Source organism: Gobio gobio (assembly GCF_949357685.1).
Source record: "Gobio gobio genome assembly, chromosome: 1".
Lineage (NCBI taxonomy): Eukaryota > Metazoa > Chordata > Actinopteri > Cypriniformes > Gobionidae > Gobio > Gobio gobio.
Window position 1 is genome coordinate 69,154,355 of NC_137097.1, and position 66,211 is coordinate 69,220,565.

General features: G+C 41.0%; 2 protein-coding genes across 3 annotated transcripts; one reads left to right on the forward strand and one right to left on the reverse strand.

Moving 5' to 3' along the window:
- The first annotated feature begins 5,896 nt into the window (after positions 1 to 5,896).
- Positions 5,897 to 31,098, forward strand: samd1a (sterile alpha motif domain containing 1a). Of its 2 annotated transcripts, none has more exons than XM_079827274.1 (7): positions 5,897 to 6,473; positions 14,936 to 15,194; positions 19,565 to 19,674; positions 19,776 to 19,863; positions 21,668 to 21,743; positions 22,341 to 22,455; positions 27,846 to 30,969. In XM_079827274.1, the coding sequence occupies exons 1-7, from the start codon at positions 6,144 to 6,146 to the stop codon at positions 27,996 to 27,998; spliced, it is 1,131 nt and encodes a 376-aa protein (XP_079683400.1). In that variant the 5' UTR covers positions 5,897 to 6,143; the 3' UTR covers positions 27,999 to 30,969. The 2 variants fall into 2 exon arrangements, with proteins under 2 accessions (XP_079683400.1, XP_079683401.1); XM_079827275.1 differs by having other exon boundaries at positions 6,022 to 6,473; positions 19,776 to 19,833; positions 27,846 to 31,098.
- Positions 31,064 to 60,673, reverse strand: tecra (trans-2,3-enoyl-CoA reductase a). Its single transcript, XM_079827296.1, has 11 exons — positions 60,063 to 60,673; positions 59,427 to 59,478; positions 59,249 to 59,293; positions 58,813 to 58,916; positions 47,137 to 47,252; positions 46,803 to 46,908; positions 42,611 to 42,683; positions 42,475 to 42,518; positions 42,331 to 42,388; positions 42,156 to 42,244; positions 31,064 to 31,460 (listed from the first exon to the last, which is right to left on the reverse strand). Exons 1-11 carry the CDS (start codon positions 60,228 to 60,230, stop codon positions 31,287 to 31,289), a joined length of 1,029 nt encoding a protein of 342 aa, XP_079683422.1. The 5' UTR covers positions 60,231 to 60,673; the 3' UTR covers positions 31,064 to 31,286.
- Positions 60,674 to 66,211: the final 5,538 nt, after the last annotated feature.

Genomic DNA, 66,211 nt, shown 5'->3' on the forward strand with positions numbered 1-66,211 from the left:
CAAAAACAGTCAATATTGCATCTAAAATGTAAGTGACTTGATGTTAATGAATTATTTATGGAACTGTCATATGAAATCAGTCACATTTTCAATCGTGATGGTTTTCCATTTATTGACTGACAGCTCTTCTGTCCCCATGTTGAGAGAAATCTGCAGAAGTGCAGAGGCGTTGTGAGCGTAAACATGACGGTTATTGTAGTTCTCGACTAAATGTGAGCATGAATTTACTAATCTCACTTGCACAAAAACAGATTCAGAGCTCCTCAAAATAAAAAAGTGAAATGCAAACTTAGAACAGTATGCAAACCTGCAATAATTATATATGTTAAATAATACAAATATACTTTATGTATTTAATCTCACTTTATTAACTAATGTCTTTGTTGTTGACTTCGATGATCCAATTCTACCATAACAATAAGCACAAACAAAGTCTCGCTTTTATTGCTGAAGTAAGCCGTCTTCTCCTGCCTGGTCCAGAATAGCAGCAGCACAGCTGAATGGTTTGATAGTCAAGACCGAACGTGTATATGAAGTGTGCCATTTGGGACGGTTCCTTAGATTCTTCATTGTTGGCAAGCCATCCGTTTCCTGCGAGTCTAGTAATTAAGGCGAAGCCAGAGCTTTCCCTATCCCATTGTTTTTTTTCCCCCCTCGTTTCAAGAAATATCTGCGTACACACGAAACCACTGAAACTGACTCAAAACGATGTAGTACACATGCCAGGCCAGCGTGTGGCGCTGTAATTCTGCCACAGAAATACACTAAAACTGGAGAAGAAGAGTTGTGGTTAGAGGGGGTGCAGCAATGGTAGGAAGTGAGGCACAATCTCACGATAAAATAACAATAGATACATTTGATACTTACCAGATGTGTTGTATTAACGCCTACACCCTAAACCTACCCTTACAATAATGCAAATACAGTCATTAATCCAGATTTTTCTGAATGGTTTCAAGCATGTAATCATGTTAGTGTCCTATGTGAACTATAGTTGCCGCTTGGACTTTTGACTAAGTGTACAAAAAACTATAGATCTGTTGTAAGATTTGTTTTGTTTGGATGATTCTAGAGACCTTCACGATTATGTAGATATATATATGTCAACAAAAAATACTTATTAGTAACATGAAAATAACCTTTGTTTGGGAGGGTTTGCCTTCGCTATTCTTCCTGGAAGTAGGGGTAGGAAGTTGGCAGTCTCATGGGACAGGAAGGAAGTTAATACCTTTTTTTTTCTCTTGAAATCCTTTATTTGGTTGTTTTCTTTCGTGTCATTGAGATTAAAAACATGGATACTAGAAAAATACTTGTGAAATGACAACTATACACTGCTTAAATGGGTTAAATGTGAGAACATCAGCGTTTCACAGAATATACGGATTGACTGTACACACGAAAACGCAAGGGTGTCGTTTTCAGATTTATCCACTCTGGGACACGGTTTAAAAAAATATCGGGTTCGTGCTCCCGAAATGTCGGATCCGTGTGGACGAAACGCTGGTACGGTACAACATTTTAACGTTTACAGCTGAACGCGTCTCCGTGTGGACAGGGCCTTAGTTTCTTCATTGTTGCCATTAAGTTTCCTGCGAGTCATGTGACTTTAATCACTAGATATTTTGTCTCAGAATGACCTGCGTCCACTCCAGTTTTAGACACGCACTTGCGAACTTTCCTAAGCACTTCCCCTCGGGGGAATCCCCGCCGCCATTTTGAAGTGCATTCGTGAAGTGGACAAGGGAAGTTTATATGGACAGACCCTTTCTCCCGAGGGAGCGAGTCTACTTCATATGTACACTTTAGGCAGCCTCATATACCACAGTGTATAATAATAATAATAATAATTTAGTTTATATGGTTAATTTAGTTTAATAATTAGATTTATTTGAATATTTAGTTGAAAAATGTACTGTCCCCAACTGAGCACGCCAATATCGCGTCACCGCATATCGTGTTTAATTTACCCCACCACAAACAACTCTGATATTTTTATTATTTTTAAAAACATGTAAAACAACCCAAACATACCTGTATACATATAGAATGCTGCATTAAACAATTTCGTAAAGGAAAAAAATGAATAATAAATCAACTCCATAGTGGATTCGAAGTGATCAAGGGACGTTCCAGTTCAGTCCATTGCAAATGTTCCTCCAGTAGTGGCGCTCATGCAACGCAAGCAATGACGCACATCCGAGTGAACGAGACGGAGGGAAGTTAACGAGTGAAGGGCATAATAAAAATAGATGGCGGATCACTTATGAATTTCAGGTGCTTGTGCACCAGCCAAACAACGGCATTCGGCAGGAAATATGAATCCTTGAGATGATACTGGCCGATGCTGTATCCCACAATGCACTGCACCTTCCGTTTCTAGTGTCACCAATAACCTGGAATTTCAGATCCAATCTTCACTAGTTGATTGGATTTGTAACGCAACTTTTTTAACGATTTTGGGATTATATTTGTCGCCTGTATAAAGTCAGCGTGAAACGGAACTTGCAATAGACTTTCTTCCCCTATAATGTGACGTATATCTGAGGCCACACGTACCTCCTCCGTTTAAAAAAAATAAATAAAAATTGCGTCCATTTGAAAACGCAAAACTAGCTATTAAAGGGATAGTTCACCCAAATATTAAAATTAGCCCATGATTTACTCACCCTCAAGTCATCCGAGGTGTATATGACATTCTTCTTTCAGACGAATAAAATCTGAGTTTTATTACAAAAGTCCAGGCTAATCCAAGCATTAGAATTTGATTAATAGTTGCTCTGTTTTTGAAGACCATAAAAAGTGCATCTATCCATCATATAACTGCTCCACGCGGCTCTGGGGTGTTAAGAAAGGCCTTCTGAAGCGAATCGACGCGTTTGTGTAAGAAAAATATCCATATTTAAAACTTTATCAAGTCAAGTTTCAGCCGACGGCCTTCCGTGGAAAAGTGTTGAATGTTGAAAGTGAAACTCAAGATGTGTTCGTGACGTCATGACGAGCAGACCTGGTCGCGTTAGTCTTTCCATCGGCAGGGGCACTTTCAACACTTTTCCCATAAATTGAACAGGGAAGGCGGTCGGCCGAAAGTTTACTTTAAAAAGTTTTAAATATGGATATTTTTCTTACACAAACACGTCGATTCGCTTCAGAAGGCCTTTATTAACACCCCAGAGCCGCGTGGAGCAGTTATATGATGGGCAGATGCACTTTTTATGGACTTCAAAAACAGAGCAACTATTACTGCAATTATAAAGCTTGGATTAGCCTGGACTTTTTTAATATAACTCAGATTATATTCGACTGAAAGAAGAATGTCATATACACCTAGCATGACTTGAGGGTGAGTAAATGATGGGCTAATTTTCATTTTTGGGTGAACTATCCCTTTAAGCGCTGTCAAGATCATGCCAAACCAACAGGTGGCAATATAACCCTAACCGTAAAGACATGTTGGCCAATCAGAAGCCTGGAATTTTTTTTATTGCCGGTTCCCGTTGGTGCGTAACAAGCCAAAATCTCCGGTTTCACTGTCCACACGACAACCGGAGTTTCTAAAAATGTTCACCCTGGCAGGAGTTTTCAAAAAAGTTTGGTTTCAGGGTTTCCGGATACTGCGTTTGTGTGTGGACGAACAGCCAAACCACATCGAAAAATATGCGTATTTCAAAATACCTTTGTCCGTGTGAGTAAAATGGCTGCCGGAAGGAGAAAAAAAAGTAGGGCGGGGCTTGATTTTGACCATGGTGAATTGATCAGATGCTTGTGGTTTGCTATGGAGACAGAGCACATTTAGGCCACGCCCACACAGGGGAGGGGAAAACAATCCAACGCTCTCCATTGACTTCATCCGAAACCCTAGGCTCAGACGATGGCTCGTAAGGCAGCGTTTGTGCATGAAGGCTCCTCACGAAACTGATTTCGGACAGACTTCTTAGGCAGTGTAACCGTTTAATGATCTACAGCCAAATAGAGAGAGCTTTGGTGAGAACTAAACACATATTTAACTACTACATTAGTAATTTCTAGCTAGAAAATGACATCAGAAGTGGAAAATGTTGGTAAAAAAAAACGTACATTTACACACAAACTGACCAGCAAACGCAACTTTCGGACGCCATCTTTTTTTTCCTGTCAAAGAATGGAAAGCACAGGATTGTGGGATATCAAAGGCAGCGAAGGATACAAATATGCTGCTTTCAAAAATCAATCAGATGAAGGTATCTCAGGAGACAGGAAGTGAAGCTAACATTTGATTTGGACTTCCTGCCTTGAAATGTGTCCTCCGAAGGCAGCATTTTCCAGGTTTCGGACGCAGCCATAGTATTGCGTGAGGCGGCCTTCGTTGTCATTTCGGACTTATAACAAAAAACAGAACAAAAAGCTGATATGTGACCGGGTGTACAGCAAACAAGCTAAACAACACAGAAATACGTTTTTATAAGCTGTCGACCCCAAAAACGAGCGTTTAAGGAGACAAAAGTGGATACAGGCAATAAGACGTGAAGCTTCAGCAGGAAGAATGGGTCAATTTTGGGATCCTGACACTCAGTCAAATATCGAAATGTCAGTTTTATATATTATATTTCCTGTCGTTGATTACGTTCCCCTCAAGTGGGTGTAGTTCTCACAGTGTAATATAACATGTCTCAATGGCTTGTATCCACTTTTCTGTCCTTAAAACTGAATTTTTTGGGTCAACAGCTTATAAAAACGTCTGGGTTTTTGGTTCTGGGTTGTGTTTAGCTTGTTTGCTGTACACTTTGTCACATATTCGCTTTTAGACATTGTTCTGTGTTTTGTTATAAGTCAGAAATGACAAGGAGGCGCCTCACGCAATACAAAGTCAATGGAGAGCGTTCGATTGGCCCCCCCCATCCCCAAGTGGGCGTGGTCTTCAGATCATGACGCGTGTCGCTCCGTCTCTATTGGTGGATCTCACGTGAGTGACAGGTTGCCCCGCCCTCACGCCAGTAAACGCATCATCAGAGAAGCGATGAGTTTCAAGATGGAGGGGGAAGTTATTTTGATATGAGGATTACGAGGCACATCAATAAAACACAAAAAATAACGATGCACGTGGATAAATCACACTCTAAAAAATGCTGGGTTAAAAATAAACCAAATTGGGTTGAAAATGGACTTACCCAGCAATTGCGTTGTTTTAACCCAGCGGTTGGGTTAAATGTTTGCTTAAAACAACCCAATTGCTGGGTTAGTACATTTTCAAACAAACTTGGGTTATTTTTAACTCAGCATTTTCTAGAGTATATTACAAACACAGCAACATTACATAAAAATAGTTGAAATAGTTGATTTCATGGTGCATAAGAAGCTCAACAATTTAGCATAATAGACCCTTTTCACATTTCCGGGTTTCTCAGAGTGGAAGGTTAAATATTATAGCTGTGAATGAGAGAATACATTCAATATTTTTTTTGTGTGTGTGCCCATTTGCTCACACAGCAAAAGAAAAACGCCACAGTTGTGATTTCACAACTTTCAAAAAGAGGGAAAAAGAGTGAGATTAATAACGGCAGTGAAAAAAGAGAGAAATATGTTAATTTGTACCATCACTCCCATAGACGCTGTTACTAAACACCCTCACGGCAGCGGTGACTTTTTTATTGTAATTGATGCAAAAGTAATAAAATACAAAGTGTTAGTGTTATAAATGTACATGTATTTAAAAAAAAAAATTAAAATATAAAAAACGTTGGAGGATTTACGATATTGATGACCGTTAAAACGCGTCATCACATTCCACTGATTGTTTGATCGGTAAACATTAACAGATTTTTGTTTAAAAAATAACACACGCTCGGATATTACCGGCTTAATTAAACAAAGAATGGGAAAATGAAATATTATAAAACATAAAAACACACGCAGTAGTGCTGCATTCACGGACTGGAGAACAACAGAACACAACAAAGCCTCCTTAAATCTCCTAGTGGCGGGACGCGCATCTCGCGCATTCCACCTTAAGCGCTCAATGTGATCAACGCACGCGTACAGTATGTTTCCGTTTTTTTTTTCCTCCTCCAGCGCGCTCGCGCCGCGGCTCGAAAGACTGCGAGCGTCACGTCGAAGGCAACACTGACGCACTTCATCCACTCTATCGAGCTTGAAGCCCATTAGGGATAATGTCGAAGCCGTACCGCGAATGGATCCTGGGCTCCATAGACTCGCTGAGGTCGAGGAAAGCGCGACCGGACCTGGACAGAATTTGCCGAATGGTGAAGAGACGGTACGGCTCGGACTGGGACCGAACCCGTTCAGAACTGGAGAAACTGATAGAGGAGCAAACGGTGCTGAAAGTCAACTATAAGGGCTCGGTGTCCTATCGCAACGCGGCAAAGGTGCTCAGAGGACGGAGGAAAAGCGAGCAGAGCAAGTGTGCGGTGAAACCGGACTGGAGCACCGGCGACAGCGCGCTGGGTCCCGTGGATGAGGATCACATGGAGGACATGGAAGTAAGTAACCCGCACGGGAAACAGCGGCTCCGACAGGAAAAACATCACGCGCGCATCGGTCAAGCGTTGGTGTTAGTTTGATCACTAGTTCTGGCGCATTAAACATGAAAGCAAGTGCACGCACGCATACACACGCGCGCGCGCGGACTGGCGCAGACGGGGAGCGGCACGAACCCTAACGAGCGTCGGAAAATCGCCAACAATGGAAGCGGCGCTGATCTGCGAGTTTTCGTTCGAGCGCGGACAATCCGGTAACTCAACTTTAGCGGCGAAATCCCCGCGCGTTGGTCGCAAACTAGCGGGCAAAGTCGCCAAAACATCACGTCTCCGCCGACTGACGCATTTCGCACAAGGAGCGACACCGGAGACAATTGCAATAGCGAGTACTCATTACCGGCGTTTGTGCACTTGTACATGTCAATTTATAGGGATCATATTGAAGCGCGAGCCATCGCACGCGTATCCTTTATGTAGCTACGCGAAGTGCGAACAGGCGTCGGTGCGGTTCGTGAACTTGCGCTGCTTATGTATTAACACGTGCACTACGGTGAGCGTTAGTTTTTGGATGTGTTTTAACGGGGAAAATGTCGGCTATAGCCACGTTTAACATTGGCTTGCTTTGGGACGCGCTTGTCTCAGACACAGGCAGCGCGCCTTGGAGCGAAGCGGGCGGGTTTATGAATATTAACTAGGCTGCGTGATGTTCGCCTGTGGCGTGCCTAATTAATATTCATGAGCCCACCCGCCTGCTTCGTTCTAACGTTATGCTACTTAATATTCATGAGGCCGACTGCTATGCAGCTGGAGAACCTTACGCTACTTAATATTCATGAGCCCGCCTGCTTCGTTCGAATTCAGCTGGAGAATGTTACGCTACTTAATATTCATGGCTCCGCCCCGCCTGCTTCGTTCTAAAGCAGCTGGAGAACATTATGCTACTTAATATTCATGAGCCCGCCCCGCTTCACTCTGAAGGCGCGCTGCCTGCCTGCCGCCGGAGAACCGCGAGTACGAGTTCAGCGCGCCTCCGTTCAGCTAACTCACTCCGTAATGTTCCTCTCACCAGGCACGTGCAGAGGGGGGGGCTTTGGGTGCTCGAGCCCCTGCCCTTTTTCAAAATGAATCAAAAGTGCCCCTCTCAGACACATCAATGATAATATGTGGCCAATAAAACTAAACAAATGTGATTATTATAACATGACATTGATGACAATGTATACAATAGTAACGAACGGCTCAAAAGTCGGACAATTTCTGTTGAGGCGTTGCCATAACGCGTTGCTATGGGTTGCGTGCGTTTTGACTGATTGCTGATTTTCCTCTGTTCGGAAGCGGCTCTCGAGCCAAATATGGTCCTTTCAGAGAGTGTGTGGCCTTACGGGAAAAAAAGTAAACCAATATTTTTTTTCATCCATAATCAGAGCTAATGTGTTGAATTACAAATCTATATATTATATATTCTAAAGTATTACACAATTCACCAATGCCCGTTTGTCAACATGTCATCGGCACCAACCAATCGTGATCTGGCAAAGCAAGTTCAAATTCCATTGGGCATGTGAAGTGGAGCGGTAATTTTCTGTTCTTATTCATAAATCGGTTGAAAATTACATGGACAGACGAACTAACGTTTCGGGCTTTCGGTATGGTGCGCGCGTGCACCGAACGGTTATGAATGCAATCTATAACAGTTAACAGTCGGCTTGTTTAAAGCGCGGAACACACTTCAATCCGAGTTCCCACACGAACATATTAAGTATTCAGTCCATTTTATCACGAAATTCAAACGATAAATGCCGTTTTAACGCTCTATTATGTGACGTGACAGATTGACGCGTATCAGTTCAACTTCAAGCGGCAGCGCGCGAGTGAACGCGATCATCTCTTCCTAAAGAAATTAATATCTAAAGGTATGTTGAGGATACATTACAACTTACTGAAACGTATCATATGTTGTGTAATCGCTCCATCGGTGTTTCAACCGCGAAAAGACAATAAAACAGCTTGTAAACAATGTCATGTAGAATCACATTTACCTCAGAAGTCATTCAGTGTCCACAGCTGTGAGTTCACTAGAGAGATTAACTCTTTTACTGAATACATGCACTATATTAGCCTATTTGTTATATTAGCCTATATATATATTCATTACCACTTAGCCTGTAGTGATGTCTTGTTTATTTAATGTATGTTTAAATAAACCTGTCATGAAAATTACAGCCACTAAATTATTATATTTCAACAACGAATTGGAGAAAAAATTATAATAATTAGATTTAGATATTAATGCAAAAACTGCCTTATGTGAAGCTTGTGAGTGTTGATTATTATATCTAAAAATAAATAGCAAATGAATTTAGGCTAATAGTGTGGGCTCTATTGTTAATCTTTAATAGCAATATGTAAGGGCTCCCTATATAGTTTACAGCATTATCTTTAAGAAACTTTTAGTTATAACTGAATTCATTTAAAGACAGACACAATTTTTTTTTCATTAAACCACTGTTGAATAAAAAGCAATTTTGTAAAACTGCTGTACCGAATCCGTACCGAACCGTGACTTCAAAACCGAGGTAGGCTACGTATCGAACCGTCAGTTTTGTGTACCGTTACACCCCTAAAATAAATATATTTACATATTGCCCCTTTTTTACATTTGAGCCCCTGCCTCTGAAGAACTCTCTGCACGGCCCTGCCTCTCACACTGTATAAACAAGTTATCTCGATGTACTCACTGCTCTGTGGTTAACGTTACTAACACCATAGCGCCAATCGCCACCAAAACTGGGGTTCAAAGTGTGCGAAAAAACGGTTATTTCTGTCTGAATAAACAGTGCGCGCGGCCTTCAGATACCGCTGAAGCTCGACTCGACGACGGTCCAGATTTGCGGTGGGACGGATTTAGCATAATCACAAAGTGCTATAGTCGAAACATAATAGTTTAAATGTACAATCCAGGTGTTTCTAGTATTGCTAACCAGCACACAGTCCTGTTTAAAGGCCACTGAGTGTATGCTAATAGATGTTTTCTTTATTCCACCAGCTTGGCTGCTTATGCTTTTTGGTGTAAATATTTCTGGGCTATTGAAGCATTCCTGTGTTATTGCCCAGGACGGTTCACTGAACCCTTAGCAGGGCATGTTGCCACACTATATAGATTAAGTTGACATAATGGGATAGTTTAGGTGTAAAATGTAAACAATAATAAAACAACTCATGAAACAGAAACAATAAACTAGCAAATCGATACAAGCTAACACAAAACTACGCCCGACAACTTGCCCCACTAAAAATCGGGCTTTTTGGGTAAAACACCCTTATCCTAAGAACCAAGTTCAACATTTCTACCTTCATTATGCTATAGTTGATTCTTGTCTGAATTTCCATAAGCGTTTTATTGGTCATTTATTTGTCGCAACAGCTAAAGCAAAGCTATTTTCAATCACAAATTATGCAGAGTTAAAATGAGATGTTAGAAATGTGCAGCTCTTTATCAAAGAAACTGTTTAAATCTATTTATAGGAAAATATTCAGTATTATTTTAAACGCAGAATAATGTTTTTGAAAGCCTGTTCACCAAGGCTGCATTTATTTGATCAAAAATACGGTCGAACAGTAATATTGTGAAATATTATTACGGTTGCTTTGTCTGAATTGGGTCACTTGAACCATGAGGTTACAATCACTTTATGCATTGATCCAATATAATGATAAGTTCGCCTGTTTCCTTTCACTTTAGACTGTGTTTATGTGAAAATAGGCATTTTTTTGACACGTAAATGTGTGTATTTTTTACCGTTCAAGCGCAATAAGCCACAAAAGTTAGTAATAGTACCGAATTCAGTTCTCTTTCACGGTTTATTGTGCTTTTAATAACTCGTCGTCAAGCATGTCCCGCTCTTTCTTCTCATTCTTTACCTACAGATAACCTATATCCACCTTATCCCTACACCCCATGATGCTTTGCGTGAATTATGGGTGTAACTTCTGTAAACAATCAGTTAAAGACTCGGAACTATGAACACAATAATATTTTTTTTTAATACTGGGTACAATGAGATGACATTATTTTACTCACCCTTCAACCATCGAACATTAAAAGGACATTTTAAAGCATCTACAAGGGACTTCCAACAGACCATGAATAACCCCAAAAGCGCAATTCTTTCCACAGCAATAACAGACGGGTTAAATATCACTGTAGTAATATCTGTATTATGTAACATATGTTGCCTTAATGTTCATTAACTTCAGCATTGCGTGATATTATTTCAAAGTGATATCCGCCATTTTGACAGATAATAAATTGTATTTATCTGTGAAAACAAACCTGGAAAGAGACGTGAGGATTAGAGGAGAATAACGAGAGATTTTTAGTGCATTCCAGTGAATTATTAATGGGATATATCGTAAATTTAATCGGATTAAATGTACAGTATATGTTGTCCTTTTTCATACAGATACAGTGGAATACAAAGGGGAAAAGAGTGACTGAAAAGAGCTCCTACCATAGATATTCTTGATATAACATATACTCATAACGTACTTCAACACGTTAAAATACCAAGCGTTACGTTATTATCATGATGTCTGAAAATAAAACATGAAGAAAAATCGACATCTCATTCAGTCAAACTGGCGGATCTGCTTTATTTGTTGCGCAGCCTTATGATTTGACTCGTTTCAGTCTTTCTGAATGGAAAGTGCCGCCCACAATTCAAAACGTCAGGAGTTAGGTGGATATAAAAATCTCTCTCGATCGTCACATCGCCCAGCCCTACTGTAATATGCTGATTTGATGCTCAAGAAACATTTCTGATTATTATCAGTGTTGAAAACAGTTGTGCTGCTTCATATTTTCCATGCTTAAAAATGTTAGTGTATTTACTTAAAAAAAAATTAAAACTGTTAATGTTGAAGCCTCATGTTGCACTCTTTAAGAGTAAAACGTGATTTGAAAAATGTCATATTAAAATTGAAAATGGTATTTTTGTGCATTTTTCATAACAATAAATGTAAAATTGTACCTCTTTTTTCAGACAATGTGTTTGTCTAAGGGTGTGTATATACTTGTAGTGCGGTTCGTTTGGTTTGTTTGGTCCGGACCAAAAAACAAAAATAAAACGTATAGTCCAGGGCCCGTATTCATAAAGAATCTTAATGCAAAGAGCAGCTCCTAGTGACAAAATTCTAAGAAAATTCTTAGAAATGTGGGCGTTTACTCTTAAAATTAACTAAAAAATCTTAGTAAAGAAAAAAGTAATTCAGAAAGCATCTTAACCCATAAAAGAGGCCTTAAGGTCAAATTTGTTAGGAGCACGGACGAGGACTTTTAAGAGGCTTAAGAGTTTCTTTAGCAGCGGAGAAAATGGCAGAAAGACGAAGAGGGAGAAGAAATGTGTTGCAGACAATGGATGACAGTGACTTAATAAGACGCTATAGATTAGATCGTGCAGGGATCATGTTTGTTGCATTAAACCCAACTTTCAAACCACCAGTTAAATAGACAAGCCAGCAATCAGTGGAATTGGAAAGAGTGGAACAATGTTTATAATTGAGCCAATCAAATACCTTATAGGAAATAAACAGCTTGGTAAATAATAAAAGGATTTATATACACTGAAAAAATTATTTGTTGAATTTACTAAAAAATGTTATCGTAAGTGGTCGCAATCAATTTATTTGATCTCAATTTAAACAAAAACACATGTAATTCCCATAAAACTAATTCATTTTTTAAAATTAAAATAAAAAAACTACATTTAAAATATTTAAACGAGCTCAAATTAATTATGCTTAATTTAATCGGGCCATAATAATTTTTTTCAGTGTACATATATATAATGTGTGTGTGTGTGTGTTTGTGAGAGAGAATGGTAATATAGGACAATTTGCGCTTGTAATTTCAAAGTGAAGCCTTAGAACAGACCCTATACTTAAAAGCGTTAAGAAAACTCCTAATTTAGCTTAAAAACTTTTACGTAGGAGTCTTAGCTTAAGAGCTATCCGGGACCGATCTGAGAGCAACTCTGAGCAAGGAAAATACAACAACGTTTATCTTAGTGAAGAGGCGGGGCTGACCCCGTTGCTACGTATGACACAGTCTTTTGAAGACTGTGATTGGTTGGTTGTCCAAAAAGGAGCGCTTTTGAGTATAGGGTCTATTCTAAGCCTTCACTTTGAAATTACAAGCGCAAATTGTCCTATTTTATCGTTCTCTCTCACTCACACACACACACACACATTATATATATGTATATAAATCCTTTTATTATTTACCATGCTGTTAATTTCCTATAAGGTATTAGATTGGCTCAATTATAAACTTTGTTCCACTCTTTCCAATTCCACTGATTGCTGGCTTGTCTATTTAACTGGTGGTTTGAAAGTTGGGTTTAATGCAACAAACATGAGCCCTGCACGATCTAATCTATAGAGTCTTATTAAGTCTCTGTCATCCATTGTCTGCAACACATTTCTTCTCCCTCTTCGTCTTTCTGCCATTTTCTCCGCTGCTAAAGAAACTCTTAAGCCTCTTAAAAGTCCTCGTCCGTGCTCCTAACAAGTGCAAACCTCTTTTAAGGGTTAAGATGCTTTCTGAATTACTTTTTTCTTTACTAGGATTTTTTTTTGTTAATTTTAAGAGTAAACGCCCACATTTCTAAGACTTTTCTTAGAATTTGAGCTACGCATTTTGATTCTTTATGGATACGGGCCCAGGTCCACTTAGCGGCATTTTTAACAGCGAAACTAAAGTTACCGAACCGAAGGCATCGGGATACGGTCACAACCTGATTGGTCGGCTTTTATGACGTATATTTCGCGAAAGAGCTTGCCTACCGAACATTCAAAACAATGCTGTGCGCTGGATTAAACGCCATCATTTTATGCGTGTACATATGGTTTTATTTTTACCAGATGAGAACTCACGAAGAGCTCATAAAATGTTCAAAACATTCAAAACAGCAGCAGGATTTCCTCCGATGTATGCAGAAATGAAGATCTCGTTGCTCCACGTTTACCCTCTACTCATTTTGGATACACCGATCTTTCCGCGTCGTCAAATCAGCTGACTTTTAGCATCGCATCTTGTGACATCGCGTCCTGTTTTTGGTTCGTTCACATGTCTTTGGTCCGTGTTGCGTTCATATATCAATGGAACCGCACCAGAGTTGGTTTGGAAGCGGACTGAGAACCATCTTTTTAGCGGCCTCGGTCCGCTTGTTTGGTGCGCACCAGAGTTCGGATGGCAGCGTTCACATATTTTATAATTTGTCATTCACTTGTTTGAGGAAAAAATTAGCTTGTCCGGAATTTATTATTATTATTCTTTTTTTTGTAAATATAATCTATTCTGAAGCAATATTCTCACCAGAGTTCAATCCGCTTTGAAATATTTAAATATGCATATTTGTGATATTTTTACCTTTTTATAAAGGGCATTTTTCCATAATCTTATTAAATATAGGCTATGCTTCAGCTTTCATTTTATATTTTTAAATTTGATCAATAAATTAAATTAGAATAAGACACTGTTACCAATTAAATTTAATTATTTACACAAAAAAATTACAATTGCATTAAATAATGTTATGAGATTATTTTTAATATTTTTGAATAAACAAATAAGAAATGTTAGAAAGATGAAACTAAACCACCTGTAAGTGGCAGCAGGTGACCGTCTGAATGAGTGAATCATTGAGTCGATTCGTTCAAACGGCTGATTCAGTCAAGAATTAGGCGGTTGTTTACGAATAGGTTATTGAATCTTTGATTCAACCGATTCATTGAAAACGTGGAATCATTCAGTAACACACTGTTGCTTTGAGATGCATTACGTTTCTGCTGTGATCTTTCTTTGGAACTATTTTCGCTGCTGAAATAGAACAAAAACAGTCTATATTGCATCTAAAATATAAGTGACTTAATGTTAATTAATTGTTTATGGAACTGGCGTATGATGTCAGCGTCATTTTCAGTCGTGATGGTATTCAGGAATACAACACTCTTGTTACTGTATCATATGTTATAAATATAAAAACTCCACAATTTTAACCGTGTATGTTAACGGAGTTTCTGTGTGTGAGCGGCGCTCATTTGTTTTCGATTTTCTCCTCGAGGACAACCTTGTTAACGTCAATTCGTTTTATATTATTATCCACTATCGATCTCCACTTACACTGAATGCAGAATCATTATTGCACTTTGGTGATTCCCTAGTTATTTTTTGTTTTGACGTTTTAACCAGGATACTTGTCCGTCGGGCAAGTAAAATAATTTTTCACTTGCCCCTTCAAAAAATCCACTTGTCCCGGACAAGCGTTAATGTCGAGCCTTGCATATGTTCAAATGAATCGCACTAACCGAGCAATCGCACCAGGGTTCGTTTTAATCCAACCAGACATAAAAAGTGTGAACGCACTCTAACAGTGACCAGGTAAATTACTCTGCAATCTTTTTAGGACGAGATGTCGATGACCGCAGGATTGGACAGCAGCATGGACGAGGAGGGCGATGAGAGCAGTCTGGACGCCATGTGCGCTCAGAGCACCGCTGACTCGGGCATCAGCATGAGTCCCGTCACCAGCAGTAACACCAGTCTGCCTGTGCCCTCACCCACGTCCTCGAAGAACTCTCCTACCCATGATGCTCTGAGGCAGGACGCCGACAGCGCTTACACTCTGCCCGAGCACATAGAGCCAGCAGCCCAGCAGGACACAGGTACGTGCTTCTCAAGATAAAAACCCCCAAACTAACCAGCCTTTAAACTGAGACGGTAATTCAAATACGTTTGTTCAAATAAAGACTCATGACACGATAAAGTCGGCATGAAATGGAAGTTGCGATCGATTTCCTATTGTGACGTACACTCACCTAAAGGATTATTAGGAACACCATACTAATACTGTGTTTGACCCCCTTTCACCTTCAGAACTGCCTTAATTCTACGTGGCATTGATTCAACAAGGTGCTGAAAGTATTCTTTAGAAATGTTGGCCCATATTGATAGGATAGCATCTTGCAGTTGATGGAGATTTGTGGGATGCACATCCAGGGCACGAAGCTCCAGTTCCACCACATCCCAAAAATGCTCTATTGGGTTGAGATCTGGTGACTGTGGGGGCCATTTTAGTCCAGTGAACTCATTGTCATGTTCAAGAAACCAATTTGAAATGATTGGAGCTTTGTGATGTGCATTATCCTGCTGGAAGTAGCCATCAGAGGATGGGGACATGGTGGTCATAAAGGGATGGACATGGTCAGAAACAATGCTCAGGTAGGCCGTGGCATTTAAACCATGCCCAATTGGCACTAAGGGGCCTAAAGTGTGCCAAGAAAACATCCCCCACACCATTACACCACCACCACCAGCCTGCACAGTGGTAACAAGGCATGATGGATCCATGTTCTCATTCTGTTTACGCCAAATTCTGACTCTACCATCTGAATGTCTCAAAAGAAATCGAGACTCATCAAACCAGGCAACATTTTTCCAGTCTTCAACTGTCCAATTTTGGTGAGCTTGTGCAAATTGTAGCCTCTTTTTCCTATTTGTAGTGGAGATGAGTGGTACCCGGTGGGGTCTTCTGCTGTTGTAGCCCATCCACCTCAAGGTTGTGCGTGTTGTGGCTTCACAAATGCTTTGCTGCATACCTCGGTTGTAACGAGTGGTAATTTCAGTCAAAGTTGCTCTTCTATCAGCTTGAATCAGTCGGCCCATTCTCCTCTGACCTCTAGCATCAACAAGGCATTTTCGCCTTTTTGATGCTAATGAATTGAATGCAAATCCATGACAATAAAATAAATAATAAATATATTTGAATTCAATTAACATTTAAACATTATCTTGTTATAATAGTGCTTCAGAATTAATATATAATAATGTATATTATATAGCTGTAGCTATATAACACATTTAGTTATATTACTATTAATTGAATACCTCTTAAGCAAACTAACCCTGAAACATGAGCTGCTCCGGAGCCGGTACTACATTCCCCTTAAAGTTACCTCCGTTTTTGGAACCGAAAGTTGAGGTTATCCGCTTATAAACATACCCAGGTATGTCACATAACCTGCTTTCTGGAATACCCCCCTGGTCAAATGTGTTTTCTACTACTTCTGGAAGTGGTCGAAAGTGGACAAGCTCAAAACATTTTAGAACCCGTTTACACCTGTGTTTAGTGTCCTCCACTTGTGATGCGATCGACCAAAGCACATCTTAAAGGGTTAGTTTACAGTCATTAATTCCTCACCCTCATGTATCTCCACACCCGTAAGACCTTCGTTCATCTTCTGAACACAAATCATCTTCTGAGCTCTCTGACCTCTCCTTAGAGTGACCAGAGCCAATGATTTTGTCTGAGCTATGAATAAAAATTTTATTAATTCATATTTTTTAAGATCTTATCTTATCCTTTTAGTGTTGAATGCGTAAAGCTGATTGTTTCTAGGATGACAAAACATTTTTAAAAGTAAAATTTTTAGGCCGATTAATGTTCTTAGGCTGCCCTACCTCAGTGGTCTAACAGCGCTCGTCAATGTCAAAATGATCAAGATGGCCAATCAAATCAAAGAAGGCGGGGCTTACTGTCACTGTCACACACGCAACGAGAGCTCGTGGAAGTTTTAAGTAGATGCAAGTCTTAGAAAAAAAAGTATGGATAATTTTTATATTTACAAACAATCTAATAATGAAAACTCATCATGAGCACAAAACAAAGTTAACTGGTCATTTCAACGTTTTTTTTTGTCTTCCCTTGTCATCTCTAAATTATTTTTTCAAATTATAACATCGTTTATTATGAAATGCTTTCAATAACGCTAAATGTATGCGGAAAAGATGCTAATGTAAACCTAAATGTATGGAAAAAGAGGTGCTTCTCTAAAAAAATGGTGCTATATACACTAAAAAAAAAGGTTCTATATGGCACCAAAAATGGTTAATGGCTCGTAATCATAGGGGAACCTTTTTTAGTGCTATATAGCACCAAATTTGGTGCTTCAGTGGTTCTTCACCGGTTCTTTGACTAAGGTGCTATATAGCACCTCTGAAGAACCACTGAAGCACCAAATTTGGTGCTATATAGCACTAAAAAAGGTTCCCCTATGATTACGAGCCATTAACCATTTTTGGTGCCATAAAGAACCGTTTTTTTTTTTTTTGAGTGTTTGGTTCTTCAGTGGTTTTTCAGTGGTTCTTTGGGGTGGTTAAGGTGCCATATAGCACCACTATTTTACAAAGAACCTTTTAAGCCCCTTTAAAGGTTCTTTACGAGCCGAAGAACCACTTTTGGTGCTGTTTATAGCACACTTTTTGATGAAGAAATAAAATGCGATATGGCACCTCTTATGGGTTCTACATTGCACCATTTGACAAAGGGGCTGTAGAGCACCTTTAAAGATATGGTGCTATATAGCACCAAAATTGGTTCCCCTATGATTACAAGCCAAGAACCACTTTAAGTGCCATATAGCACCATTTTTTTTAAGAGTGTACGTCTTTAGCGGAAGAGAGAAGCAACATGCACAGAAGGGAAAGGGCTTGAATGAAGTGTGTTTGGATCTAGATGAAAATATTAGATGTAGCACCGAAAGATCAATACAGTACATGACCCTGAGCGTGTGTGGTGTGCACACGCTACTCACTTTAAAGGTGCTGTATGTAAGTTTTTCACTTTTCTAAAGCATAAAAATACCATAATATGTTTGCAGAAATGTAGGAAACATCGTTTTTCTGAAAAGCAATGCTACAGCCAGTTATTCTACTGGAAATGTGCGTTCCGTGTGGGAATGTCTGTTTTTGTTTTGGTCTGTGTAATACTACCCAATAGTATTTCCACACCACATGTTGCCAGTTGGCGGAAAACGCAACGTATTGCAACCATATAGCCAGCAAACAAACTGGGTAAGAGAGCGCAGTTTCTACTAGGGCTGGGTATTGACACAAATTTCACAATTCGATTTGATTTCGATTTTCGATTCAATTCAATATCGATTATTTTGGATATGTATCTGGTATAATACATGGAACATTTTCTCAAGGAAAACTAATTTCTGAACTAATGCTGCAAACTATGGGAGTCAGTTGATACTACATTAGCCTACTGATATCGAAGGTACAAATTAACTGATTTGTATACTTAAATGACACTAAATTATGTTTTTTTTAAATATAATAATAAAGTTATAATATTAACTTTACAATTACATAATCATAATTCTACTCCAATAAGTTTTTTTTAAATATAAACATTTAAAGGGTGGCTGTCATAAAAACTTGCCAGATTTATTAAATATTGAAGAACATTGACATTGAATATCCTATGTAATGTGGTGCATATAATTAGCAAAATGCTCCTCTCTAGAGTTCATTTTTCTAGCTGACTAGCGTGTTTATGGACACTGGATAAGGTTTTTCTGAGGTAAATGTGACGTTACATGACATTGTTTACGCCGTTTTACTTGCGTCTTTCTGCGGTTGAAGCACTGATTGAGCGATTCTGTGACATGATACGGATTTCGGTAAGTTGTCCGGTATCTTTTAACACACTTTCAGAAGCTCATTCATGTTTATTTCGCGCTGTAACTGGTATTAAGGCGGAAGAGAAGATAAGTTCATGTTTGCTCCGCGCTGCTGCTTCTCTTGAGCCGAGCTACGGCAGAGCGATCTCACGCCACAGCGGCAAAACGGTATTTATGTTTTTGAATTTCGTAAAAAAAAAAAATAGACTAATTGATTCTTGGGATTTAAGAATCGATATTGTTTTGTAAAAGTGAGAATCGATTTAAAATCGAGAAATCTATATTTTTTTTACCCAGCCCTAGTTTCTACCCGGCCTACAAAGCCTCAGCATCCATCTAAAAAATCTCTCGGCATGCTTCGCATTCTTCGTTTGCAGCAAATTGGGGCATTGCAATGCATGTCAGAGAGTTGGATAGAAATATCAGAGACAGCTGTTTAATCTGTCACCATCTTCCTTTTAATATTTGGCGAGAGTGACCGAGCTCTGAAAGAAGATTTCAGCAAAAACAGTCGGTGGATGTGTAAAGAGATTTCAGCTGATGGTGTTTGTCATTGTGGCCCGCAGGATCGGTGGAGTTCTTGCAGCAGCCAGCGGCCATCTGTCTCTCCGCTCTTAAAGCCGAGGAGGAGCCGAGTGTGGAGGAGAGCGCGGCCACCCCTGATCCAGTCACGCCGGTGAGCACGGCCGTCCTGCTTCCAAACACCGCACATCTGTCATGTTCCCCGGTGTCTCTGTGTCATATTGTGTGTGTGTGTGTGTGTGTGTGTGTCTTCAGGACGAGGCGGTGATGGCAGACGGAGGGCCTCAGGCTGTCTCTGATCATGCGGAGGAGGGTGAGGAATCTGCCTGTGTTCCCTTAAAGGGTCAGTTTGCCCAAAAAATTAGCCCATGATTTACTCACCCTCAAGTCATCCTAGGTGTATATGACATTCTTCTTTCAGACGAATACAATCGGAGTTATATTAAAAAAGTCCTGGCTAATCCAAGCTTTATAATGGCAGTGAATTGTCGGGTAATTTTTGAAGTCCATAAAAGTGCATCTATCCATCATATAACTGCTCCACACGGCTCTGGGGGGGGTTAAAGGGTTAGTTCACCCAAAAATGAAAATTCTGTCATTAATTCCTCACCCTCATGTTGTTCGACACCCGTCAGACCTCATGATTCATGATCATGATTCGGATCGCATGTCAAACTGCTGAAATTTGGCGATTCAGACTCACTGATTCATAACGCTTCGAAGCTTCATGATGCTTTGTTTTGAAATCGTCATCACTATGTAAGTCGTTATTTAGGGTTTTTCTGCGCACAAAAACTATTCTCGCCGATTCATAAAGTTATTGTAGAACCACTGTAGTGAGATGGACTTTGTAACGACGTCTTTAGTACCTTTTAAGGGTCTTGAGAGTGTAGAGTACCATTGAGCCAATGGAGGCCTTTCAGAGCCATCAGATTTCAACTAAAATATCTTCATTTGTGTTCCGAAGATGAACGGAGGTCTGACGGGTGTCGAACGGCATGAGGGTGAGGAATTAATGACAGAATTTTCATTTTTGGGTGAACTAACCCTTTAATAAAGCGCCCTTAACCCTTCTGAAGCGAAGCGATGCGTTTGTGTAAGAAAAATATCCATAGTTAAAACTTTATAGACTAAAAAACTAGCTTCCGGCGATCAGCGGTACGCAAGTCGACTTACGGCGAAAGAATAAACCAAGTTGACTTGCGCACCGCTGACCTTTAGTGTATAAATATGGATATTTTTCTTACACAAACACATCGTTTCACTTCAGAAGGCCTTTATTAACCCCCTGAGCCGCGTGGAGCAGTTATTTGATGGATAGATGCAGTTCAAAAATGACACAACCATTCACTGGCATTATAAAGCTTGGAAGAGCCGGGACTTTTTTAATATGACTCTGATTGTATTCGTCTGAAAGAAGAATGTCATATACACCTAGAAGTTTTTTCTTCTTCTTTTTCCTAATTTTTATGTTTACCTTCTTAAATGTATCTGTTGTCTTTTTTATGTGCATCTTGTTTATGTCAAAGACCAATTATATGTATTTACAATACAAATGCATAATGTATAGCCTACATGAATACATCATACAATTAAAAAACATTATCTCATTAGGGCTGCAGTTTTATTACAAAAATCATTACTGTCGATTATGGCTCTTGATATTATAAAATGATTATTCATGTCAATTAATAGAATACAGAAACTTTTTAGGCTACACAGATAAAAAGAGTTTTTATGCATTAGGAAATTAAGACTTCATATTGGCATATTTTTAGTAGCATGAAAAACAAACGTTTATTAAAACTAGGAATAAAGTGCGTGTTTGCACTGTGACTAATGTAAACGCCTCTGATTGGCCATTGCTTTCATATGCTCAACAGAAACACGTGTGATTGGTTGTAATGCTCTCAACCCTGCAAAGAAAATGCGTAAAAAAGAAATATGATGAGCAGATCTAAATATATTGCCACAATTTAATCACGACAGTCATGATGGGTTTAGTTTATTTGTGCAGGGGCATTTTTTTTTGCCCCCCCATATTGATTTTGGTGGCCAAGTCCCAGTTAATTTCCGAACCTGCACCGTATCTATCAGCTCATTGTATATTCTTTTTTTTTTCTTCTTCTTTTTTTGTGCTGTCACAGATGAAATGTGCAATAAGGAGCTCAAGAGCACGACAGAGGAAGAAACTGTTAACAATGGAGGGATGAATAATGAAAAGTGAGTGAAAGTTAACATTTTCTTTCTATCGTTGGCAATAAACTATGAAATACTGAGACTTAAAGCTCTAGTGTTTCACTTCTGTGCATCAAACACAACTGGACAAGTTTTCAAACACTTCACCATCCCAGCTAACAGGGAACGTTCTCAGAATATTGGCTAACGTTCTGCCAAGGTTCTCTCAACGTTATGAACAAACGTTCTCCCAGTAATGTTGAATAAAATCTTTAATAATGTTCTCAGAATGTCATTTTTTTTCTCGAAAACATTTTATTTGCCAACGTTTTTAAATATTACTTGTTTCAAAACATTAAAAATTCAAAATGTAACATCCGTATAATGTTTGTAAAAGGGACCGTCCTTAATTGTTTCGCTAACCTTCACATGAATGGAGGTTTTGAACGTTCGGAGAACATCCAGAAATAATATTTTCTTTATCGAAACATTCTTAGAAGGTATTTTTGTTAGCTGGGATGTGCCATTGGTCAGGTAGTACCAACTCAGAAACTCACAGCATTGGTCAATATATTGTTGTTATGATATGGAGATGCCATGTCTGAATTGCTTGGGTGTTAAGCTGTTTTTGTTAATTCTCAGTGATGTGGTAAAGGAAGAAGTCGGGCAGGACCCTTTGCTTTGGAGCGTGTCTGATGTGGCCCATTACTTCACGTCTGTGGGTTTCCCTGAGCAGGCGCTGGCTTTCAGGACACAGGTTAGTGGTGAAATCAAACAAACCGGTCAAGAACATATGCTTGTTGTATTTTAACCCAAAATCGAAAGAAAGAAAGAAAGAAAGTAGGGATGCACAATATTGGATTTTTGCCGATATCCGATATGCCGATATTTTACAACTCATTTTGGCCGATGCCGAAATCCATACCGATATATGTTTATTTTTTCCCCTTTGTTTGGAAACCACCATTTTGAGCAATTTTTTTTTTATTTTTCATTCTGGTTTCAGATTTCTGAGGTCTCCTGACTAAAAGGATACTTGTTAAAGATAAATAAATGTTAATGAAGTTATTTTTATAATAAGAGTATATTTTCTCTAAAAATAACAATAATAAAGTCCGAGGTGTGCTTATATTTACACACATTTCTTCCTATAAGTACAAGTTGGTAGGTCCCACACTTTGTGTGAAACTGTTCTTACACACTAACCGTTGATAAATGAGGGCCCAGGAAATAACTTAAAGGGTTAGTTCACCCAAAAATGAAAATCGTCATTAATTACTCACCCTCATGTTGTTCAACATTCGTAAGACCTCCGTTCATATTCGGAACACAAATGAAGATATTTTAGTGTAAAGCTGATGCTGAGAAAGGCTTCAGATAGGCCTCCATTGGCATTCAGTACATTTACACTCCCAAGACCCATAAAAGGCACTTAAAACGTCGTTACAAAGTCCATCTCACCACAGTGACTCTACAATAATTTTACGATGCGACAACAATAGTTTTTGTGCGCAAAAAAAAATCAAAATAACACCTTTATCCAACTTGTTCTCGTCTTCCGTGTGTGCCTCCACGACGCATGCGCGAGAATATGACGTAGCGCCGGCGTTCGGGAATCCATGAAATGCACACTTTAGCCCCATTTTGAGACCTAAAGCACGATCAATGTAGAATTCAACAGCTTAGACACGCGCGTCTTCCTCTGATTGTAAACAAATCGCTTCTGGGTCATGTGTCCGAGCGCCGAATCTGCATCATATTCTCACGCATGCGTCGTGGAGGCACAAAAAACTATTGTCGTCGCATCGTAAGATTATTGTAGAGCCACTGTGGTGAGATGGACTTTGTAATGACGTTTTAAGTGCCTTTTATGGGTCTTGGGAGTGTAAATGTACTGAATGCCAATGGAGGCCTATCTGAAGCCTTTCTGAGCATCAGCTTTACACTAAAATATCTTCATTTGTGTTCCGAACGGAGGTCTGACGGGTGTCGAACGACATGAGGGTGAGTAATTAATGACGGAATTTTCATTTTTGGGTGAACTAACCCTTTAATAATTAATATGAATAATTAGGAGTAAATAAATAACATCAGCATGTAGCCCTCAAATATTGTTGCATTGAAGCGATTCAATGAAAAGTTAACAATAGAATGAAAAACAAAGAAACACATTACAGGTAACAGAATTACATTTGTGTGGCAAGACTTTGCCATTTCCTTTTCTATATTCATCACTATTCCAGATTCAGCCCTGCATTTTTAATATGGTTGTCACTAATAAAACTTTGCAGTGTACTTTTATTTAAATTATGAATGGGTTGTATACAGAAATCGAGCAATGAGTGCTAAAAAATGGTTCTGTGCTGCACAATGAATCTCTTATTGACATCGTGTTTATACTTTGTTGGTTATAACGAAATGATTCGAGAGTGTGCAGAACTCGCAGTGTATCGAGAGAGTGTGTCCTATAGAGCGGTGCAAGAATGACGTCTGAACCCGGAAGTCCCTCGAGATTTTCCTATGGGGTTTTGTCAATTTATGAGTGACGTTTGATGTGATGAGTGAGTGATGTTTTGTTCTACAATGTACACTGCACAAACTCACACCTCAAGCTGTCTTATCTAGTCACTTGTTTACCTTCATCCTTCCCTCACATCCTGTAACAAATCCCTCCTCACAGTCCGAAAATTATACTTTTTCATTTGTTCTATTTTTTTATGCAATTTTTGAAATGATTTACCTTTTTTTTTAAATGACTAGATTTGATGAATAAATATAATTTAAGCGCATTCTTCACAGTCTTCTTTCAACTTAAATTCAAAATATTCAGCTCAAAATATCTCACATTGGGTCAATTTGGGAGTCTCTGCCGACCTCTTGTGGGAAAAATAAATAAATAACATGATATTTCATGACTCTTGCCATTAGATTGCCTCTATATGGAGCAAATGAACTGTTCCACTGGGTCATAAAGTCAGTTTTTCTTCAGTATGCATTCAAACACACATGTAGACATTATAAAATACCTTTTTTGGTGGAGTTTTAGCATTTTTAGTTTGAATTTTGAGTATTTTTAGGTTTTTCTATGTCTACTAAAGCATTCCATTCATTCCTGTGGAGGTCGAATTGAGCGGTAAGGGAAGGATTTGTAACTTTTTTTTTTTTTTTCTTCAACCATAAAAACTCCTTGAATCCATTCCATTTCTTTTGTGTGTGTGTGTGTGTGTGTATTCGTGGTTCAAGTGCGACAAAAGTCCTGAGATCTTGGACCACTCCGATGAACACTCATTTTTTGTTTCGGGTCAAAATGACCCGAGGGAAGGATGAAGGTAAACATCCGTTTTCAAAAAAATAAACATAACTGCTTCAAAATGTGTGTTTTTGCAATGGGTGTGTGTAATTAACATTGTAGAACAAAACGTCCAAGTATTGTCAAGTCATGTTTACCACAGGCTATATTTTACTCATAATTGAAAAACCTCATTATAAATCCCCATAGTTAACGCTGTAGAACAAAACGTCCAAGTATCATCCCCAAATCTCAAAGGAACCAGCGGCGATTTAATTAGACACTCGACAGAGCAGATTCTGACTAACTTGAGCAATTCTGATTGGCTGTTGCGTTCACAAGCTCAACAGATATGTCTGTGATTGGCTATTTCGTTGTAAATAGAAACCTTTGACGCTCTTCACAGCGTGTTCACACAAATATCTCGGAAGAGATATTGTGCTCCACTTGAAAGTTGAGAACGGTCCAATCACATGAGGCCAAAATATATAAAAACAATATTGATCCGTTAAAATTAGGGCTGTCAAAAGATTAATCGCGATTAATCGCATCCAAAATAAAAGTTTGTGTTTACATAATATATGTGTGTGTACTCTGTTAATTATTATTTATATATAAATACACACACAAACATGTATTTATTTAAGAAAAAAATATTATTTTTATATATAAAACATTTATATTTATATATATTATAGATTATATAAATGTATATACATGCAAACATTTCTTAAATATATACATGAATGTGTGTGTATTTATATATAAATAATAATTAACAGAGTACACACACATATATTATGTAAACACAAACTTTTATTTTGGATGCGATTCATCTTTTGACAGCCCTAGTTAAAATCAAAAGTGGGAGGGTCTAGGACTGTTTTAAACAAGCCAATTAGAGCTCAGCCTCAAGTCACGAGTTTCAAAAGACTACCAGTCGAATAGTAAGACTAAATAAAGTTATTTCGTAATTATTTTGCAATATATATTTCACTTATTTTTAACATGGTTGAATTAGTCTATTGACCAGCCGCCACTGCCACTGCAGAAAGGCGGGTATCGTCATGTTTTAAAAATTTCAGTATCGACTTGTATCGAACTTTTGACAACCCTAATGAGAATTTGACTATTTTTACCTAAATGTGTCACTCCAGCAAACAGTGGCATGAAAATCCAACGTTTTGAGCTGATCAAAACGGTTCACTGCACTTTTTTTCGTCTTTTTTGAAAAAACTAGGATCAGCAGTAGTTATGTCTTTTCTACTTTTATCAATTGATATAACTTAAACTCATATGACCATATGATGATATTGGCCAAGAAAACCGAAAACGTGTATACCTATAGACTTCTGTTTAAAGGCTCTGGGTCAGTCTCTAATGCTCACCAAGGCTGTGTTTATATGATGAAAAATACTGTAAAAACAGTAATATTGTGAAATATTATTACAATTTAAATGAACAGTTTTCTATGTGAATATATTGTAAAATGTAATTTATTCAGCATCATTACTCCAGTCTTCAGTGTCACATGATCCTTCAGAAATCATTCAGATTTGATGCTCATCAGTGTTAATTTTGACAGCAAATTTTTATTTAGTTTAATCATAGTCTTTTGACTAAAATGGCATTTAGTTTTAGTCATATTTTAGTCTCCTGAATTGTTTTTAGTTTTAGTCGACTAAATATCATAAGATTTTAGTCGACTAAATCTACAGTAGGTTAAGTCTCCTAAAATCTAATGAGTTTAGTTATTGTAATACATTAAGCATTTAAGCAGGACTGTCACTTGAACTGACATTTTGACATCATTTTGTGTTTGACATTAAAAATACACGAAAGAGAGCTCAATTTACTTTTTTGTTTGTTTTTTTAAAAACATCTATATAGTTTTTATAACTTTGTATTTCTGTTTTAGTCAGTAGGCCATATCAGGTTATGCTAAAGCTTCAAATAAGTGTTTTTATTTTTATTTTATTTCAGTTAACATTTATTTAATTTCAAGTAATAAGGATTTTTTTAATGGTTTTAGTGAACTATTATAACCCTGATACTTTATTGAATATGTGTCAAATACTGGTCTTTCCTCCTGACTATGAATTAAATGGGAATTAAATTAAATACAGTTTATTGTGTAAGCAAAAACGAATATATAATGCGTGACTTTTAATGATAAACAAGCTCGAAATACACCGGGACTCTTATTTTGAAATGTCTGCGCCTTACTATTGCAGTTGCAGGAGCTCATTCAAGTTCAGGAGATAAAATATGCATTGTTACAACCGTCTAAAACATATCACTATATAAACATTGTAAAGTAAACATTATCATTATTCATCAGCATTAGTTCATAAACAATATCCTGGCATAAATGTGCGCTATTCATTGATTGTGAGCCGCTCTGGAGCGCTGGATTGGAGATGAGCCTGTAGAAGCTCCGTGTTTTCCAGCGGTTAGATCAGTTCAGATCAAATGTGCGCATCTGTTACACAGGACATCAGTTCTGACTGGATCTCTTCGCTAATCGACCCTCACTAACATTTTCGTCTCGTTTTTATTTGTTGACGAAAATGACAGTTGATTTTTGTCATCCAACACTAGTTTTTATTTAGTTATCGTCACGTTTGCGTCAGTGAAAAAAGGTTGTTGACGAAATTTATGACACAAATTATTCCTCAATGAAATTAACACTGATGCTCATAAAAACATTTATGATTATTATCAATGTTGAAAACAGTTGTGCTGCTTCATATCAAACAGCATTTGTTTGAAGATCTAACTGAGCCCACTGTGCATCATCTCTCTTTTTTTTTTTATCCATGGAGTGGATCTCAAGTAACCTTTGACTCTTCCCACAGGAAATAGATGGGAAGTCCCTACTGCTGATGCAGCGCAGTGACGTGTTGACTGGTCTGTCGATCAGACTCGGCCCCGCTCTCAAAATCTACGAGAATCATGTGAAGGTACTGCAGAGAAGCCACTTTCAGGAGGACGGCCGCCTCGTCTCATAGTGCTCGTTTTCAGCCAATCAGACTGAAATGCTCCTGAAACGAGGGCAAACTTGAACTCTTTAAGACTTGATTTGCACAATCCTCCTCAGTCGACCTACTCTTCTTCCTGGTGAGGACATGCCGCATGATTCAGCCCTGCAGTCTGTTCTTCTGTTCTGTCGGCGTCCGTCTGTCCGTCCCTCACAGGGCTGATGGGGACCATTCGTCTTAGTACAAGTGTTATTTTTTTTTTCTATGGTGGAGCTTTTCGTTCACCAGTGTTTTTTTGTTTCCTCGTGTTTTTCGTCAGATATCATTTACAGTGTAGCAATATTGTATAAACATTGTTCTTGTCCAATTAAATGTACGATGTTCGGCGATGTTTTACAGCAGTCTTTAAGTGGACATGCAAAATTAGGAAATAAATTACAGTTTCAGAATCTGAAACTGCACTTGTGGCATCGATCTTTTTCTGTTATGCTTCGCGTCTGCCAAGCGGGAGACAAGGAGTGAGTTACTAGCTATGTTTTCAACCACCTATTTTCGTGTGAATGTTGGGATATCGCATAAAAAAAACACGCTGGATGGAAACGCCAAGATGTGCATCGATAATAAAATGTATGCGCTCAATTGAGGTGGGTACATCAAACTAAGACAGAAACACATTTACTGATTATAAATGCTGCGTTCACGATCATGTCGTAATTTCGGGATGACAATGTGCGACTTCTACTCTGAGCTGTTCAGCGCCTAAATGAATCTGTAATGGTCAGGTGGTATAAGTCACAGCTTTACACATTGTAATTACAAGCACGTGAAGGCTTTTTACAGTTCAGAATGGTCACATGATTATGACATTACGTGAACACGCCTATTCTCAGGTTACAAGTTGTAATTACGAGTTTGGTCTGCGCACTCTGAGACGCAAGTCATTTTTGCTGTAGGAGAAAAGAGCTGATTGCAGCAACTTCCATTTTTATAAGTGATGTGGCAATTTTTTCCAGGAAGTGCCGGTTTTGTTCTCTTGAACACATGGGATGGACACACTGCTTTATTCACAAATGTTTTATGCGATATATTCCAATTATGCGCATACGTTAAATTCGCAACTTTGGATGGAAACTTAAATAACGATGCTCTTATTCCAGCACTGCACAGCCAATTCATTTACTGTGAGAGAAGCATTCATATTGGATATAATAGCGTAAGCATATTTGATTGTGATTCAGGTAGCCGGATCTCACATAAACAAGACCAGGTCACATTTCAGCCGAACGTCAAAATAAATAACATTACAGTTCAAAAGTTTGGGGTCAGTAAGATTATGTTTTTAAAGAAGGCCGCATTAAATTGATCAAAAGTAACAATAAAGTCATTTATAAGGTTACAAAACTTGGGAAGGGTTTCCGCAAGGTTTAGGAGTGTGTTTATGGGAATATTTGACCATTCTTCTAGAAGTGCATGTGTGAGGTCAGGCACTGATGTTGGACGAGAAGGCCTGGCTCTCAGTCTCCGCTCTTATTCATCCCAAAGGTGTTCTATCGGGTTGAGGTCAGGACTCTGTGCAGGCCAGTCCAGTTCCTCCACACCAAACTCGCTCATCCATGTCTTTATGGACCGACGCTTTGTGCACTGGTGCAGTCATGTTGGAGCAGGAAGGGGCCGTCCCCAAACTGTTCCCACAAAGTTGGGAGCATGAAATTGTCCAAAATGTCTTGGTATGCTGAAGCATTAAGAGTTCCTTTCACTGGAACTAAGGGGCCAACCCCTGAAAAACAACCCACACCATAATCCCCCCTCCACCAAACTTAACACTTGGCACAATGCAGTCAGGCAAGTACCGTTCTCCTGGCAACCACCAAACCCAGACTCATCCATCGGATTGCCAGATTGAGAAGCGTGATTGGTCACTCCAGAGATCACGTCTCCACTGCTTCTAGAGTCCAGTGGTGGCGTGCTTTACCCCACTGCATCTGACGCTTTGTATTGCACTTGGTGATGTAAGGCTTGGATGAGCTGCTCGGACATGGAAACCCATTCCCTGAAGCTCTCTACACTGTTCTTGAGCTAATCTGAAGGCCACATGAAGTTTGGAGGTCTGTAGCTATTGACTCTGCAGAAAGTTGGCGACTTCTGTGACCCTCAGCATGCGCTTACCCCGCTCTGTGATTTTACGTGGCTGTGTTGCTGTTGTTCCCAGTTGCTTCCACATTGTTATAACACCACTAACAGTTGACTGTGGAATATTTAGGAGTGAGGAAATTTCACGAATGGACTTATTGCACAGGTGGCAACCGATCACGGCACCACGCTTGAGTTCACTGAGAGTGACCCATTCTTTCACAAATGTTTGTAGAAGCGTCTGCATGCCTAATGCTTGATTTTATACACCTGTGGCCATGAAGTGACTGGAACACCTGAATTCAATGATTTGGAGGGGTGTCCCAATACTTTTGGCAATATAGTGTATTACAATAGAAAACACTTATTTTAAATTGTAATAATATTTCACATTATTACTCTTTGTACTGTATTTTTCATCAAATAAATGCAGGCTTAGTGAGCAGAACAGACTTACTGACCACAAGCATTTGAACAGTAGTGTATAATTTGCTTTAAAACAAAATTAGGACCATTTAGATGTTTTGCATTATGCCATTATTTCCATACCAGTTAAGCACATAATGCAAGAATCTTAATGGTCTTAAAAAGAGGCTTCACTTTTAAAGCAAAATATGTGTTTCTTCGAAATAATATAACCTTGACATGCTCATCAGATTCCTCCAGGAAGTGCAAGCCAATCTGATAAAGGTTTACCATAAATTCACACAATCAAAAAACAATAGCATAAAATCGTTGCCCCATCAGATGTGTTGCTTGGAAATCCATCAGTCAAATATCTGCTTCAGTCGTTTCTGAAGAAGGAATCAAAGCTGTTATATTTACCTCAAGATGAAGGCACAGAACGGTCTTTAATTCACATCACGGCTTCTCACCACCGACAAACAGAGTCTCTTTGGAGATCTCGGTTGCCTGCGAGTATGTTTTCTTTCCTGTACATTTTCACAATTTTCTGTATTCATGTATATGAACAATAAAATCAATGTTTTTATTTATGATTATTAAAATAGAAGGACTTTACTTGACATAAACACAACATTACAGTGTCTCATAATTTACTGCAGTTATTTCATACAATAATATATATTAAGACTTGCTGTATATGTATAAACTAGCAAAATACTGATTTATATTTGTAAAAAAACCAAACAAAAATCTCGATTTTGTTTTCAGTGCTGTGTTTTCCTGCTATAGGATGAAAGGCAGGATTGGGGAGCGCAGTGTGGGATACTCTTTGAACTCCTTCAGGTAGCCGCGGTGCTTTCCCCTGGCCCAAACCGTCATCTGTATGAATCCCACCACGGTGAAGAACAGCACAGGCACACACTGGGTCATCAGTGTGAATCCAAGCCAGGAGCCCAGCTGCAGAAGTACAGTAACCACAGCTTCAGTTACTCATGTACTCTCTGTGACCAGTAGAGGTCAGTGTGTAATTACACGGGTGGGCACGTTCTTGTCAAGGAGGGATGATGTGTTTTTTGAAGGCCAACCTGCCTTCTTGAAGCCACAACCTGTTGCTGCGGGTTGTGTTTTTAGTCCGCGGATTGAAATAGTTTGCAAGAGCGCGATTATAAACACAATGAGGGTGTAAATGCGGGATAGTGAGTAGATGAGTTTGTTTGGCTGATGAAGTTTAAAGTCCCATAAACCTCTGTAAAGACCGTATATGTCAGAGAAACAAGCACGCAGCCATCTTTAGAAGTTCAAGTTTGTCCGTTTTTTTGTTCTATGGTAAGTAAAATGTCTGTTTAAGAAAATATTGGCTTACTGTATCATATTTAATACGCCAATTTCAAGGGCCTATACATGATCAATATGACCAAAACTTTGCTGAAAAACCTCTTGTTCACAATCTACTTCATGCCTTCTGTCATCTGACTGGTCATACTTTTTTTTCTTTTTTTTTTTGCTCAGGAGTCTATATTCATACGTTACATTGAATGTTAATTTGGTCCCACATTATATTAGGTGGCCTTAACTACTATGTACTTACATCAAAATATAAGTACAATGTACTTACTGTGTTCATATTGTATTGCAAAACCCATTTGCTGATATTGATGTGGGATATGGGAAAAGTTTGGAACAGGTGTGGTGGTGTGGGTAAGTTTAAGGATAAAGTTAGGGACAGGTGTGGTGGTGTGGGTAAGTTTAAGGGTAAAGTTAGGGACAGGTGTGGTGGTGTGGGTAAGTTTAAGGGTAAAGTTAGGGACAGGTGTGGTGGTGTGGGTAAGTTTAAGGGTAAAGTTAGAGACAGGTGTGGTGGTATGGGTAAGTTTAAGGGTAAAGTTAGGGACAGGTGTGGTGGTGTGGGTAAGTTTAAGGATAAAGTTTGGAACAGGTGTGGTGGTATGGGTAAGTTTAAGGATAAAGTTAGGGACAGGTGTGGTGGTGTTGGTAAGTTTAAGGGTAAAGTTAGGGACAGGTGTGGTGGTGTGAGTAAGTTTAAGGGTAGAGTTAGGGACAGGTGTGGTGGTGTGGGTAAGTTTAAGGGTAGAGTTAGGGACAGGTGTGGTGGTGTGGGTAAGTTTAAGGGTAGAGTTAGGGACAGGTGTGGTGGTGTGGGTAAGTTTAAGGATAAAGTTAGGGACAGGTGTGGTGGTATGGGTAAGTTTAAGGGTAGGGTTAGGGACAGGTGTGGTGGTATGGGTAAGTTTAAGGGTAAAGTTAGGGACAGGTGTGGTGGTATGGGTAAGTTTAAGGGTAGAGTTAGGGACAGGTGTGGGTAAGTTTAAGGGTAAAGTTAGGGACAGGTGTGGTGGTATGGGTAAGTTTAAGGATAAAGTTAGGGACAGGTGTGGTGGTATGGGTAAGTTTAAGGGTAAAGTTTGGGACAGGTGTGGTGGTGTGAGTAAGTTTAAGGGTAGAGTTAGGGACAGGTGTGGTGGTGTGAGTAAGTTTAAGGGTAGAGTTAGGGACAGGTGTGGTGGTGTGGGTAAGTTTAAGGGTAGAGTTAGGGACAGGTGTGGTGGTGTGAGTAAGTTTAAGGGTAGAGTTAGGGACAGGTGTGGTGGTGTGGGTAAGTTTAAGGGTAGAGTTAGGGACAGGTGTGGTGGTGTGGGTGAGTTTAAGGGTAAAGTTAGGGACAGGTGTGGTGGTGTGAGTAAGTTTAAGGGTAGAGTTAGGGACAGGTGTGGTGGTGTGGGTAAGTTTAAGGGTAGAGTTAGGGACAGGTGTGGTGGTGTGGGTAAGTTTAAGGCTAAAGTTAGGGACAGGTGTGGTGGTATGGGTAAGTTTAAGGGTAGAGTTAGGGACAGGTGTGGTGGTGTGGGTGAGTTTAAGGGTAAAGTTAGGGACAGGTGTGGTGGTGTGAGTAAGTTTAAGGGTAGAGTTAGGGACAGGTGTGGTGGTGTGAGTAAGTTTAAGGGTAGAGTTAGGGACAGGTGTGGGGGTGTGGGTAAGTTTAAGGGTAGAGTTAGGGACAGGTTTGGTGGTGTGGGTAAGTTTAAGGGTAGAGTTAAGGACAGGTGTGGTGGTGTGGGTGAGTTTAAGGGTAGAGTTAGGGACAGGTGTGGTGGTGTGGGTGAGTTTAAGGGTAAAGTTAGGGACAGGTGTGGTGGTGTGGGTGAGTTTAAGGGTAAAGTTAGGGACAGGTGTGGTGGTGTGGGTAAGTTTAAGGGTAAAGTTAGGGACCGGTGTGGTGGTGTGGGCAAGTTTAAGGGAAGAGTTAGGGACAGGTGTGGTGGTATGGGTAAGTTTAAGGGTAGCGTTTGGAACAGGTGTGGTGGTATGGGTAAGTTTAAGGATAAAGTTAGGAACAGGTGTGGTGGTATGAGTAAGTTTAAGGGTAAAGTTAGGGACAGGTGTGGTGGTGTGGGTAAGTTTAAGGGTAAAGTTAGAGACAGGTGTGGTGGTGTGGGTAAGTTTAAGGGTAAAGTTAGGGACAGGTGTGGTGGTGTGGGTAAGTTTAAGGGTAAAGTTAGGGACAGGTGTGGTGGTGTGGGTAAGTTTAAGGGTAAAGTTAGGGACAGGTGTGGTGGTGTGGGTAAGTTTAAGGATAAAGTTTGGAACAGGTGTGGTGGTATGGGTAAGTTTAAGGATAAAGTTAGGGACAGGTGTGGTGGTATGGGTAAGTTTAAGGGAAGAGTTAGGGACAGGTGTGGTGGTGTGGGTAAGTTTAAGGGTAAAGTTTGGAACAGGTGTGGTGGTATGGGTAAGTTTAAGGATAAAGTTAGGGACAGGTGTGGTGGTATGAGTAAGTTTAAGGGTAAAGTTAGGGACAGGTGTGGTGGTGTGGGTAAGTTTAAGGGTAAAGTTAGAGACAGGTGTGGTGGTGTGGGTAAGTTTAAGGGTAAAGTTAGGGACAGGTGTGGTGGTGTGGGTAAGTTTAAGGGTAAAGTTAGGGACAGGTGTGGTGGTGTGGGTAAGTTTAAGGGTAAAGTTAGGGACAGGTGTGGTGGTGTGGGTAAGTTTAAGGGTAAAGTTAGAGACAGGTGTGGTGGTATGGGTAAGTTTAAGGGTAAAGTTAGGGACAGGTGTGGTGGTGTGGGTAAGTTTAAGGATAAAGTTTGGAACAGGTGTGGTGGTATGGGTAAGTTTAAGGATAAAGTTAGGGACAGGTGTGGTGGTATGGGTAAGTTTAAGGGTAAAGTTAGGGACAGGTGTGGTGGTGTTGGTAAGTTTAAGGGTAAAGTTAGGGACAGGTGTGGTGGTGTGAGTAAGTTTAAGGGTAGAGTTAGGGACAGGTGTGGTGGTGTGGGTAAGTTTAAGGGTAGAGTTAGGGACAGGTGTGGTGGTGTGGGTAAGTTTAAGGGTAGAGTTAGGGACAGGTGTGGTGGTATGGGTAAGTTTAAGGATAAAGTTAGGGACAGGTGTGGTGGTATGGGTAAGTTTAAGGGTAGGGTTTGGGACAGGTGTGGTGGTATGGGTAAGTTTAAGGGTAAAGTTAGGGACAGGTGTGGTGGTATGGGTAAGTTTAAGGGTAGAGTTAGGGACAGGTGTGGGTAAGTTTAAGGGTAAAGTTAGGGACAGGTGTGGTGTTATGGGTAAGTTTAAGGATAAAGTTAGGGACAGGTGTGGTGGTATGGGTAAGTTTAAGGGTAAAGTTTGGGACAGGTGTGGTGGTGTGAGTAAGTTTAAGGGTAGAGTTAGGGACAGGTGTGGTGGTGTGAGTAAGTTTAAGGGTAGAGTTAGGGACAGGTGTGGTGGTGTGGGTAAGTTTAAGGGTAGAGTTAGGGACAGGTGTGGTGGTGTGAGTAAGTTTAAGGGTAGAGTTAGGGACAGGTGTGGTGGTGTGGGTAAGTTTAAGGGTAGAGTTAGGGACAGGTGTGGTGGTGTGGGTGAGTTTAAGGGTAAAGTTAGGGACAGGTGTGGTGGTGTGAGTAAGTTTAAGGGTAGAGTTAGGGACAGGTGTGGTGGTGTGGGTAAGTTTAAGGGTAGAGTTAGGGACAGGTGTGGTGGTGTGGGTAAGTTTAAGGCTAAAGTTAGGGACAGGTGTGGTGGTATGGGTAAGTTTAAGGGTAGAGTTAGGGACAGGTGTGGTGGTGTGGGTGAGTTTAAGGGTAAAGTTAGGGACAGGTGTGGTGGTGTGAGTAAGTTTAAGGGTAGAGTTAGGGACAGGTGTGGTGGTGTGAGTAAGTTTAAGGGTAGAGTTAGGGACAGGTGTGGGGGTGTGGGTAAGTTTAAGGGTAGAGTTAGGGACAGGTTTGGTGGTGTGGGTAAGTATAAGGGTAGAGTTAAGGACAGGTGTGGTGGTGTGGGCAAGTTTAAGGGAAGAGTTAGGGACAGGTGTGGTGGTATGGGTAAGTTTAAGGGTAGAGTTAGGGACAGGTGTGGTGGTGTGGGAAAGTTTAAGGGTAAAGTTAGGGACAGGTGTGGTGGTGTGGGTAAGTTTAATGGTAAAGTTAGGGACAGGTGTGGTGGTATGGGTAAGTTTAAGGGTAGAGTTAGGGACAGGTGTGGTGGTGTGGGTAAGTTTAATGGTAAAGTTAGGGACAGGTGTGGTGGTATGGGTGAGTTTAAGGGTAAAGTTAGGGACAGGTGTGGTGGTGTGGGTAAGTTTAAGGCTAAAGTTAGGGACAGGTGTGGTGGTATGGGTAAGTTTAAGGGTAAAGTTAGGGACAGGTGTGGTGGTATGGGTAAGTTTAAGGGTAAAGTTAGGGACAGGTGTGGTGGTATGGGTAAGTTTAAGGGTAGAGTTAGGGACAGGTGTGGTGGTGTGGTTAAGTTTAAGGCTAAAGTTAGGGACAGGTGTGGTGGTATGGGTAAGTTTAAGGGTAGAGTTAGGGACAGGTGTGGTGGTATGGGTAAGTTTAAGGGTAAAGTTTGGGACAGGTGTGGTGGTGTGGGTAAGTTTAAGGGTAAAGTTAGGGACAGGTGTGGTGGTATGGGTAAGTTTAAGGGTAAAGTTTGGGACAGGTGTGGTGTTGTGGGTAAGTTTAAGGGTAAAGTTTGGGACAGGTGTGGTGGTGTGGGTAAGTTTAAGGGTAAAGTTAGGGACAGGTGTGGTGGTGTGGGCAAGTTTAAGGGAAGAGTTAGGGACAGGTGTGCTGGTATGGGTAAGTTTAAGGGTAAAGTTAGGGACAGGTGTGGTGGTATGGGTAAGTTTAAGGGTAAAGTTAGGGACAGGTGTAGTGGTATGGGTAATTTTAAGGGTAAAGTTAGGGACAGGTGTGGGTAAGTTTAAGGGTAAAGTTAGAGACAGGTGTGGTGGTATGGGTAAGTTTAAGGGTAAAGTTAGGGACAGGTGTGGTGGTATGGGTAAGTTTAAGGGTAGAGTTAGGGACAGGTGTGGTGGTGTGGGTAAGTTTAAGGCTAAAGTTAGGGACAGGTGTGGTGGTATGGGTAAGTTTAAGGGTAGAGTTAGGGACAGGTGTGGTGGTATGGGTAAGTTTAAGGGTAAAGTTTGGGACAGGTGTGGTGGTGTGGGTAAGTTTAAGGGTAAAGTTAGGGACAGGTGTGGTGGTGTGGGCAAGTTTAAGGGAAGAGTTAGGGACAGGTGTGCTGGTATGGGTAAGTTTAAGGGTAAAGTTAGGGACAGGTGTGGTGGTATGGGTAAGTTTAAGGGTAAAGTTAGGGACAGGTGTGGTGGTGTGGGTAAGTTTAAGGGTAAAGTTAGGGACAGGTGTGGTGGTATGGGTAAGTTTAAGGGTAAAGTTAGGGACAGGTGTAGTGGTATGGGTAAGTTTAAGGGTAAAGTTAGGGACAGGTGTGGGTAAGTTTAAGGGTAAAGTTAGGGACAGGTGTGGTGGTGTGGGTAAATTTAAGGGTAAAGTTAGGGACAGGTTTGGTGGTGTGGGTAAGTTTAAGGGTAGAGTTAGGGACAGGTGTGGTGGTGGGTAAGTTTAAGGGTAGAGTTAGGGACAGGTGTGGTGGTGGGTAAGTTTAAGGGTAGAGTTAGGGACAGGTGTGGTGGTGTGGGTAAGTTTGAGGGTAGAGTTAGGGACAGGTGTGGTGGTGTGGGTGAGTTTAAGGGTAAAGTTAGGGACAGGTGTGGTGGTGTGAGTAAGTTTAAGGATAGAGTTAGGGACAGGTGTGGTGGTGTGAGTAAGTTTAAGGGTAGAGTTAGGGACAGGTTTGGTGGTGTGAGTAAGTTTAAGGATAGAGTTAGGGACAGGTGTGGTGGTGTGGGTAAGTTTAAGGGTAGAGTTAGGGACAGGTTTGGTGGTGTGGGTAAGTTTAAGGGTAGAGTTAGGGACAGGTGTGGTGGTGTGGGTGAGTTTAAGGGTAAAGTTAGGGACAGGTGTGGTGTGGGTAAGTTTAAGGGTAAAGTTAGGGACAGGTGTGGTGGTATGGGTAAGTTTAAGGATAAAGTTAGGGACAGGTGTGGTGGTATGGGTAAGTTTAAGGGTAGGGTTTGGGACAGGTGTGGTGGTATGGGTAAGTTTAAGGGTAAAGTTAGGGACAGGTGTGGTGGTATGGGTAAGTTTAAGGGTGAAGTTAGGGGCAGTTGTGATGGTGTGGGTGAGTTTAAGGGTAAATTTAGGGAGAGTTGTGGTGGTATGGGTGAGTTTAAGGGTGAAGTTAGGGACAGTTGTGATGGTGTGGGTGAGTTTAAGGGTAAAGTTAGGGACAGGTGTGGTGGTGTGGGTGAGTTTAAGGGTAAAGTTAGGGACAGGTGTGGGTGAGTTTAAGGGTAAAGTTAGGGACAGGTGTGGGTGAGTTTAAGGGTAAAGTTAGGGACAGGTGTGGTGGTATGGGTGAGTTTAAGGGTAAATTAGGGACAGGTGTGGGTGAGTTTAAGGGTAAAGTTAGGGACAGTTGTGATGGTGTGGGTGAGTTTAAGGGTGAATTTAGGGACAGGTGTGGTGGTGTGGGTGAGTTTAAGGGTAAAGTTAGGGACAGTTGTGATGGTGTGGGTGAGTTTAAGGGTAAAGTTAGGGACAGTTGTGATGGTGTGGGTGAGTTTAAGGGTTAATTTAGGGACAGTTGTGATGGTGTGGGTGAGTTTAAGGGTAAAGTTAGGGACAGTTGTAATGGTGTGGGTGAGTTTAAGGGTAAAGTTAGGGACAGGTGTGGTGGTATGGGTAAGTTTAAGGGTAAATTTAGGGACAGGTGTGGTGGTATGGGTGAGTTTAAGGGTAAAGTTAGGGACAGGTGTGGTGGTATGGGTAAGTTTAAGGGTAAAGTTAGGGACAGGTGTGGTGGTATGGGTGAGTTTAAGGGTAAATTTAGGGACAGGTGTGGTGGTATGGGTGAGTTTAAGGGTAAAGTTAGGGACAGGTGTGGTGGTATGGGTGAGTTTAAGGGTAAATTTAGGGACAGGTGTGGTGGTACGGGTGAGTTTAAGGGTAAAGTTAGGGACAGGTGTGGTGGTATGGGTAAGTTTAAGGGTAAATTTAGGGACAGGTGTGGTGGTATGGGTGAGTTTAAGGGTAAAGTTAGGGACAGGTGTGGTGGTATGGGTAAGTTTAAGGGTAAATTTAGGGACAGGTGTGGTGGTATGGGTGAGTTTAAGGGTAAAGTTAGGGGCAGGTGTGGTGGTGTTGGTAAGTTTAAGGGTAAAGTTAGGGACAGGTGTGGTGGTATGGATAAGTTTAAGGGTAAAGTTAGGGACAGGTGTGGTGGTATGAGTAAGTTTAAGGGTAAAGTTAGGGACAGGTGTGGTGGTATGGGTAAGTTTAAGGGTAAAGTTAGGGACAGGTGTGGGTAAGTTTAAGGGTAAAGTTAGAGACAGGTGTGGTGGTATGGGTAAGTTTAAGGGTAAAGTTAGGGACAGGTGTGGTGGTGTGGGTAAGTTTAAGGGTAAAGTTAAGAGACAGGTGTGGTGGTATGGGTAAGTTTAAGGGTAAAGTTAGGGACAGGTGTGGTGGTATGGGTAAGTTTAAGGGTAAAGTTAGGGGCAGGTGTGGTGGTGTGGGTAAGTTTAAGGGTAAAGTTAGAGACAGGTGTGGTGGTATGGGTAAGTTTAAGGGTAAAGTTAGGGGCAGGTGTGGTGGTGTGGGTAAGTTTAAGGGTAAAGTTAAGAGACAGGTGTGGTGGTATGGGTAAGTTTAAGGGTAAAGTTAGGGACAGGTGTGGTGGTATGGGCAAGTTTAAGGGTAGAGTTAGGGACAGGTTTGGTGGTGTGGGTGAGTTTAAGGGTAAAGTTAGGGACAGGTGTGGTGGTATGGGTAAGTTTAAGGGTAGAGTTAGGGACAGGTGTGGTGGTGTGGGTAAGTTTAAGGGTAGAGTTAGGGACAGGTGTGGTGGGATGGGTAAGTTTAAGGGTAAAGATAGGGACAGGTGTGGTGGTATGGGTAAGTTTAAGGGTAAAGTTAGGGACAGGTGTGGTGGTGTGAGTAAGTTTAAGGGTAGAGTCAGGGACAGGTGTGGTGGTGTGGGTAAGTTTAAGGGTAAAGATAGGGACAGGTGTGGTGGTATGGGTAAGTTTAAGGGTAAAGTTAGGGACAGGTGTGGTGGTGTTGGTTAGTTTAAGGGTAAAGTTAGGGACAGGTGTGGTGGTATGGGTAAGTTTAAGGGTAAAGTTAGGGACAGGTGTGGTGGTGTTGGTTAGTTTAAGGGTAAAGTTAGGGACAGGTGTGGTGGTATGGGTAAGTTTAAGGGTAAAGTTAGGGACAGGTGTGGTGGTATGGGTAAGTTTAAGGGTAAAGTTAGGGACAGGTGTGGTGGTATGGGTAAGTTTAAGGGTAAAGTTAGGGACAGGTGTGGTGGTGTTGGTTAGTTTAAGGGTAAAGTTAGGGACAGGTGTGGTGGTATGGGTGAGTTTAAGGGTAAAGTTAGGGACAGGTGTGGTGGTATGGGTAAGTTTAAGGGTAAAGTTAGGGACAGGTGTGGTGGGATGGGTAAGTTTAAGGGTAAAGTTAGGGACAGGTGTGGTGGTATGGGTAAGTTTAAGGGTAAAGTTAGGGACAGGTGTGGTGGTGTGGGTAAGTTTAAGGGTAAAGTTAGAGACAGGTGTGGTGGTATGGGTAAGTTTAAGGGTAAAGTTAGGGGCAGGTGTGGTGGTGTGGGTAAGTTTAAGGGTAAAGTTAAGAGACAGGTGTGGTGGTATGGGTAAGTTTAAGGGTAAAGTTAAGAGACAGGTGTGGTGGTATGGGTAAGTTTAAGGGTAAAGTTAGGGGCAGGTGTGGTGGTGTGGGTAAGTTTAAGGGTAAAGTTAGGGACAGGTGTGGTGGTATGGGTAAGTTTAAGGGTAGAGTTAGGGACAGGTTTGGTGGTGTGGGTGAGTTTAAGGGTAAAGTTAGGGACAGGTGTGGTGGTATGGGTAAGTTTAAGGGTAGAGTTAGGGACAGGTGTGGTGGTGTGGGTAAGTTTAAGGGTAGAGTTAGGGACAGGTGTGGTGGGATGGGTAAGTTTAAGGGTAAAGATAGGGACAGGTGTGGTGGTATGGGTAAGTTTAAGGGTAAAGTTAGGGACAGGTGTGGTGGTGTGAGTAAGTTTAAGGGTAGAGTCAGGGACAGGTGTGGTGGTGTGGGTAAGTTTAAGGGTAAAGATAGGGACAGGTGTGGTGGTATGGGTAAGTTTAAGGGTAAAGTTAGGGACAGGTGTGGTGGTGTTGGTTAGTTTAAGGGTAAAGTTAGGGACAGGTGTGGTGGTATGGGTGAGTTTAAGGGTAAAGTTAGGGACAGGTGTGGTGGGATGGGTAAGTTTAAGGGTAAAGATAGGGACAGGTGTGGTGGTATGGGTAAGTTTAAGGGTAAAGTTAGGGACAGGTGTGGTGGTGTTGGTTAGTTTAAGGGTAAAGTTAGGGACAGGTGTGGTGGTATGGGTAAGTTTAAGGGTAAAGTTAGGGACAGGTGTGGTGGTATGGGTAAGTTTAAGGGTAAAGTTAGGGACAGGTGTGGTGGTGTTGGTTAGTTTAAGGGTAAAGATAGGGACAGGTGTGGTGGTATGGGTAAGTTTAAGGGTAAAGTTAGGGACTGGTACTTTAAAATAAAGAGTTGTCGAAGCTTAAAAATCACGTTTGGTCACTTCAACCCTCAGGCAACAAAAGTAGGCACAGGACACTGCCCTACACTTTCAAAATGCTTAAATATTTGAATATATATGCATATTTTGCTATAAACTTCAAATGTGTTGTTTTTATACATATATAATCAACTTTTGTAAATGAGTAGTTTTATATTTCACCATAATTTTAAATGTAATAATGCTGTTCGCAATGCTTCATGGGATTGTAGTTCTTTCCCTCACTAAATCCGTTAAGTACCTTTTGTATTTTTATCCGATTTTCAAATACTTTTTTGCTTTAAATCAAAGTTTGCAGTGTTGATGATTCACCTTGTAGCTGGTTGGTTGGCTTGGTTCATGGCTTATAACGCTTTAACAAAGACTTTTAAAAGAAAATCTCTATGGGAAAAATGAATACACCACTAATAATGTGGTTAGGCACTAATGCACTCTAGCCTATGTTTCGCATTTTACTTCTGCCGACTCTATTTAGACTTCAAAATTCATAAATGTTGTATTCATTTGTGAAGATGATCATGGCCGAAATGTGTCAAAATCATAAACTTTTGTTGATCACAGAGCTTGTTTTCTGCTATAATTCACAAGCAATTGGAACAATCCTGTTTTTGTTTTGTCGAGGGAACTAGGAAGAAGCTTAATTTATAGGTTGATCTGCAAAAACACTGCCAATACTCTATAATACATGGAATCACTCATGGGTCTCACCTCATATGTGTAGTTTGGGCATGAAACAAGTGCAAATATCCATGTAAAAGGATTCTTGGTTGGATAAGGAATCTTCTTAATCTTAGCGCCTTTATAACAAAAACAACAACAATTGAATGGGTTTACATTAACAAAACGATAGTGGCTGATTTAGGAGTTATTCTGCAGCTCTTACCAGATAGTTTGAGATTGCGCAGAGCCATGTGAATCGAGAAGCTGCCCAGCTGACAGAACTGCAAAAACCACAGATCAGTTACTGAAGACGACAGATACACACGACACATTACAGGAGGAGGCAGTGCTAGTGGAAAGTGCTTACTAGAAAGATTCCCAGCGCTGCCTTCACCTGCTTCTCCCCGTAATCTGCATGCAAACAGACTGCAGTTCAGCGCATTCAAGGTACAATCATAAGGGAAATGATGACAAAGAGCAGAGTTGAGGGATGTATGACATACAGGGCGTTGTGTAGAGAGGGTGGTTGATGTAATAAGCCATCCATGCTGCGGAGCACCAGTAATAGGAGCCGTTCTGTTGGAGAAATAATTGTAATTGGTTCACCTGTTTCAAAAATCGAAGCGTTTTATAATTAAAAAAAAAAAAAAATCGTAGCTTCATCGGAATGGTCCGAAACTTGGTGTCTTTATTGGTACTTGGTATATGAACACCCCGAAAAATTGGGGACAGGATTTGAAAAGTCTAAGTGGTCGTAAAATAAATAGTCACACTCAGGACCTTCGGGTCAAAAATGACCCCCATAGGAAATTAATGGGAAATTGGCGATTTCAAGAGTGCAAAACAGACAAAAAAAACTCACACACAAAAACACAATTAGCTTTTGGAATGGCACACATTCATTTGTGTGTGCGTGTGTTTTTGTGTGTATAAGTGTATGTGTGTGTGAGTTTTTTTGGTCTGTTTTGCACTCTTGATGTTTTAGAGATTCACCCCTTCACTGTTGAGTCCTTTTTTTCTGCATCCTGGCTGATTTGTAGATTGTATGAACAAAAAAAACTCTATTTTTATATTTTTGCTAATTTCCCATTCATTTCCTATGGGCGTCATTTTTGACCCGAAGGTCCTGAGTGTAACAATTTTTTTTTTTTTACGACCACGTAGACTTTTCAAATCCTGTCCCCAATTTTTTGGGGTGTTCATATACCAAGTACCAATAAAGTCACTAAAAGTCATTTTTTTTTTAAAATTATAAAACGCAAGATCCACTATAGTGGTAAAAATGTGCTATTGCGTGATGAAAATTCTCAATGTGTCCAACGGATGACATTTAAAAAATTGCTTTCATGAGGCCTAGGCTTGACTCTAAAATGAAATACAGCTTTAATAAAAAAAATAAAAAATAAAAATATATCTATATATACATTTTTTGTTATATTCAATGGGAAAAAATGGGTCATAATTATTGCATAAATATTAATTATAAATCATAAAATGATCTCAAAACACCAAAAAAGAAAAGAAAAAATATTATTGAACAAAAATATATTTCATTGATTTTACTCAAATCTTTTTCATCTTAATCCCGCCCTCCGGGTCATCTTTGACCCGAAGGTCCTGAGTGTGACCCATAAATGAAGAACCCCAGAGGGTTAAAGTTTTATTGATATTCATTGAAATTCTGATTATAATTGTATTAATATGCATGCTTGTCAACCATATCTTCATAAAGTTAAAAGTCTTACAACAGTGTTCGAACTGAATCGTCTAAACCAGGGGTTTCTGCAGAGTTTAGTTCCAACCCTGCTCCAACACACACACACACACACACACACACACACACACACACACACACACACACACACACACACACACACACACACACACACACACACACACACACACACACACACACACACACCTGCAGTTTTCAAATAAGCCTGAAGGACTTGATTAGCTTGATCAGGTGCATTTAATTATTACACTCTTGTCCAAATGCCCACACTTGCAGTCTTTGCACTTGACCACTTGTCTACTGATGCCGTGTTCCAGGCAACCCGTGTTTTTCCAGCCTTCTACCCGTGAAAGTGGACTGGAACGGCAGCCAAACCCGTGACTTCCCACCCATGAACTCGTACTAGATCGATGTACTCCCAGACGTCACATAGCCCGTGCAACAACAATGGCAGCCCCTATGGATGCTGTGTTTATGAAAGTCGTACACGAATAACATAAAATAAAAGGTATAACAGCTTCTCTTGCCTTATCCTCCGTTTTCCTCAAATAAGCAAGGAGTGAGCAACTTTGGCGACAGAAATGATTGTAAATTAGCATAAGTCCCGTACGGCCCACCATGCTTTGTTTACATCTAGCTACCACAATTCCTTGCGCTCAGGCAGTTTGGCGTGACTTTGCCTGGAACGCTACAAAGTCGTGAGTCGTGGTTTGAAGTCGTAACTTACGGGCTCAAAAACCTGCCTGGAACGCAGCATTACAAGTGTGTATGAAGACCGCAAGTGTTTATATGACTTTTGATTATCCAATAGTCTAAAGCGCATGGTGCAGGTGCACTTAGGGCGTGTCCGAATGCAAAATTTAACGACGGAAAAAATGGTGGGCGCGCCAGGCATATGGTCCAGAAGGGTTGTACCAGGTCTCTTAATGAGTTATGGGTGTTTTTTGGGCGTAACGTGCAATAAACCAATCAGAGTCTCATCTCCCATTCCCTTTAAAAGATTAGTTCACTTCAAAATTTACATTTCCTGATAATTTCCTCACCCCCATCTCATCCAAGATGTTGGTGTCTTTCTTTCTTCTTTTGAAAAGAAAAGTATTTTGAGGAAAACATTCCAGGATTTTTCTCCACATAATGGACTTCAATGGCAACCAACGGGTTGAAGGTCCTAATCAATGCAGTTTCAAAGGAAGGTCTCTGCAGGATCCCAGACGAGGAATAGGGTCTTATCTAGCCAAACCATCGGTCAAAAAAAAATTATAAAAAAGTGTATGTACTTTTTAAACTAAATTGCTCATCTTGCGCTGCGACGTGCCAAGGATTGCGTAATCCAGGGGTCTCAAAACTCAGTCCTGGAGGGCAGCTGTCCTGCAGAGTTTAGCTCCAACCCCAAATTAACCAGCTAATCAGTGTCTTACAAGGCCCTAGTTGGACACTGATTAGCTGGTTCAGGTGTGTTTAATTGGGGTTGGAGCTAAACTCTGCAGGACAGCTGCCCTCCAGGACCGAGTTTGGAGACCCTTGCCGTAATCCATCGGAAAGGTCACGCTAGAAGTAGGCGGAAGTACCACCCTCGTGTTTACAAAGCGCTCGTGCGAAGACTAATACAAACGCCCTTTACCAAAAAAAAGGTAACACAACGATGTCGGACGATCTTGAAGTTGAAGATGGAGTGTTTTTTTGGTAAAGGGCGTCTGTATTAGTCCTCGCATGTTCGCTTGGGGCAGTACTTTAGCCTACGTCTAGAGCAGCGCAAGATGAGCAATTAAAAAGTAGGTTAAAAAGTATATCAATCTTTAGTTGTTGTTTTTTTTAAATGGCCGACGGTTTGGCGAGATAAGACCCCATTCCCTGTCTGGGATCAGAGCCTCTGAAGCCCTTCCTTTGAAACTGCATTGATTTGGACCTTCATTGTGTCCATTGTGTGGAGAAAAATCCTGGAATGTTTTCCTCAAAAAACTTCATTTCTTTTCAAAAGAAGAAAGAAAGACCCCAACATCTTGGATGAGATGGGGGTGAGTAAAATATCACAACATTTTCGTTTTGAAGTGAACTAATCCTTTAAAAGCCAGTGGCGCTCGTGACATGGCGGAAAGACTGAATGCTTCTCCAGGGAGGAATCCTTTTATTTTAATATTTAAAAATGTTTGTGTGCGTCCCTGTGTGTGTAATAATCAGAGTGAATGCGCGTTGTGCACCCGCCTATAGGCTCATATTACTAACACACCCTTTAAATAACACAAAAAATACTGCGCTATTGACTTTAGACCAGGCTTTTGTTGGTCAATGGCGCAGTCGTTTTCAGTTCCTTAAAATAGCAACACACCAACAATGCGCCTGAACACCCCTGGTTTTCAGACCAGCACAGCCATGGGCGAACAGATGGGCGCGAGTGCATTTGCTATTTAAACAACGTGGCGCTGAACGTGAAAATGATAACTGCGTCGGACTGAAACTAGCGGGTGTATGAAAGGGCCCTTTATGTTTTGCTACCAAATTATATGCAACATCTAATGAATTTAACTTATTGTTGAATGTTTTCCTCTACATCTCGCGATTTCACATATCTGCGTTTTTGTAGTTTTCAAAAACCTGCACTCTGAAACCTGCTTTCAAAGGTTTGTGTCCAAAACGCCGTTGTTGTGTAAATGAACAGTCAAAATGCATAAAATGTTTTATGGTTTTCAGTTTAAAATGGTGTCGTGTAAATGGCCCCTAAAACTATATAATTTCACTGTTCATGTAACACCCTGACCAACCAGGGACTGTAACTAACAACATGCATCTGTCTTCTTTAAATTAAATAAGAAAACAGTCTGTAATAATATGTCCAAAATATGTTTTTACTTGAGTCAGAATATATACACTATTCAAAAATATTACTGAGCTCAAACTTCTAAATGATAGTGTATGTAAATATAAATATAAACACACACACACACACTGTGATGCATCCTCACTTTGAAAATGTTGCGCATTGGCATGGTGCCATGGGAGAAGCGATGGACGAACAACGTCTCCAAGATTCGCTTCCCATAGTGGAAAGAGTGACACATACAGGCGATACTGTGGAGAACAGACAGAAGTTCGGTTTAATATCAGATCACCAAATAAAAATGTATTCTTGAGAGACATCCATCAAAGGCTTCACAACATAATTCCCAAAATACACTTGTGGTTCAGTATGGTTGACCAGTAGGTCAGCTGTTAGAAGATACTGTTCCCACTGTCCATGGCCTGAATCCAGTTAAGAGAAACATCACATCTGAGGGCAGTGGGCTTCATGATACTTACTGCACCACCAAATGCTTACTGGCGGTGAAATCATACTTGGGAGCGTAGATTAAAGGGAGTCGAAAATAAAACAGCAGGTATATGACAAGTGGTCCAATGCACTCGATTAGGAACACCTGCAAACACATACACAATGATAAAGTCAACATAAAACAGTGGACACCCATTTTAAAGGCACAATATGTCATTTTTCGCCACTAGAGGCAGTGCCGCAAAAAGTGGGTATGCGCTATATGCGGCGCCTTAGGCGATGTTATGAAGAAAAAAAAAAATGTTGGTATTTTCTATATGTAGCTGCTGTTGTGAATTTCTAAGTAATTTCTGTATTTCCTCATTATTATACAACATTTTAGAGGACTAACAGGCTAGAGTAGGCGCCCTCATAAGATTCCATAATAGAATTTTGGATAATAATGGAATATCGCGAATGGGCGCGCAGGTGGCAAGCCAAAGTGTTCATATACGCTTGGGCGGGCGTCTGATTGCGCATTGACAAAAGCGCAAAAGCGTGCGATTTGACAGCAAAACGCGCGCCCTTGATGCGTGATTTACCACAAAAATGTGCGTTCTTAACGTGCGCTTTGGGGTCAAGGAAAACGCGCTTTAAGAACTTGCGCTTATATGGTAAATCACGCGTCAAGGATGCGCGCTATGAGTCGGACAAAACACACGTTATTAACGTGTAGGCTAAACAGGTAAACCAAACAGGCAGTGCAAACTTGTGTTTGAAGTATCCAAACAGACTACAGAACGTGCTCGTTCCTTGGTGTTCTCAAAATAGCATGCTTACTTTTTAGGGTAAACCTCTTAAATTTCCTCTTTAATTACTTTCAAACGAATGTTTATTTTTATGTTTGTTATTCTATTTCTAATGAAAATACAACAAAACAAATGGGGTTTTGGTTTCCTTGCCACTGTTGCCTCTGGCTTGGCGTGCTCAGTTGGGGACACTACATTTTTCAACTAAATATCCAAATAAATCTAATTATTAAACAAAATTAACCATATCAACTAAATTACTGATCTAAAGCCCACACTGTCACTGTATGATAATTGAAATGAACTGATGACATCACCGTTTTCTCCAGAACGGCTAGACAGCTGAATAAAATTATGCTGCATTATTTTCCTGTTTAACACTGTAAAGCTGCTTTGAAACAATCTGCATTGTTAAAAGCGCTATATAAATAAAGTTGACGTTACTTGCCTTGACAATAAAATAGTACAGTCTCTTATCCAAAACAAAGACGTAGCTTGATGGCGCCTTGATTTCGTGGAATCATGGGAGTTGTTGTCTTCTCCACTACAGTAGGTGGAAAAGAATCCAACGGGACTAAAATCATATTCATGGATGAGCTAATGTATTAAAGATTTATTAAAGTTACTGTAGTATGAAGCAAGGCCGGAACCTTGTCTTGAACATCGGGGGGGTTTACCAATTTATTTTATTTTTATAAAGCATAAAGAAACAGAACAGAGAACGAAATTCTAGGTCTAATTCTAGTTGGGAAATAATAATTTTGGGACTATTTGCAAATAATATTTGCATCAAATATATCGTTAGTCTCGAGATTCTTTCCGTTATATAAATATGTAGATCCGCTGTTAACATTTTAATTTCTTAGTGGTCTGGTGGTTGAATATCCGTGAACCGTGTCGAAAGTTCCAGGCTCTAATCCGCCCTCATAACGTTTTTTTGTCTTCATTAAAATAAAAGATGTTCAATGATTGTATATTAAGAGCATGGACACGTTTGTGTGCGTTCTGCTTTGTGATTTCAGAATGGAGTCCCCGCAATGGCGTTAAGCGATAGATCGTCGCGCTTGTCCCTGTGAAGACTGTGAACGAGCCAAAAGAGAACGTAAACCCGCCTACTTTGATTTGATTGGCCATCTCAATCATTTTGACATCGACGAGAATCATTAGACCTGAGGCAGACCGGACTAAAAATTTTACTTTTAAACCTTTTTGTCATCCTAACATACAGAGCGCCGCGTAATGGAGTGCAGGAGAGCAGTGCAAGAATTTCAAATATTGGGGGGGACTTGTCCCCCTCAATGTCTATGGTGGTCGCGGCCCTGGTATGAAGCAGGGCGGGAGCGGAACGAGGTGGCTGGATCAAGTGCTAATGAGAGACAAGCGTGACACACGGCTCGAGAACAGTGGAGCTTTTATTATGCCGCAGACGACGCTTCTGCTTCTTCCGCTCCTGTGAATGTGAGGTAACGCAGCGCTGTTTTATCACTTTAGATACATTTGAGCAGTGTTGGGGAAAGTTACTTTGAAAAGTAATGCATTACAATATTGCGTTACTCCCTTAAAAAGTAACTAATTGAGTTACTTAGTTACTTTTTAAGAAAAGTAATGCGTTATGTTACTTTTGCGTTACTTTTTCTCACCTGGGATGGGCTTGCTTTTTTTATTTTGTTTTTTAATAGCAAAAAAAGTAATTTTTTGTGCAAATGTAAAGACCTTTTCATACCAAAATTTAAATAATAGGCCTCAGGCTGAGGTAAAAAATGTGCTGCCATTCTGGATAATGGAAGAAAAGGACGCAGGAGAAAAAAGTTTTACCAATAAAAACAAAAATCTAGTAATTTTTGCTCATGGCTAAACTGAATCATCAAAGGTCAGCAGCACGACATTGGTCAATAAAGGTAGATTTAAATGCATAAAAATATTAGTTTTATTTAACATTTATATATTTGTGGTTTGCATAGTACTCTGATTTTGCATTTGACTGATTTTATTAATTTTGAGGAGTACAGAATCTTCATTGTGCAAGTGAGATGAATAAATGCTCACATTTAGTCTAGAACTACAATAACACATTTACACACAACACCTCTGCACTTACTCTCACTTTTCTCAACATGGGGACAGGAGAGCTGTCAGTCAAATAAATGTGAAAAAGTAACTCAGATATTTTGTTGTAAATTTGAAAAGTAATGCATTACTTTACTAGTTACTTGAAAAAGTAATATTATTACGTAGCTCAAGTTACTTGTAATGCATTACCCCCAACACTGCATTTGAGTGTGTTGAAAGTTATGTTATAAAGATACTCTGTGTGTTCACTCGGCGGCTACTATGAGACACTTGTTCACACTAGCTAGATGGATATTAGGCATGGGAAAACATGGCACTCGCGGTAAATCAAGAAAACCAGATTTAAACAAGACTGTTGAGCTATATAACAATTTTCAGTTTTCTGTCAATGAATGTCTCCAAACAGTTGCTCACCTGTCTAATAAAACAGAATATTTTAAAGCGTCTTTGGTGTTTCCATGGTTTCTACGAAATCGAGGGTAATGCGGGTATGATGTCATTGACAGGCGACACACGGACACGGTCCGTGTCCTGCTTAAAATTGCTTGTATCTCTGGATTTGTTAGAAACGTTTGGGATAGTGTAAGTACACAAGTCATCAAAATATATAAGATATTTTAATCCAAAAATCTTACATATTGTCCCTTTAGTTCTGTAAAAGTATGTGAAATGATATTCAGGGTGAAAAATGTAGATCAGGAGGATTTGTTTTTGTCCACTGGCTGGATGGTGAAAAGTAGGTGTTACAAAAACCTTTTGTGCAATGGAAAAGTCCCATGGATGTTATTAAAGGTTCATCACGGGACCACAGATGCCAATAAAGAGCCTTTATTGTTGAGAGTGTATCAGGCACTGAATTATACATACTAAGGCAAGGACATTCAATAAGAAAGTAAACCCTACACTGTAAAAAAAAAAGTCAATGGCGGAAGAGCAAACTATAATTTTACAAATACTACTGTTATTGTGTCACACAAAGAGTGTTTTAGCTGAGAATGTAGTTGTTTAGACCTTAAATATGTGATTTATATATAAACATAACGCCTATTTGAACATTAGTTTTGATGTTTTCGGAGATGTGGTTCATCGGCTCATGTGCCCGCCGAGAACATCTTTATCTCAGCAAGTCCTTCGGGAATTTGCCGCTATCTCTTCTGCACGTCCTGATTTATCAATGCATTCCTGGGTCAGCATATTTTCAACCATATCTCTTGCTCTAAAACTAGCCCTATAAGTTAACCCTAAAAACAGAGGGAAATGATACGTGAATAACACTGATGTAGAAACACCTAACCCGGGTTGTAAGCCTAAACTTGACATGAACTGTTGGCTGATTGGAATGTTGTTTCGGGATCAACAAAGATGTTCCTCCAGGAACATGTTGCACTTGGACAAATCAGGTTCTGCGGCTCTTGTGGAGTGGTAAACATGAGATATAACTCACTTGTGGTATATCAAATGGGCAATCTTTGGTCTAATTAATATGTTGTTTCTTATTTATTTACACACTTGTGCCCGATGCAGTGTTGTATAAACGCAGTATCACACTCGTAGTCGTGTGATATGGCTCTATATCAGCATGGCTGCAATTGCGAGGTTGCGAATCCCAGCCGTGCTGAAATAGAGCCATTTCTCAATACTACTTGTGTGATCATATTCATATATGTACAGTGCCCTCCACTATTATTGGCTCCCTTGGTAAATATGAGCAAAGGCGGCTGTGAAAATAAATCATCCATGTTTATCCTTTTGATCTAATCACAAAATTCTAACATTTCATTGAAGTAAAACAATTGAAAGCGGGGGAAAATCTCATTATGAAAGAAGTGTTTTTCTCTAGTTCATGTTGGCCATAATTATCCCTTTTATTAAGTATTTTTTGCAGCCCCCTTTTGCCAAGATAACAGCTCTGAGTCTTCTTCTATAATGCCTGATGAGTTTGGAGAACACCTGACCAGAGATCAGAGATCATTCCTCTATACAGAATCTCTCCAAATCCTTCAGATTCACAGATCCATGTTGGTGCTCCTTCTCTTCCGTTTAGCCACTCATCTTCTATAGGGTTCAGGTCAGGGGACTGGGATGGCCATGACAGAAGCTTCATTTTTGTTTTTGTTTTGGATCACTGTCCTGATGGAAGATCCAACCACGGCCCATTATAAGATTTCTAGCAGAGGCCGTCAGGTTTTGAGTTTTTATCTGTTGGTATTTGCTAGAATCCATGATATCATGTTTCTGAACAAGATGTCCAGGACCTCCAGCTAAAAAATTGGCTCACAACATTAAAGATCCAGCTGTATATTTAACCGTGGACATGGGGTACTTTTTATCCCTGTGTGCACCTGTTTTCCATCTGGTGGGTTTTCAGCCAAAAAGCTCTTTTTTTTAGTTTCGTCTGACCACAGAAACCAGTCCCTTTTGAAGTCCCAGTTGTGTCTGACATCTGAATATAATGGAGTTTGTTTCTGGATGAGCGAGGAGGATTTTTCTGGAATCCCTCCCAAACAACATGTGGTGATGTTGGGGTTGTTTGAATTTTTCGTCTTTCTGACCCCAAGACTCAACTAATCTCTGCAATTCTCCATCTGTGATCCTCGGAGAGTCTTTGTCCACTCAAACTCTCCTCCTCGCCGTGCATTAGGACGATATCGACACACGTCCTCTTCCCTTTCTAGGGGTGCCAATGATTGTGGCCAACATGCATTGGAGAAAAACTTTTATTTCGTAATGTGAGTTTCCCTCCACTCTCAATTGGCTTTATGCACAGCTGCATTACTTCCTGAACTTCAGCCAGCTCCTTTGTTTCCTGTCTGCCATTATTGGACAAACTGATTAATCCAGGTGTGCCTGACCTCTGTAGTCACCACAACAATAATCAGACACACCTGGATTAATCAGTTTGTCCAATAATGGCAGACAGGAAACAAAGGAGCTGGCTGAAGTTCAGGAAGTAATGCAGCTGTGCATAAAGCCAATTATTTGATTTCAATGAAAGGTTAGATTTTTGTGAATTTTTTGAATGAAAGATCAAAAGGATAAGCAACGCAGATTTATTTTCACAGCCGCCTTTGCTCATATTTACCAAGGGTGCCAATCTTAGTGGAGGGCACTGTATATGATATGATATTATAAGTAAATACTAATAAATACAGAGTGCGCACAGTGTCATGTATACAAATACAAAATACACACAACACTAAAATAATGCAATAAACAACATAACATAAAACGCTAATGTACATTACAATTATATCAATGAAAACCAATGTGAGCTATCAGAGAATTCTGGGAATGTCAATTTATGTGTTTTACTGTAAATTGTTGTTCTTTTTCACTTCCTAAAACGGTACAGTTACAGTAAAATTGCATCTAATGTGAAATGATCTATTACCGTTTTTTTCACTGTATCAAGTAAGGGAACTTACAAGTAACTAATTAACAGGGTTTTACTGTAGAATTTTTACAGTCTCACTGATAAAATTATGATAATTTTTAGAGTGTATGCCTCCCATGTGCTGACATCATCCTGCCCCATATGAGTCGGGCCAAGGGTGGGCCACACGTGCAGAAGGTGAATGGGAGGTGAATGGGATCAACACCTGTGGGTAAACAGTGCCGGAGAGATTACATGTTCTGAGAAACGGGACTGATTACTGAGGAGGTGAGAGAAAACTGATCCAGGGGACTGTACACATACCTTACAACCACTGAGCTGACTTTTACATGAGCTGGACAGATCCAACCAAACCTTTCACCTTCTAACATGCCAGTGAAAGATTAGACAAAGATCATAATACTGAATCTAAATTCTGATTGGATGAGCCACGTTCAAAGTCACAAAAATGCTGATTACGCAGCTGTGAACGCACATTATTCATGCTTCTGTTCTGTTGTCATTTACTCACACTCGAGTGTTTTAAAACCTCTATGACTTTCTGTGGAACACAGAAGTTATTTATTTAAGCACAATGTCTAAGCTGGTTTTCAGTCAACACACTGAACAATCTTGTAGTTTAGAAGACCTTTTGTGTTCAAGACAAAATTCGATTAAAACAATAATTTACATGTGATACTTTTGTGTGTATATATATATATATATGTGTATATATAGCATCTGTCTTTTTTTCCGCTTATTATCTGTAAATCATGTGAACTGACCTGGCACCGTTCCCTGAGGAAGGATTGTGTATACTAGTGTTCACTTGTGCTTGCATTTGGCTTATGTTGTACACCTGTTTCTGGTTGAGTTTGTCATTATCTTGTGTATTTAAGCCCCTGAGTTTAGTTCTGTCTGAGCCAGTCGACTGGTTCCGCCCAGTCTCCTGTCTCCTTTATCGCCACTGGTTCCGCCAGTCTCCTGTCTCCTTCATCGCCACTGGTTCCGCCCAGTCTCCTGTCTCCTTTATCGCCACTGGTTCCGCCCAGTCTCCTGTCTCCTTCATCGCCACTGGTTCCGCGCAGTCTCCTGTCTCCTTTATCGCCACTGGTTCCGCCCAGTCTCCTGTCTCCTTCATCGCCACTGGTTCCGCGCAGTCTCCTGTCTCCTTTATCGCCACTGGTTCCGCCCAGTCTCCTGTCTCCTTCATCGCCCCTGGTTCTGCCCAGTCTCCTGTCTCCTTTATCGCCACTGGTTCCGCCCAGTCTCCTGTCTCCTTTATCGCCACTGGTTCCGCCCAGTCTCCTGTCTCCTTTATCGCCCCTGGTTCCGCCCAGTGTCCTGTCTCCTTCATCGCCACTGGTTCCGCCCAGTCTCCTGTCTCCTTTATCGCCACTGGTTCCGCCCAGTCTCCTGTCTCCTTCATCGCCACTGGTTCCGCCCAGTCTCCTGTCTCCTTTATCGCCACTGGTTCCGTACAGTCTCCTGTCTCCTTCATCGGCACTGGTTCCGCCCAGTCTCCTGTCTCCTTTATCGCCCCTGGTTCCGCCCAGTCTCCTGTCTCCTTCATCGCCACTGGTTCCGCCCAGTCTCCTGTCTTCTTTATCGCCGCTGGTTCCGCCCAGTCTCCTGTCTCCTTCATCGCCACTGGTTCCGCCCAGTCTCCTGTCTTCTTTATCGCCACTGGTTCTGCCCAGTCTCCCGTCTCATTCATCGCCACTGGTTCCGCCCAGTCTCCTGTCTCCTTTATCGCCCCTGGTTCCGCCCAGTGTCCTGTCTCCTTCATCGCCACTGGTTCCGCCCAGTCTCCTGTCTCCTTCATCGCCACTGGTTCCGCCCAGTCTCCTGTCTCCTTCATCGCCACTGGTTCCGCCCAGTCTCCTGTCTCCTTCATTGCCACTGGTTCCGCCCAGTCTCCTGTCTCCTTTATCGCCACTGGTTCCGCCCAGTCTCCTGTCTCCTTTATTGCCACTGGTTCCGCCCAGTCTCCTTTATTGCCACTGGTTCCGCCCAGTCTCCTTTATTGCCACTGGTTCCGCCCAGTCTCCTTTATTGCCACTGGTTCCGCCCAGTCTCCTTTATCGCCCCTGGTTCCGCCCAGTCTCCTGTCTCCTTCATCGCCACTGGTTCCGCCCAGTCTCCTGTCTTCTTTATCGCCGCTGGTTCCGCCCAGTCTCCTGTCTCCTTCATCGCCACTGGTTCCGCCCAGTCTCCTGTCTTCTTTATCGCCACTGGTTCTGCCCAGTCTCCCGTCTCATTCATCGCCACTGGTTCCGCCCAGTCTCCCGTCTCCTTCATCACCACTGGTTCCGCCCAGTCTCCTGTCTCCTTCATCGCCACTGGTTCTGCCCAGTCTCCTGTCTCCTTTATCGCCCCTGGTTCCGCCCAGTCTCCTGTGTCCTTTATCGCCACTGGTTCCGCCCAGTCTCCTGTCTCCTTTATCGCCCCTGGTTCCGCCCAGTGTCCTGTCTCCTTCATCGCCACTGGTTCCGCCCAGTCTCCTGTCTCCTTTATCGCCACTGGTTCCGCCCAGTCTCCTGTCTCCTCCACTGCCACTGGTTCCGCCCAGTCTCCTGTCTCCTTCCTCGCCACTGGTTCTGCCCAGTCTCCTGTCTCCTTCATCGCCACTGGTTTTGCCCAGTCTCCTGTCTCCTTTATCGCCACTGGTTCCGCCCAGTCTCATGTCTCCTTTATCGCCACTGGTTCCGCCCAGTCTCCCGTCTCCTTTATCGCCACTGGTTCCGCCCAGTCTCCCGTCTCCTTCATCACCGCTGGTTCCACCCAGTCTCGGTCTCCTTCATCGCCACTGGTTCCACCCAGTCTCCTGTCTCCTTTATCGCCCCTGGTTCCACCCAGTGTCCTGTCTCCTTCATCGCCACTGGTTCCGCCCAGTTTCCTGTCTCCTTCATCGCCACTGGTTCCGCCAGTCTCCTGTCTCCTTCATCGCCACTGGTTCCGCCCAGTTTCCTGTCTCCTTCATCGCCACTGGTTCCGCCCAGTTTCCTGTCTCCTTCATCGCCACTGGTTCCGCCCAGTCTCCTGTCTCCTTCATCGCCACTGGTTCCGCCCAGTTTCCTGTCTCCTTCATCGCCACTGGTTCCGCCAGTCTCCTGTCTCCTTCATCGCCACTGGTTCCGCCCAGTCTCCTGTCTCCTTCATCGCCACTGGTTCTGCCCAGTCTCCTGTCTCCTTCATCGCCGCTGGTTCCACCAGTCTCCTATCTCTTTCACTGCCACTGGTTCTGCCCAGTCTCCTGTCTCCTTTATCGCCACTGGTTCCGCCCAGTCTCCTGTCTCCTTCATCGCCACTGGTTCCGCCCAGTTTCCTGTCTCCTTCATCGCCACTGGTTCCGCCCTGTCTCCTGTCTCCTTCATCGCTGCTGGTTCCACCAGTCTCCTATCTCTTTCACTGCCACTGGTTCCGCCCAGTCTCCTGTCTCCTTTATCGCCACTGGTTCCGCCCAGTCTCCTGTCTCCTTCATCGCCACTGGTTCCGCCAGTCTCCTGTCTCCTTCATCGCCACTGGTTCCGCCCAGTTTCCTGTCTCCTTCATCGCCACTGGTTTCGCCCTGTCTCCTTTCTCCTTCATCGCCGCTGGTTCCACCAGTCTCCTATCTCTTTCACTGCCACTGGTTCTGCCCAGTCTACTGTCTCCTTCATCGCCGCTGGTTTCGCCCAGTCTCCTGTCTCCTTCATCGCCACTGGTTCCGCCCAGTTTCCTGTCTCCTTCATCGCCGCTGGTTCCACCAGTCTCCTATCTCTTTCACTGCCACTGGTTCTGCCCAGTCTCCTGTCTCCTTTATCGCCACTGGTTCCGCCCAGTCTCCTGTCTCCTTCATCGCCACTGGTTCCGCCCAGTTTCCTGTCTCCTTCATCGCCACTGGTTCCGCCCTGTCTCCTGTCTCCTTCATCGCTGCTGGTTCCACCAGTCTCCTATCTCTTTCACTGCCACTGGTTCCGCCCAGTCTCCTGTCTCCTTTATCGCCACTGGTTCCGCCCAGTCTCCTGTCTCCTTCATCGCCACTGGTTCCGCCAGTCTCCTGTCTCCTTCATCGCCACTGGTTCCGCCCAGTTTCCTGTCTCCTTCATCGCCACTGGTTCCGCCCTGTCTCCTGTCTCCTTCATCGCCGCTGGTTCCACCAGTCTCCTATCTCTTTCACTGCCACTGGTTCTGCCCAGTCTACTGTCTCCTTCATCGCCGCTGGTTTCGCCCAGTCTCCTGTCTCCTTCATCGCCGCTGGTTTCGCCCAGTCTCCTGTCTCCTCCACTGCCACTGATTCCACCCAGTCTCCTTCGTTGCTGCCGATCTCGCCCAGCCTCCCTCTCCCTTCTCCTCTGCCAACTTCCTCCAGCTTCTCACCTTTGTCTCTGCTGGCTCCAGATAGCTCTGCCATGCTTCTCGGCTCTATCTTGGGCTTCCCTTTCTCCAGCAACAACTTACCAACGGCTGCAATGCGATCCTTTGTCCCTCTGGCTCCACCTTCGTCAGATGTCACCCTGGTTTCACCATGGGCTTCCAGGCCTCTAGCTGTACCTTACGCATCAGCTCCACCTTGGCCCTCCATACAGAGACATTGCCACCCTGGTCTGATCTCTTGCGGCTTTACCTATGTCAGCAGTCCCATTGGTTCAACCCAGATTCACTGCTGAAGCTCCACCTTGGCTTATCCCTCCATCAGTTCCACCTTGGGCATTTGTCCTTATGACTCGGATTTGGGTCACTCCCAGGCTCCTCCTTCCATTAATTCTGCTGTGGGTCTGTTTCGTTCATATGGATTGGTTATGGGTTGCTCTGTGGCTTCTTTCTCCAATGTCTCCATGGCTCCTCCCTCCGACAACACCTTTCTTCCCATTCCCCCATGGACTCTTCGTCCTGCTCCCTGCTAAGGTCCTTTTTCTGTTTTTCTCCCTCCTCCCACCACTAGGGTGTAGGTTCTGTTTACGGTGCCAAGGGGCGCCTTACGGGAGGGGGAAGGTTCATCAGGTATGTTCTGTTTTACGGTCTTTTAGTTTGTATCACCTTATTTTCCTGTGTTCTGTTCCTATTCCTTTGTTCCCCATGTTCCCACACTTCATTTGTTGACATGCTTACCAATTAAGTTGCACACCTGTTTCTGGTTGAGATTGTCATTACCGTGTGTGTTTAAGCCCCGAGTTTAGTTCTGTCCATTGTCCTATATTGTCTTTGAGTTGAAGCTAAAGCTGTCAAGTTTTTGCACTCCTGCGATTTCGGTTTTGGATTATCTTTCCTTTGTTTATTAATAAAGTTAAACAGCTGGTTTTAAGATTTATCCACTCCCTGCTCCTTCATCTGCCTAGGTCAACCTGACAGCATCAATGTCATTACACCCGAAATACCAGAATATCTTCTGGGACCTTTGGATATTGTCTTTCAAACAGGTTGAGAATGAGAACCACTGCTCTATGGGATGGTGTTTCAGTTGTTGTTTGTGTGTTGGTCAGAAAACTCACAGTTCCCCAGGCAATCTGGGGTCCCAGGTCTCTGAAGTAGAAGGTTGCAGTGGTTCCCACAGGGAGCTCCTGCAGGATATCCTCATCTCTTAATGGTTTTCCTTCTGAAATCAATTTAACACATTGCTTTCTTTAAGAGTAAAACTTATATTTTCACATATGTACATTGTGTGGCCCAAAAGTTTATGGACACATTTGGCCACAATTAATTGTTCTTTTCTTAAAAAAAAAAAAAAAATGTGTACAATTTTAAATCAACTATACATTCATACATTCAGTTTTTGGGAGTTAAATGTCCCGTTTAAACAGCAACTTACAGCAGCATTTATATCTGGGTGGATTTTGGCTGTAATTCACACATTTTGGTGGGGTTTTAAAGTATTTTAAAGTGTCCAAATACTTCTTTAAACAACCGTTATAAAGCAGATATACTCACTTGGGTCCAGGCATAAAGACTGTCTGGCAGGATACCAGTGTGGATCTGTGGAAATTGAAGCCTGACATGTAAGACTTTGCTTTAACCATTATTTCAATGTCATCAACTTATCAGTAGAAAGCTATTTAAAGAAAGGCTTTGCGGTTTCATAGCTTCTCTAGCACAGAGCACAACTTACTTGATTTGTGGAACAGAGACTTAATGTCCAAAATAGTGGCTGTCGGCTCTACCTGCAGAAAGATAGACATGCTACTAAATATCTATAGGACATTATAACAGCAACATTGTTTTTTTTAAATTATCAAGTATATATACAGCTCTGGAAAAAAATGAAGAGTACACTTAACATTGATTTCTCAATGTTAAGTGGTCTCTTTTTTTTATTTTTTAAGAGCTGTATATTGTTAACTACTGCAATTTTCCTCCACATGCAGTCATAAATCAGGTTTACTCTATTCTCGACACGCATGTCTAAGCAATGGATCTCACATAGGAATTCCTGGCAGGTCGGAGGACATGATCATGTTCCAAAAGCAACATGACTAATGCAAAACCTGACTGATCGTGACCACCTTATTACTACAAAGTTACAGCATGAGCTTTAGTTGTGCTCTCATTTACTACTGTTGGCTGTAGCAATCTGTCATCAATAACAGCTGATGATTAAAGATGATTTCTTTACTTCACTGACTGTATTATGTTCACCCTGAGAGGTGCAATCTAAACACAATGCTATCTCAAAGAAACGTCGTGACACTTTTTGCAAGTAACTGTCTGTCCTTTGTATGGTATTTAAGCTTTAACAAGCACATACCTTATCCAGGAGCAGTAGTTTTTCTCGGGTTTTGATATGTAGTATCTCCACCTCAAAGTAAACAATTCGTCTGGGTTTTTTCGGAGGTTTTGGTCTGGGTTTAGAGGTAGCAGGAGCTGGTCCGCCTTCAGTCTTTGCTGCCTTTGCCTCTAAAGCTAACGTATCCATGACACCTCCTCAAACTTACTGCACACTGAATCCTGTGTTTAGTCCGTAGTTCAAAGGTCTGTCACATCCCACATATCACTCATAAGTCCCCAAGTTCTTCATAATGAATCCAAAACCCAACTCAAGTTCCTCTCTGTTGAATGAATCCAGCGCAGACAGAGAGTCTCCAGAGAGGAGGAGCGATAGAGAACGAGTGCAGTGTGATTGAAATATCTCCAACCTCTTAACACCTGAGGGGTGGCCGTCACAACCACTCCTCTGAAGACGAAATCTGAGCGTCCCAAGACATAATCCATGGCTTTTCATGAAGCTAAATTTGAAAGCATGAAGCCCCGTGACCTTGTGGGACCCAATCCAGTAGGACGTGGCTCGTATACCTCCACAGCGCCTACTCTAGGGTTAGCCTAGTGTGCATCTCTACAGCTGGGGATATTAATACATCTGCCTTGCAAGCAGTGTCATGCAATGAATCTATTTGAGTTTGTCCATGGCCACACCAGTGATTGGACTTGGCTTCAATAAATAAGCCACTTCTGTGGTCCCTAGAGGTTCTCGCATTAGGTTTGGGCACGTCACCGCCGTACAGAACTCATTTGTGTCTGTCAGCCGTAAACAGATCAGACAAACACTGAGAGGCAAAGTATCTCGAGTTATCCGGTGTATTTACAAGAGCAGTTAGTTAGTTTCCATCACCTGTTCTCGGGTATTGAGGAATGTACAGAACAGTGTTATTTTAGTATTAAGATTCATGTTTTGAATAATTTTTTCCCCCCTTAATTTGTTTTTGTTTTAACAACGATGTACTAAAAGCGGGAAAATTGTTCGGCGACCATAGACTGTAAAAAAATATGGACTTCCCATAGGATTCTGAAGAGCAGTTTTGAAGCGTAAAGTAGGGTCGAGCTGGCCGTTGCCATCTTGGCAGCGCGTCATCGCGCATCACCCCCAGATAACAGAAAATGGGCAAAGAGGCGGGACGTGGGCGGAGCTGAGGTGACATGATGACTAACCGACAGCAGACAAACGGCAATCCACCTGTCACTCAAAGTGACCACACCCTTAATTATGCAGGACTTTAATGTTGCGTTCACACCGGACGCGAATTATGTGATTTACGCGAGTGATTTACATGTTAAGTCAATGCAAAGACGCGAATAGATATTCTGTGGTGCGATTCGCGCGAATGACACGGCACGAATTGAGCGTTTGACGCATGATTGGCGTGAATCGCCTGAGTTGAAAAATCTGAACTTTGGCGGATATTCGAGCCACGTTAACCAATCAGGAGCTTGCTCCAGTAGTGACAACAATGAGGAGAAAATCTGTATATTAATATCTGGTTCAGACAATATGATTATCACATAATTATAACATTAAATGACATGAAACACAACCCAGTCTCTTTTTGTTAAATGCAAGTTTATGTATGATCAACAATACAAAAGTATAAGTAAAAGGTATAATAAGCTATTCATGAAATAAAGCAAACAATTCAGTCAAACATTCAAAGTCAGTGCTAGTCGGCTACAACTGTAACGTAAAGTTATAGCCTAAAAATAAAAAAATAATGAAACTTCTCTTTGCCCTCAGCCTAAACGATTTGCCAGGGAACAAATTATAGATCCAACGGTCGTTAGATACACACAAGACGAATTATAGCTCGCATTAACGCCGAAAACGGCGGATAAAATGTTCAAACCACAGATTTGAGCTTTAAACAACTACATTATCGCCTGAAAAAGTCTTAAAACTACATTTTGTCACACATTAACAGTAGATTTTAACAAAAAAGACGTGTAAACACAGCCCATGTCAGCCATTTCTCAACGAGACGAGCCGCTGGCAGAAGCCCCGCCCATGACGCAAATTCATGTCTATTGTGAAGTGAATGTCACTCGAATGAAGCGAGTAAACTCTAAATGTTCAAGCGTCCAACTTTGTGCGAATAGCGCAATTTATTTGCGTCCGGTGTGAACGCCACATAAGGCTTTATATAATGTAAACGAATGAGTTATAAAAAAAATCACCCCCCTCTAGTAGTGGGAAGTTTGGATCATTTTACTGACTCGGATCTTTGAGTCTCGTTCAGCAAAATGAACTAATCTTTTTTCGAGTCATTTCGTTCATTTCAGAAAAATATAATTAAAATGACATTAAAATGACATGTTAAATAGCCCGACCCATCTAGTACTTATGAAAATGTTGATTACATTTGTAAAACTAAATAAAAATAAACTATAGGGTACTGCAACCAAAGCCAAATAATAAGAAACTGAAACGTTTAATTAATTGATTAGTTGTTGGGTCAGGCTATTGCAGTCTAACTCTGTTAGTTCACTTCACCTCCTGATCCAAGACATTCTTTCTTTTGCAACTTCATATTTATCACGTTTGTTCTCCACCTCTCGTGTCTTCGAACTCCTCGAGACGTTAGTTGTGGACTCGTCTGTGTCAGACTCTGATCTGGGGCCGGGCCAGGCCATGTGACACAGGTCTGGGAACAGAATGATTAGTTCATCTTTCGAGTCTCGAGTCTCGAGTTCGGGTTTGAGTCTTTCGTTCTTCCTGTCAGTCCCATAGAGTCTATGCTGTCAGTAGTGGAAACAGAAAAGATTTGTTCTTTCGAGGTCGGGTTTGAGTCTTTCGTTCTTCCTGTCAGTCCAATAGAGTCTATGCTGTCAGTAACGGAAACAGAAAAGATGAATTCTTACGAGTCTTTTGGGTTTGACGTTTGAGTCATTCGTTCTTTTGCCACGTGACTTGTCAGCTTATTGAACACAAGTTCACAACCTTTTTACTAACAAGCACGTAATTATTTTTTTTTATATTTTTTATACATAATTCTCAGTTAATATCAGACATAAACAAATATGGGAAATATATTGACAATTCAAGTCTAACATCACAAATTCAAGTCAATTAGACTATTACTCATTTTGAATCATATAGCACAAACACACACACACATATATATATATTTCCCATATTTGTATATGTCTGATATTAACTGAGAATTATATATTTAAAAAAAAAAAAATTTAAAAAAAATAACTACGTGCTTGTTAGTAATAAGGTTGTGAACTTGTGTTCAATAAGCTGACAAGGAACGAATGACTCAAACGTCAAACCCGAAAGACTCGAAAGAACTAATCTTTTCTGTTTCCGCTACTGACAGCATAGACTCTATGGGACTGACAGGAAGAACGAAAGACTCAAACCCGAACTCGAGACTCGAAACTCGAAAGATGAACTAATAATGTTTGTTCTTTCCAGAACAGATTCAGCGTAATGCGCATGCGCGGTCAACACAAAATGAACGAATCACTCTCTAAGACAACTCGGTAGTCCCGAGTCATATTAAAGATTTGTTCAAAATGAACGAATCGTTCATGAACGACACATCACTACCCCCCCTCACAGTTGTCATGAAGGGCTAAATTAGCCGTATAGGCCAAAACCACAATTTTTACCAGACTGTAAACATGTTTTTTCTGCTGTAAAGTTGGGCATTTTAACATGGAGCTCAATGAGATTCTGCTCCCTTCTGGAGCCGCTCTAGTGGCCAGTCGATGAACTGCAGTTTAAGTCACTTCCCTATTGGTTTCAAGAGAAACTGGGGGAGGTTGCCGCTTGCTGTTGATCGGTGAAACGGACTTAAAAATGCTGTATTATTCATGCCAGGACAGTAGATGGCGATGTCACTTTGTAAAGAAACTACATGTCTAAAGACTGCATTTTCACAGATTTGTGTTTTTATACTTTACATTTAGACGATAACGGTATTGCTTTGAAACCTGATTTCAAAAGCTTGCGTTTCCAGGCCACCAAAACACAGCTGTCGTCTAAATAAATGACTAAAATGCATGAAAACTTTTAATTTTTAAGTTAAAAACCTAAGTGAAAAAACTAACCCAATCTTGTGCATAAACATGTTTTAAAGGGATAGTTCACCCAGAAAACAAAAATTATAGGTCAAAATGAGGTCAAAATACCGGCATGATCATAGAAATATATACGTAGATTACTCATTCGACCAATCCGCGCAGGCACTAAGGAGGCATCTATGTAAATATCTATGACCGCTCTTGTTTTTTTGACCTTATTCGCAGGAAGTTATGGTGGTCTGGAGAGCTGATGACACTCATCTGATATGAGGTGAAATAATAGCATAAATACTGCTCGGTTTCTCACAGAAACTGATCGTTTCGTGTCTTGACGAGCCGCAGGGTTTAATTTGAAGTTGTCTTTGCATGTTTTTTTTACTCTAATAGAATTGGACCCCATTCACATGCATTGTACGACTGACAGACTGCAACGGTTGGAGTTAAAAATCTTCATTTGTGTTCTACTAAGAAACAAAGACGCCTACATCTTGGATGCCTTGGGGGTAAGCAGAAAAACATAAAATTTCCGTTTTTGGGTGAACTATCCCTTTAAGAGGTTATGATTTTGTGAATTTGTATGATGTGATTCATAGAGAAACATCAATTTTAGAAAAATGTAAGCATGAAGTTCCACCCCAAAAGCAGATCGTACGAAAATTTACTAACGAGAATGTATGCAAACTCATACAAATTAGCCGGCAAATTTCCCAAAACATAAAATAGTTACAAGATTGTGTTGGGAAACTAAGGTTTATTCAAGTATAGATGCTTATTTTTTTACACGTATTACACGTATAGACAATGTGTAATGTTTTTAAATCTCTAATTTTGAGTTGGAACGTGAAATCACAAATATGAAAAATTGCGAATAAAAGTTATTTTTAATAAGTTGAGAACGCTCTGAAATCGTTTTGCAAGGCACTGTGTACACACATGCTCAGATGAAATGATGTCTCTCTCAGATAAGTTTAGCCTTTATGAAGACAGCCTATATTTGTTTGCCCGCTTTAACTGCTGCTTAAATGATCATGGAGTGCTGACCGCGCACACATGGAATCAAACAAGGGCTCAGATTACGTGAGACTACAACATTTCGCTTTGCAGTTATACCGTGGACTCGTCTAGACACGAGATTTGAAGAATTGCACACCACTCTTGGTCTATTTCCACGTGATTCAGAAAACGAGAAATGCACATTTTGAAAACAACATGTTATCATGACAGCTCTTTTCAGTGTCTGGTCTAACGCTGCATCTGTCATGTGAGCTCTTCGGTGGTTTTTTGACACCTTGGTATGTATAGACCCATGTAGCCTATTACTATTTGATACCTTCACTATACTGCACTTTTTTTTTGTAAGGACTTTGAGGCTGAACTCCAGCTATGTTTGGAATAGCATGCTAATATGTCTATTTCTGTGGTATATGTTGAACTGTATGTGATACAGAATGCGTTTTTTGTGTACAACAGCTAATATCCATATGATCTACTGCATTACATTTGCCAAATAGATTTATACTTAAATACTTAAAAGTAGGCCTAACTAAGAATACTTTGCTTGTAGTTGTGTTTACTCATTTGTATGTAAGTTGTTTGACTGTAAAACATATTGTAATATGTTTGCAGAGAATTAGGAAACATACTACGTTCACATACATTTCGTTAAAAACGATGGCAGTTATTCTACTTTGAAATGTCGGTTTTTGTTTGGGTTTTTGTGGCCCCGCCCACTGCCAGTTTAGCCAATAGTATTTCAAAACCCCGGGTTACCACTTGGCGGAAAACACGCCAAATGGTGCGTTCAAGTCATGTCGTAAAGATCATATTTACGAGTTGAATGCATATGAATGCCACCATAAAGTCGTAAATACCAGTGGGAAGCTCTGGATTTTCTTTAAAGGGGTTAGTTCACCCAGAAATTTAAATTATCCCATGATTTACTTACCCTTAAGTCATCCTAGGTGTATATGACATTACATGGAGTTATATTAAAAATGTCCTGGCTCTTCCAAGCTTTATAATGGCAGTGAATTGTGAATTGTCTCGTTTTTGAAGTCCATAAAAGAGCATCTATCTGTCACATGTGCTCCGTGTCTG

Coding starts and splice junctions, on each gene's coding strand:
- samd1a (XM_079827274.1), top strand. CDS start 6,144: ATGTCGAAGCCGTACCGCGAATGGATCCTGGGCTCCATAGACTCGCTG. Junction 6,474..14,935: donor ATCACATGGAGGACATGGAA/GTAAGTAACCCG, acceptor CAATCTTTTTAG/GACGAGATGTCGATGACCGC. Junction 21,744..22,340: donor GGAGGGATGAATAATGAAAA/GTGAGTGAAAGT, acceptor GTTAATTCTCAG/TGATGTGGTAAAGGAAGAAG.
- tecra (XM_079827296.1), bottom strand. CDS start 60,230: ATGGATACGTTAGCTTTAGAGGCAAAGGCAGCAAAGACTGAAGGCGGA. Junction 59,479..60,062: donor AACTACTGCTCCTGGATAAG/GTATGTGCTTGT, acceptor ATCTTTCTGCAG/GTAGAGCCGACAGCCACTAT. Junction 42,519..42,610: donor CCCTCTCTACACAACGCCCT/GTATGTCATACA, acceptor GTTTGCATGCAG/ATTACGGGGAGAAGCAGGTG.